General features: G+C 36.2%; 5 protein-coding genes and 4 long non-coding RNA genes across 31 annotated transcripts in view; 4 read left to right on the top strand and 5 right to left on the bottom strand.

Annotated features, from left to right (window-relative positions):
* Window positions 1-41: 41 nt before the first annotated feature.
* On the bottom strand, window positions 42-2,692 carry LOC121051467. The gene is made up of 3 exons (XR_005805794.1): window positions 1,927-2,692; window positions 1,208-1,283; window positions 42-126 (listed from the first exon to the last, which is right to left on the bottom strand). It is a non-coding gene; the product is annotated as an uncharacterized LOC121051467 (long non-coding RNA).
* A 294-nt stretch (window positions 2,693-2,986) lies between these two features.
* Window positions 2,987-4,022, top strand: LOC121051168. The gene is made up of 2 exons (XM_040513240.1): window positions 2,987-3,766; window positions 3,886-4,022. Exons 1-2 carry the CDS (start codon window positions 3,147-3,149, stop codon window positions 3,887-3,889), a joined length of 624 nt encoding a protein of 207 aa, XP_040369174.1. The 5' UTR covers window positions 2,987-3,146; the 3' UTR covers window positions 3,890-4,022.
* A 5,779-nt stretch (window positions 4,023-9,801) lies between these two features.
* On the top strand, window positions 9,802-12,527 carry LOC112190392. The gene is made up of 3 exons (XR_002932380.2): window positions 9,802-10,384; window positions 11,059-11,129; window positions 12,235-12,527. It is a non-coding gene; the product is annotated as an uncharacterized LOC112190392 (long non-coding RNA).
* Window positions 12,528-18,412: 5,885 nt separating this feature from the next.
* On the top strand, window positions 18,413-19,753 carry LOC112185210 (putative nuclease HARBI1). The gene has a single exon (XM_024323415.1). The coding sequence runs from the start codon at window positions 18,413-18,415 to the stop codon at window positions 19,751-19,753; it is 1,341 nt and encodes a 446-aa protein (XP_024179183.1).
* Window positions 19,754-35,924: 16,171 nt separating this feature from the next.
* On the bottom strand, window positions 35,925-38,399 carry LOC112190771. 18 transcript variants are annotated; one of them, XR_005806767.1, is made up of 7 exons: window positions 38,305-38,399; window positions 37,887-38,057; window positions 37,739-37,804; window positions 37,176-37,549; window positions 36,995-37,066; window positions 36,275-36,404; window positions 35,925-36,198 (listed from the first exon to the last, which is right to left on the bottom strand). XR_005806767.1 is itself a non-coding variant. In XM_040514901.1 (7 exons), the coding sequence occupies exons 2-7, from the start codon at window positions 37,919-37,921 to the stop codon at window positions 36,192-36,194; spliced, it is 282 nt and encodes a 93-aa protein (XP_040370835.1). In that variant the 5' UTR covers window positions 37,922-38,057; window positions 38,305-38,399; the 3' UTR covers window positions 35,925-36,191. The 18 variants fall into 18 exon arrangements, 5 of the variants coding, with proteins under 5 accessions (XP_040370835.1, XP_040370834.1, XP_040370833.1 ...); XR_002932570.2 differs by having other exon boundaries at window positions 36,275-36,342; XR_005806765.1 differs by having other exon boundaries at window positions 36,275-36,342; window positions 36,995-36,996.
* Window positions 38,400-40,726: 2,327 nt separating this feature from the next.
* On the bottom strand, window positions 40,727-41,110 carry LOC121051741. The gene is made up of 2 exons (XR_005806774.1): window positions 40,839-41,110; window positions 40,727-40,765 (listed from the first exon to the last, which is right to left on the bottom strand). It is a non-coding gene; the product is annotated as an uncharacterized LOC121051741 (long non-coding RNA).
* A 71-nt stretch (window positions 41,111-41,181) lies between these two features.
* LOC112185885 lies at window positions 41,182-47,354 on the bottom strand. Of its 3 annotated transcripts, XR_005806775.1 has the most exons (5): window positions 46,551-47,354; window positions 45,834-45,909; window positions 43,386-43,518; window positions 42,897-43,009; window positions 41,182-41,626 (listed from the first exon to the last, which is right to left on the bottom strand). It is a non-coding gene; the product is annotated as an uncharacterized LOC112185885 (long non-coding RNA). The 3 variants fall into 3 exon arrangements; XR_005806776.1 differs by lacking the exon at window positions 43,386-43,518 and having other exon boundaries at window positions 41,183-41,626; window positions 46,551-47,352; XR_002930509.2 differs by lacking the exons at window positions 41,182-41,626; window positions 42,897-43,009; window positions 43,386-43,518 and adding an exon at window positions 44,852-45,124 and having other exon boundaries at window positions 46,551-47,349.
* Window positions 47,355-47,501: 147 nt separating this feature from the next.
* LOC112186758 lies at window positions 47,502-62,902 on the top strand. Of its 2 annotated transcripts, XM_040514895.1 has the most exons (19): window positions 47,511-47,768; window positions 48,731-48,840; window positions 50,395-50,450; window positions 51,040-51,130; window positions 52,048-52,137; window positions 52,425-52,472; window positions 53,056-53,196; window positions 53,308-53,454; window positions 53,719-53,760; window positions 53,853-53,957; window positions 54,037-54,087; window positions 54,176-54,202; window positions 58,598-58,690; window positions 58,787-58,909; window positions 59,283-59,383; window positions 60,005-60,104; window positions 60,194-60,274; window positions 60,702-60,847; window positions 61,352-62,902. In XM_040514895.1, the coding sequence occupies exons 5-14, from the start codon at window positions 52,053-52,055 to the stop codon at window positions 58,810-58,812; spliced, it is 765 nt and encodes a 254-aa protein (XP_040370829.1). In that variant the 5' UTR covers window positions 47,511-47,768; window positions 48,731-48,840; window positions 50,395-50,450; window positions 51,040-51,130; window positions 52,048-52,052; the 3' UTR covers window positions 58,813-58,909; window positions 59,283-59,383; window positions 60,005-60,104; window positions 60,194-60,274; window positions 60,702-60,847; window positions 61,352-62,902. The 2 variants fall into 2 exon arrangements, with proteins under 2 accessions (XP_024181033.1, XP_040370829.1); XM_024325265.2 differs by lacking the exons at window positions 58,598-58,690; window positions 58,787-58,909; window positions 59,283-59,383; ... (2 more) ...; window positions 60,702-60,847; window positions 61,352-62,902 and adding an exon at window positions 56,239-57,101 and having other exon boundaries at window positions 47,502-47,768.
* Window positions 62,903-70,453: 7,551 nt separating this feature from the next.
* The window catches only part of LOC112185209 (DNA polymerase alpha catalytic subunit), a 1,558-nt gene continuing 706 nt past the window's right edge, over window positions 70,454-71,305 (bottom strand). Inside the window, exons 3-4 of one of the 3 annotated variants that reach the window (XR_005806762.1) lie at window positions 70,838-70,962; window positions 70,458-70,742 (exon numbers count right to left, since the gene is read on the bottom strand). Coding sequence is in view for 2 of the 3 variants with exons in the window: in XM_040514896.1 (XP_040370830.1) it covers window positions 70,899-70,962 (64 nt within the window). In the remaining variant the exon portion in view is untranslated. Of the gene's footprint in view, window positions 70,963-71,305 lie in introns of all 3 variants that reach the window. The other 2 variants (XM_024323414.2, XM_040514896.1) reach the window with 2 other exon arrangements.

Genomic DNA, 71,305 nt, shown 5'->3' with positions numbered 1-71,305 from the left:
TAGACCTGAGTCGTATGACTCATACTCGTACCTTACTAGTTTTCCGGCAGACAGCCAATAGGTCTGAGCTTCATATGGTGCTTAAAGCCTGTAAGCTCTTACGGGTCTTCGGTTTGCAAGGTGTACCTGAATTGGTGAACTTTCCAGAATCTGTAATTAGTCTCACCTTATTAAGGTACTTGAGTGTCAGGCAAACCAACATTGAAAGTGTTTGTCACGCCCTGAATTTTGAATAAGAAATTCAAATCCGAAACATGAATAATTAAAAAATACAAAAACCAATCTAAATTTTTCTTTCAGAATAACACGCCTCACACCACTCAATATTACAATACCCAACTCCTCAATTCGCTATTACAGCACACTATCACAAATTCCAAATTGATAAGTTCGAAATGAACATAACGAAACTCATAATAATGCTGTAACTCAATACCACTACTCTAAGCAGCCTGATCACCTTCTCGATTCTCCTGACTTGTAAGATTTCCCGCTACACAAATATATAATGTGTACCGGGATTGCAACAACACAAACCCGGTGAGCTTGACAGCCCGTATGAGTAAACGAAAGGATTGCACAATTTAATATAACAATTTCAACTCAAGCAATTGAAATTGTAGTAATAACACAATCACAACGACCACCACAAAATCCCATCACTTTCTCATTCTCACATATATATATAGACACTTATGAGTTACTCTCAATTTCACTCATAAGGTCACCACAAAACCACGTCACTTTCTCACTCTTATATATATATATATATATAGACGCTTATGAGTTACTGTCGATTTCGCTCATAAGGTCACTTAACATTTGGCAGACAGACTAGAGCTCTAACTGATCGCAACCACCAACTCAGCGCGAGAGCGTGGTATCACGATTTAATGCTATTAGTAACCACCAGCTGGGTACCAGAGCGTGGTTCACTAACAGATGCCATGGTCACCCCTGTGGCCTATTGATCTCCACAGATCAATATATCTCAACAACTCAACAATTTACTGTTTCTCAACAATAAAACTCAACACCTCGCTATATATATAGTTCCCTCACCAAAATCCAACAACACGTATATTTTATCAAAAATAAAATATGTATAAAGTCATTCGCACATGTATTAACAACTATAAATAATATAAAATTAAATATAAATGTTTTGAACTCCAATTCGTGAATGAACCATGTGCGGTTTACTCACCTCCAATCCAGCTGCGTCTTCTTAGCAGCACAACCACAATTTTACGAATCATCCGCCAAATCATCCTGTCGATCACCTAATCCAATACGATCATAACTTAGCCAATAACTCATAAACAAAAAAATAAACGATGATCCAACGGTCAGATCCTCACAGATCGCCCTTAGGATCATCCTCCTAGTTTATCACGAAGATCCAACGGTCGGATCTTCCTGAATCGTCCTTATAAACATCTCCACAAAATTTTATGAAAATCCGACGGTCGGATTCTCACGAATCGCCTTCCAAACACCATTTCACAATTATACGAAGATCCAACGGTCGGATCTTCGCCCGTGACCACACAAAGTCATCGGGACAGTCATACGATCAACATATCAAAACTACAAGTCCATCGGACGGTCCGATCTTCACAGATCACAAATCGAACGATAGAAATCGATCGAAATCGTAAAATTCATAACTAAATCATACGATATCCAAAAATTGCGTATAATATATCGAAATGATCGTATTGAAATGTAGTATCTAAAAAAGTAAAGAAATCACATTTTTGACCCCTGGAGGTGGCCGGAAAAGGGCCGCCGGAATTTGGACAGAGCCGCCGCCGACCACGGCCAATGGTGTCGGGACCGGGCTGCTCCTCTTCATCTCATCAAGCTTAACAACTTTCATAACTAGCACAAAGTCTGAAAATGAACGGAAGTAGGAGAAATTACCTAAAACAGTCGTGATGGCCGGAAAATTTCCAGAAACCGGCGAAATTTGCAGAAACCGTCCAACCAATTTTTCCACGTAAAAACTTCATCTTTTGGCCTCGATTCCTTCTGGAGAGTTGTTAAAAACATCAAAGCGAACTCAGAGGTTCAATAATCACTCAAAAAGAAGCTCTACAGCTCGAGATATCACGATCGAAAGCTTCGGTGGACGGAAAAATTCCAGAATCCGGCGAGCTTGAATTCCGACGTAAAAAATTCAACAAATCGCTTCGATCCCTTCATGAAAGTTGTTCAGAACTTAAATATGAGTTAAGCAGTGCAAGAATCACAAGAAATGATGGTCTGTATCTTGAGATATCTCGATCGAAAGGTTTTGTTTTCGGATCGAAAACCGGTCGAGCTCCGACGAACGTGAAACCGGTCACTCCAGGTGTGATCCTTCAAGTATGATGATCAGAAGGTTGAGGCGAGTTCATAGAGCTAAGGATCGGAAGTTTTGGTGACTTGTAGCTCGAGATATCGAGATTGACTCGAAATCGGCTCAAACGAAGCCGGGTCCTCCGCCGTCGGTACCGTCCATGTTGCGGCACAAGGAAGCCACCGGCGGCTGCGCAAGGTCTAGGCGAAGCTACTGGAGGTGGTCCGATGTCTTGAGGTGGCCTGAGGAGGGGGAGGTCTGTAGGTGAATGGTTGCTCTGTTCGTTGCTCGGTTCGGTCGATAGAGAGAGTGAGAGTGTGAGTGAGAGAGAGAGAGAGAGAGTGTGTGTGTTTCTGCTTTCCCTTTGTTGCTTAAAACACGGAACATGCTCCCCTTTCTTTTATCAACAGTAAACCCACTAACAAGCTGCCAAAACAGGTTATTACAGTTTCCAAGATCCATAGAGAAGCTTGGATTGTTGGAAACCTTAGAACTTAATGACACCCTGGTGACCAATTTGCCAAAAGGGATTGGTAAACTCCACCATTTGCGCCACCTTTTGGTGTATTGCAATGCTGTCAACAATAATATGATGTTTGGAGCTGCACAAGGAGTGGAGTTTTCTACTAGCAAAAAAAGTGCTTTATCTATTTCAAATTCGTTACAAAAGTTGTCTCTGATTAAGGTAAACACCAACAAAAAATTCTTGAAAGCCTTAGGAGAGTTGAAAGATCTTAGAAGGTTGGGGCTGGTAGATCTTCATAGAGAAGATGGAAGAGAATTGTGTTGCACCATTCAGAAAATGGATGATCTTTCGACATTGGATGTAAGAGCAACAAGCGAGGATGAATATCTTGACTTGGATCACATGCAATCCGGCTCCCCGCCTCTCCTTCTCCAACATCTATATTTAAAAGGGCGGCTAAAAAGGGTAACAGAGTGGATTCCCAAGCTTACCAGTCTCAAAAAGATTGGTTTAAAATGGTCAAAGATGGATGCTGACGCTGAGCCACTTACGGCCCTTCAAGATTTGCCCAACCTCATGGAGCTCGATTTGGTTGACTATTACACTGGCCAGGTGTTGGGTTTCGGAGATGAAACTTTCAAGAAACTAGTGGCATTAAGTATAGACAAATTTGATAAGCTAAATTTGATCTCAATAGGTGAGAAGGCAATGCCTATGCTCAAGAAGCTAACCATCTCGAGATGTCAGAATTTGAAGTTACTTCCATTTTCAAGTGGTGATCTTGAATTGCTGGAAGAATTGCTTCTATTTGACATGCCCAATGAATTCATTGCTGAGTCTGAAACAGACAGCGAACGACGTGAGGATTTAAAGCATGTTGGAGTCATTCATTATTCTCGGCATCCAGGAAGCTACCAATCTGATGGATTCAAAGATCTTTCTCCATCAAAATGGAGGTAATTAAGCACTCAACTCAATCATTTCGTTACTTTTTTTTTCCTTCAGTTGTAATATATTTTGCTTGAGGCCAATGAACTTCAGTGTAACCATTTTGAGGCTCTGTCTTTGGCTCTAGGTAGTGGTGGAGGGAAGATTAACCGGAGATCATGAGGAAGGCTATAAAAGTAAACAAGGAAAAGCAGGAGGACTGATCTCCATCTGATTTTTTTTTTTTTTGGCATATCATCACCATATATCTAGCGTGCATGTATTTTAATTATTAGTTTTATTTTTGTTTGCCTATATAGGTTTGTAATTACTTTCATGATATATTTGTATACACTTCTTTATTTTGGGTATTGGCAATATGTCCACCCATTTTGGTTTTTTATTTATTTATTATTATTTTTTAAATTTAGAGCAGAGATCTCTCACTAGGTTCTAGCTATCGAAAAAAAAATTATTTACCCTAGGCTCTAGCAAGCCTTTATTTTGATTTTCATTCAACAATACACTCTACATTTCCTTGGAAGTTTACTTTACACAAACGGTGGTCGTCTGGTCCTATAAGTTTTTCCAATCTCGGAGCAATTTTTGACAACCCTTTAGCACAATATATAGCATGGGAAATCTTAAATTTGTATGCCGGCAAGCTGCACTTAAAATATGACTTATCGGTATTACATTGTATGAAAATTATAATGCATGCGTGAGCGAAACCTTTTACACACGCATAGCAGGAGAGGACTATGACAGTTTCCAATGAGCAGAGTTAAAAAATAATGCAAATTGTACCTCTTTTAAAGGAGGGGCCTTCCACGTACATGCGTGTTCACGCATGTATATATAATTAAACTATATTGTCAAATAGGCTTTACAGTCATGTCTACATACTTGATGAAATCTCTGCTCAGTTGTGCTAAACTACTGTTAGATTCAGATCACAAGGTGGAGAATAATAAGGTAGTTGAAATTTACTTACTTTCTTAGCTATTATTCATTATTGAATCTAAATCTAACGATAGCTGAGTATTGATTGAGCACATAATTTATAGAGTAGCTGAACAGAACTATAAGCTCCAAATAAGAGCCTTTCCAATAAATAAGACCTAATAATAAGGATTCAATAAGGAACTTTGTTTCAATCTTTGGATTAAGGGAGCTTCTATTCATAATTCCAAAATTGACATTTGGACCTCTTTTTTTTTTTAAGTAATAATTGACTTTGTCAACTCATGATAAATTACTAATTAAGACACAAAAGAGGGGAAAAAAAAATCACTTTTTACCTCTATGAACCGTAATAGTCTTCAATTTGGAGAAACTTTCTCCTCCAACGTAAACCCTAAATATATATTAGTAAAGGGCTTTGACATCATATTTCTAGCATAATATTATACTTAAAGGATTATCTCGATCATGGAAGAAACAATCAAGGAAGGGAGTCCCATCAAGGAGTTACAAAGAGAAAACAATAATGCTGGAGAAAAAGACTTGCAAATGCACAAGGAGTTAAATTATTGAAATTTTTAACTATGAGATTGAATTATTGAAAAGGACTTGCAAACAATTCACCCTTCTTTTCTCACACGAGGCACACTTCCACTTCGATTCATTTTTTAATGTCTTTGACTCCACCATTCCTTTTGAGGATCAGCTACATTTGTTTTTCGAAAGAGCAGGACATGATAGAGACATAATAAATGTAGTGGCGTGTGAGGGACTGAAAATAGTTTAAAGGCCTGAGATATATCAGAAGTGTCAAGTCAGGAATGTGAGGGCTGGGTTCAAGCAGCTCCCATTAGACCAAGAGCTATTGAAGAAGGTGAAGACTATGTCGAAGTCACTAAGTCATCACAATAATTTTAGTATTGATGAAGATTAGCAGTGGATGCTGTAGGGAGGGAAAGGAAGAGTCCTTATATGGCTCTTTCTTTCTAGAAATGCGAGGAAGAGTTACATAATCTGTTTTTCTGTTTGGTTCTCATATTTTTCCTGTAATCATTCGTCACATAGGAAATGGTCTTGTATGCTACTGTTGTCATACTTTAATGAGTTCATTGTTACATCAAATAATGGTCTTGTATCCATATATTCGAGATTATGGTCTTGTATCACATCAAATAATTTAATTATTGATGAGGAATAATTTGAGATATAATCAAGGAAAAAAAAAAGGGATCTAATCATCTATGTTGTCGTCTTTGATATTTACTCAGTGTTTCATATTCATTTGACAAATCAAACACATTCAATTGATATATAACAGAAGGATACGGGTGGAGTAACATATGCATGCACGCATGATAGGAGCATTTTTATGCAACATTTTAATAATTTTTTCCTCATATTTTTCTTAGTTATTTCCTTTACTTAATCATTGATAATTTAGTTTCTATTTTCTAGGTACATTGGAATAAATGACAAGAAAATGAGCTGAAATGAAGAAATGGAGTTTTCCTGGTCCGACTAGGAATCCTAGTCAACGCAGGAATCCTGATGAGGCTAGGAAACCTGAAGGCATTAGGAGACCACATGGCTTGAAGATGACGTGGGAGATATTATGAGAGATTAAATCTGATTTTTGCAAGGAGAAAATCAAGGAGATTACGTTGAGAAAATGTTGGGAGAGTTTCATGGGATTGTGCAACAAGAAAAGACACAAAACAAGTCCATATTCGTTCCTTGATTCCCTCAAGATATGTTGGCTGAAATTAGAGAATAAAATCTGCAATTTTAATGTGAAAATCAGGGGAATATCAATGGGAGGACATTAAAGATAATGCCATGGAGAGATTTAAGGGAGAAAATGTCCAAAACAAGTCTAGATTCATTCCTATTTTCACTCAAGATTATTTTGGCCGAAAATTAACAGAAAAATCAGATAAAATCTTGGGAAATCAGCAATAATACATTTGGAAAGATTATGGAATTATTTTGGAGCTTTTTGATTGGTTGAGTGACATGGCAGAGCTGACGTGGCATTAATTCATTGGTTGGAGCTGTGTGGTGCAACCAGAAAATTTCTTAGAAATTAAATTCATGAAGTCTTGCCTTCCCCTATATATAGCCTCCTCTCTAGACGTTTCAGACACACCAACACCACAACACACCTCTTTGCCTCAGTAAATAAACATCAGAAAAATTCTCTCCATTCTCTAGTCTTCAGAAGCTCTGCATCTCAACCAAGGAGGAGAAGAAGTCATGCAATACATCAAGATCCTATCCACCATCCATCCTTGTGTCGTCCCTAGAAGATTGCTTGCTTTCAAGGATCTTCGAGTTCTTCGTCTCAAGGCCATGTCATCCATCTTTCACGGTGTATTTCATACTTTCTTTTGTTTTCCTTTGTTTGATTCGTAGAGTTATGAATTCTAGTTAACATGACGTTAAGGGCAAAGTTTAAAGCCGGTTTATATGTTTTGAAATAAAATTGTGATTTTTATATGTTGATTTATATGTTGCTTATGTGGGATTGCTTGATTGATTTTGTTTTACAGAAAACTTTTGCATGTTTGTGTTCTTTGGTGGCCAACTTAGGATATATGCATGTAATTGGAGCTAGATTTAAGTAGTAAAGGCTTTGGACAAAAGTCGAAATCAATTAAGAAGAATTGCAAATAGGTGAACTTATTCATAACTAGGTTGTGCAATTTGGTTGACATCCTTTCTCTATGCTTCATGCGTTGAATGTGTTCTTGATTAGCTAGCTTTCTAGACTCTGATTGCATGTTCAATAGGATTGATTTAGGTGCTTTCACTTAGATTAATTATTCAAGGAAAGTAAAAAATGGGAAATCGTTTGCTTTCTAACGTTTCACATGGTCAACTTCTTTCTCATGACATAGAAAATCAACTATAGGAATTGTGTTTGGATTTCTTGCATAAGATTGTGGTTTTGGTCTTTATTCCTTGCGTTCCACCCGTGTATATATGTTTTTACATTTTCTTTATTTTATTTATTTAATTTAATAATCCTAAAACCCCCTTGTGTTTGTTTTATTTTTGTAAATAATACTTTATACTTATTTTAATTCTTTAGTTGTTTTTGCAATTACAAGTGTACCCTTAATCCCCTGAATAAAACGATCCCTATTTGCTATATACTAACGATGACATTTTCAGGGTTAAATTATGCGCTTGCTTTAAGCGCATCAACGCACTTTTCTCAATTTTCTCAATTCTTTTTGCTCAGTTTAATTGTATCAAAGGTAAAATAGGATTGTGAAATATTTAAAAATTAAAGGTGGTCCAATTACCGATTTTGGAAACTTGGATTGAAAACGAGCAGAGCCCTAGGGTTTCTGAGCATAGCGTGGTGGCAGCGTGGTAGTCTTCACCAGCGAGCCAGCGCTGTAAGTCGTGCGTTGCAGTTCTCAGGGTCTGTTTGGTGGTGGCAAAGGTTTCGAAAAGATCAGGTTGTTCTAGGATCTTGGTGGCCGGGTCTTGGAGCTGTGAATCGAGGCAGATCGGTGGTAGGTACGTTCGGACTGATACCGCCATGACTGGGGTCTAGTGAAAGGCTAATCGCTGCGGTGTTGGACGAGTGCCCGCGGGTTAGTAGGTATGATTTTCATACCGATTGGGCGAAGTCGAGGTCAAGGCGATTGGCAATCGGCGTTGGACTGCTACCGATCTGTAGGCGCTGGTGCGGTAGTGCAATGCCGCTTTTGAGGATGGCTGCCTGGGGTGGACGACCCCCAGACAGGGCAGAGACGACGGCGACATGGTGCTCGGACCAGCGTCCTTGTCTAGGTTTTGACCTCTGGGCCTGGGTCAGGATCACATGGGCGCACCTGGGCCCATTTTAGTAGGTCTGAGAATTGGGCTTGGGTCGTTGGGCCTAGGCTTAAACTTGGACTGAGGGGCGATTGGGCTTTCAGGCCGAGACTTGAGCTCAAGTTTGGGCTAGTTGAGTCTGCTACAGTGGCATTGGACAAGAAGAGCAAGATCAACCTATTGCCGAGGTTGTTACCTCTTGAAGAGGCTAAAGATGGTGCTGGCAAATTAGACTAGATAAATAATTTTTCCTTAGAATAGCGAGGTTGTTCTTGCTCGTTTTAGGCTTGCTTTCCGGCTAAAATTGCTTTAGACTTTAATGAGTTTAATACTGGCTTAGATAGGTTTATTTGAGTTCACCGGATTCTTATGTAAGTGCATGTTAGACTATGGTATGTTTTCATGACTTTGATATCTAATAACATCAAATCCTTTTCAAAAAAAAAATTACCTATTTTGGAGATAAAAATAGAACTTAAAAAAAAAAAAAAGCTTTTATTGATTTTATTGAACGGTGGGCATTTTGGAAAAATTAGGGAGGTGTAAATACCAGATTGATTATTTGTAAAAATAAATTGGAGGTCTATTAAGTGGGGAGGTCTAAATGTCGATTTTAGAGGTATGAATAGAAGCTCCCTTGGATTAATATTTCAAAAATTTTAGCTAATTTTCACCTTTATCATGTGATCAAACAGCTGAAATAAAATCTTTATACTGAGTCTTTAGTTTTTTTTTTTTTTATGAGAATTACTCGAGTCTTGTTTAGTTGGTTAAAAACAAAGTGGCATGGAGACTCACTTAGTCCTGCCCACGTTCATTACAGTATACCAGGAATTTGAATTTTTTTGTTTTGTCTCACACAAAATATATGGAGAACAGTACTCCTGCTTTTCCTTGTGCACTTTTATAGCCTTCCTCATACATTGGTGTAATACCCCGAAAATTCAAATTATTTTCCGAGGACATTTTAGTATTGATTACGTAGTCATGGGAGAATGTACGAAGCTTAGAGAAGTGTGGAATTAGTTCGAACGTTTTTATTTCGAAAAACGTACGTTAATTAAGGGCACACGAAATCGACTTTTTATACGTATAGAATTTGGGAAAACTTCCTTCACAAAAGTTGTAGAGCTCGTCGATACGATCGCGTGCATATGCGGAACACAAAAATCGGAGTTTGTATGAATTTATTATGAATTTTAGAAGAAATTTCCAGTTTAGTATATATTTCCATTTTTGGAAATTTCCAAAAAAAATCATTTCCAGCCTTCCATTTCGGTAAGGCCGGTTTCTCCCTCTCCCTCACGAGCCGAGGATGACGGAAACTGGGTTTCCCTTCGCCGGCACTGTTCTTGCTCCACAGTCCATCAAATCACTCCAAACTTCTTCCATTAGCTTCGTATGGTCCTTGCGCACCCGTCTGTGGCAGCCTTACACGGCGGCGCAGCCTGAATCAGCGGCGACGAGCTCGTTCCAATTTGAGTTCGATTTTAGTCAACGCCTGTTTTCTCCTAGCTCCGGCCACCAAAACTTCCGATCTTTAGCTCCATGAACTCACCTCAACCTGCTGATCATCATACTAAAATGATTTCACCTGGAGTGACCGGTTTCATGTTCGTCGGAGCTCGGTCGGTTTTCGATCCGAAACCAAAATCTTTCGATCGGTATATCTCGAGCTGTAGTGCATCGTTTTGATTGATTCTTGATCCAATGGGTTCGCCTTGATGTTCTTAACAACTCTCTAGAAGGAATCGAAGCCTAAAATTGAAGTTTTTACGTCGAAATCATGGCTCACTGGTTTCTGCATTTTCTCGCCGGTTTCTGGAAATTTTCCGGCCACCGTCATACTGTTCAAGGTAATTTTCGACCCCTTCCGGTCATTTTCAGACTCCGTGCTAGTTATGAAAATTGTTGAGCTTGATGAGATGAAGAGGAGCATCCAGGCTCCGACACCATTGGCGGTGGTCGGCGGCGGCTCTGTCCTTTTTCCGGCGACCCTTTTCCGGCCACCTACGGGGGTCAAAAATGTGATTTCTTTACAGTTTTAGATTCTACATTTCGATACGATCGTTTGCATATATAATTCATAATTTTTGGATATCGTATGATTTAGTTATGAATTTTTACGGTTTCGATCGATTTCGATAATCCAATTAATGTTTTTCGAAGATCGGACCGTCTGATGGACTTGTAGTTTTGATATGTTGATCGTATGACTATCCCAGTGACTTTGTGAGGTCACGGGCGAAGATCCGACCGTTGGATCTTCGTATAATTGTGAATTAGTGATTTGGAAGGCGATTCGTGAGAATCCGACCGTCGGATTTTCATGAAATTTTGTGGAGAGGTTTATAAGGACGATTCAGGAAGATCCGACCGTTGGATCTTCGTGATAATTTTGGGGGATGATCCTAAGGTCGATCCGTGAGGATCCGACCGTTGGATCATCATATAATTTCGATCCGACCATTGGATCGTCTTTATTTTTATTTATGAGTTGTTGGCTAAGTTATGATCATATTGGATTTAGGTGATTGACGGTCTTCCTTGGTGAGCGGTTTTGATGTGTTTTGTGAAATTGAAGACGCAGCGGGATTAGAGGTGAGTAAATCTCACGTGGTTCATATTACGAACCGTGCACTTTTAATTAATTTATTTGTCGTAATTGTGTGAAAAATATTTATGGAATAAATATTTGTTTTAAATCATATGGACTTGATCAACTACGGTCCATAGGTAAGTAAAATGTTTTTAATTATGCAAAATGAATTTCCTGATTTTCTTGTGTAATTTATAGTTGGTATTAGTGATTATCCCTGTGCGGATGATTACGTATATATATATTTACGTGAATATATATATGGACGTATATATATATTTACGTGAATATATATATGGAATGGTGTGACATTGAAGAGTGTGGAATTGTGGTGATTTATTTATTATGATTTGAGATGTGACTTATCACATTTATATGTGACTTATCATGTTTATATGTGACATTATCATATTTATATGTGACTTATCACATTTATATGTGACTTATCATATTTATCTGTGGCTTTATACGTGACTTACCATATTTATACGTGAATTTCCATATTTATATGTGATGATTATGATCACTGAGTCATGTGGATTTTATGATGGACATTGGGGGATGTATAGAGTGTTGGGATGTAGTGCTCTGAGGACAGGGAGTCCGAAGAACGCCGGTTAAATAATAACCGAGATGTAGTGCTCTGAGGACGGGGAGTCCGAAGAACGCCGGTTAAATAATAACCGAGATGTAGTGCTCTGAGGACTGGGAGTCCGAAGAACGCCGGTTAAATAATAACCGAGATGTAGTGCTCTGAGGACAGGTTGTCCGAAGACCGCCGGTTAAATAATAACCGAGATGACAGACAGCGATGTAGTTAGAACTCTAACGTAGGATCAAGTTGGACCAAAGTGGTGCTATGTGGGTTGGATTTTGTAGGACCAGTGTAGTGTATTGTGATTTGAGGATTGTGAAAATGTATTCCTTGTGGTTTTCCATGAGTGGTTTGATGTCTCTTTGCAGACATATTACTGTTGAAATTTTACTTGATTTGTAAGAATTGAAATTTAAATAAATCAACAGTTCTTTCTTGTTTACTCACGAGCTGTCAAAAGCTTACCGGGTTTGGTGTTGTTGCAATCCCGGTACACTATTCAAATTGTGTAGCGGGTAGTCCTGCAGGTCAGGAGGATCATGACGGAGATCGTGCGGATTAGAGTATGGGTTTTAGTTTTACAGTTTTGTAAATTGCGAGGTGAGTGATGCTCAATTGGAGCTTTACAATTTTACTTTGTACAAGTGAGTTGTATTATTTAAATTAAGTTTTTTTTTTTAGATTTGTAATTTGAGTGGTTGCGTTGTAGTTGTATATTCATGTTTCGGATTTGAATTTATTATTCAAAATTCGGGGCGTGACAATTGGTCTCTCTCCGGTCACACTTGTATCACACTTACCAGGTCTGCATCAACCTTAGAAATAATTATATGTCTGAGCTTGTTACTGAGCATTCGATATGTCAACCCCTACACTCTCAAATGATTCTCGTTTCATAGTTTAAGTTTCTTCCCCAAAAATCGTTAATTATTATAGGGAGAATTTCACAATGGTTACTTAACTATGACTCATTCGACACTTTGGTCATTAAAGTTTCAAATATATCACTTTGATCACTCAACTATTATACTGTCAATCACTTAAGTCACTTAAAGAGTATTTTTTATAGTTGTTTTTAATGAAAAAAAATGAACAAAGTGACTTAAGTGATTGACAATGTAATAGTTGAGTGACCAAAGTGATATTTTTGAAACTTCAGTGACCATAGTGTCGAATGAGTCATAATTGAGTGACCATTTGTAAAAATTTTCCATTATTATAACATTAGTTCTTCAACTACCCTAAAGGAGCACAATACATGCTTCCCCCTTCAACGGCGCGGGCACCTTTTCTTCCGAGTGCCCTTACTTTGTTCCCCCTATTGGCTGAACATTAATTAACCACAAAATTGTCCCAGCCTTTTTAGCAACACATGCCTTACTTAGTCTCGGAATTGTATTAATAATTTAATATTATGCTCTTTCATCTTCAATCCTCACTACCATGCCCAAGTATGGCTTAAAGACACCTCTTTCATCTTCAATCCTCACTACCAAAAATATGGTTGAAAGACACCATTGAGAATTATGGCTGCATTTGTTTGCCTAGATTAATAATTTGATAGGACTAAAAAAAAATCAAAGCTAGTGTTTGGTGGTTCAGTTTACACTAGGATTGGAAATTAAATCTTGTCAAGGTAGGATTTAACTCTCCTGTTGGAGAGGTGGGATCTGCTCAATCATACAAGATTATAACGATGGGCATCCTTGGATCTTGACCAAATTACCACAATCCTTCTTCAATTAAAATATGAACACCAGCCTTGTATCCTCCTTAGTGTGATCTGATCGAACCCAAACATCCCATGCTCAATCTTTCCGTCTCCGGCGGCTGCGGCAGGAGCTGTAGATCCCTCCCCAGTCTCTCTCTTCCACTGTGCCGGCCCACTAGCTGCGCTGAATTCGACTTCTATTTGCCTACACTCAACGGAGCTATCCAAAACGAACGAAGACCGGGGAGCTGCGACGTCATGGCTCTGACCTCGAAGAGAAGGCTCCGCCGGTTTGTTGGGCTTGAAGAGTGAAGCTTTGGCCGTGGCTTGGAGGAGAGTGAGATAGAGAAGGGGTTGGCTATGGAGGCCTTGGACTCGGGTATGAGTCAGGGTCAGGTTGGGGTAGAGAAGAGGAGCTTAGTTTGCACCTCAGTATTGGTGGTGGTAGAGAAGAGGAGTTTACAACGGATCTGGTTCTTATACTTTATCCATTCCAGCTCTAATCCTCTTATACCAAACACATGAAAATATTAAAACAAATCTAATCCAATCCAATTATTATCCTAATCCATTGCTATCCTGGATGCCAAACGTGGCCTATGTGTAAAGACACCAATGATTGGTGTTCATTGCATACTAATTCATGTGTTCGTAGTTTTTGCTGGCGTGACATAGCCAAAACAATCACCAAGCAAATAACGGTGTCTTCAAACTTGTGGGTCCTACCACTCCCAAGGTAACCCCCTTCAGTTTTTTACTTTCCACTTCATATTATACATACATCTAAAGCCGTGACACTGTTCATCGTCACTGTTCATTTTAGCCCGAAATGAAGTGGCGGTTTTGCCCTTGGTACTTTCCTCAATTACACGCTGTCATTCTTCGAGGACCTTCTCATTCGATCACTGATCAACAACGAGAGCCGAGTATTTTTCCCTCTCTCCTCCCTCTCCAGTACACCAATATTGGGTCTGGTGGTGAGAGGATTTGGTTTCACAAACTAGTGTAAAATTTTGGCTTTTGGGCTCCTACCCATTGAACCAAGCCCACTAACAACTTGCTAAAGAGAAAGACAGTAAAAGACTAAAACATGACCCCCACTACATCCTGGAGTAAGGGCCAAGAACCATGAAGTAAGGATCAAGGAATCAATGACTATAGCTGGAAAAGCTTATGGAGAAAAGGAGGGGAAACAACGGTAACAAGTATCAATCCAACTTCCATTTATTCTTCTTGAATTGATATTTTCTTGGGCATTGGAGTGTTTTTCTGTTTTGCAGATCCCTTCTTCCTATAATCGATTGCAAGATGGATGCGTTTGGGGCTTCTCGAAGATTGAAGGAGGGAGATTTTTGTTGGGTAATCTTCCTCCCGAATTTCTGTGCACCAACAGTTAGCGTCGTCTGTGGGAAATTGAACAAAAAGCCCTGAGATAGATCAAGAAGCCATGGACGCAACCATTAAAACTAGGGCAGAAGTAAATAGGGGCAGGAGCAAATTCTTCGTGAACGGTAAGAAAATTTTTGTACTTTATATTGCGTTGAATTTTTCATTTGTAATTCGGTGCATGAGATATATTTCTATCGTTCCTATTTGTTGATTAATTCCATATTCTACTATCTCACATACAGAAGAGAAGAACAGACGCCGCAAGTAAAAACGACGACCTCCTAGTCCCATAGGTAGGTCACAACATGAACAAGCCATTATTGCCAGTCATGAATTGGACAATGAGAACATGAAACCCACTAGACCAACTATGGCTGAACAAATCGTTAAGCCCTCAAATAAATAATTTACTGTGGTGAGCAGTGAGCGAACAACGGAAAGCCTGCAAAATCCCAAAAACATCGAACCCAGAATGTGCCGAGTAGGAAGAAAAATTCTGAGCTATTTGCCGCTGAGAGAGAACCCATTACGACTCAAGGATAAGAATTTTGTTCTCTATATCTTTCTCTTCCATATTTTGTGATTGATTAGATACATCTTGCTTAGATTTATGAATTTATCATGACGGGTAAAGCTATGGTATGTTAACATTTCTCATACATCAACTATTTTTACCACTTTAAGGACTCATGTTACCACTTTGAGGACTAATATTACTATTTTGAGGGACTTATATGGTAAACTAAGAAAATTTACCACTTTAAGGACTTATGTTACCACTTTGAGGGCTAATATTACTATTTTGAGGACTCATGTGGTAACTAATAAAATTTACCACTTGAAGGACTCATGTTACCACTTTGAGGACTAATATTACTATTTTGAGGACTCATTTTACCACTTTTAAGGCAATTGTATGCATGTCATACGTTAACACATTATAGAATTTTCCTATCATGACCACACGCTTTGATATCAACTAATGAAGCCAATGACTTCTCAGTTTCAATCCTGACAAAGGGCCATAGCAGAGGCTGATGATCGATCACAAAAACAAAAATAAATTAAATTCGTGGCCGGTTCGACCTGAGCATGGAGCTCGCATATGAGAATTGGTAATCTCTTAGCTGAATTCATTGACCATGGTATGAGTTTGCTTAACAAGCCAAGGTAGGGGTTTGCTGCGTTCAATGAAGAATTTTCTTTTCATAAAACTTATGTTTTTACCCACTTATCATGTCAATCCAAAACCTGCATGGAGTTTGCGTCATTGTGTTGAGTACAGCGGGTTGGCCTTTCTCAGTTTGGTTAGATATGAATATATATATATATATATATATATATATATATTATTTATCCAGAGCGAGACCTCACTCTAAAATTAAAGTGCGAGATTAGAGTTTATGGTCATTTTTCGGTCTCATATCTACATCTTGACCGTTCAGTTTTTAGGTACTAATGTATAGATCATCTCTACAAATTTTCAGCCAAATTGATGATCTTTAAAGTATCTAACTCGCTTAAACCAATAGACGAACTGAATCTGTCCAACCTGAACCGTACTACCTTTAAGGCAGTTATTAATGTCTTAACGACCATCAATTTATCTGAAATTTTACAGAAATGATCTATATATTAGTGTGTGTGTGCGCGCGCGCGCGAGCGTGTGTGTATATATATATATATCTTTTAAGTTTTTCCTCGTTCTAGCTCTCTCTCAAAGAATTTCTTTCTTGCAATATATATATAAATATTGGGTGTATGAATTGAATCAATCTAGCTTAATGCTTATTGCATGGTGGGTATCACGCACATGATGTCTTATATGATTCTTGTAGGTTATTTGATTTAATGTATGATGTTAAAATCAATGCTTATGTTTCTAGCTAGTTGCTTAGAGAAATCTGTGTACTATTTGATTTACATGGTTATAATTGCTCCTGTTTTTGTAATTGCATGCAAAGCATATAGGGTGTTTGTATGTTTTAAATGATTATGTTGTATAAATGTATATCTGTATATTGTTGATTCAAGTACTGATTTTCCATGTACAGCTCCATGGAACGGAAGATTGAATATTTGAATAAGCTATGATCAATGGAAGCAGTAGGAAATGAGTCTTATTTAATCTTCTAGCTTTTCACTAATTTTTCTAGCCCATGTGTATACGTTGAATTATAAGATAATGTTTTGGATTGATATTTGTTTGCGAAGCCTGACGTTAATGTGTGATTGTGATATTGCAGCGCGCTGTGGAGGAATTTCATGTTATTATATAGCTTGGTTTCAATTTCAGCTATTCATTACTCAATGTTGGACATTAAGGCGCTACAACAGCTTAGACGGGGGGCAGCTTTAGTGGAATTGCAACCAAGCTCAAAACAAGTCACTTAACATTTCATGGCAACACAACTTCCAAATAGATTAGTGATATGCTTTTTTGTTTCACTGTGTCTTTTCTTGTTATTTGGCGAATAACACCCGGCGGGGGTAAAACCTAGCATATAACACCCAGCATCGGGTAAAACCCGGCATATAACACCCGGCGGTGGGTCATACTTGGCATATAACACCCAACGGGGGTAAAACCTAGCATATAACACCCGAAGGAGGGTCATACGTAACATATAACACCCGACAGGGGTAAAACCTGGCATATAACACCTGGCCGTGGGTCATACCTGGCATATAACACCCAACGGGGGGTAAAACCTAGCATATAACACCCGGCGGGGGTCATACCTGAGATATAATACCCAACGGGGGTCATACCTGGCATATAACACCCGACGGAGGGTCATACCTAACATATAACACCCGGCAGGGGTAAAACCTGGCATATAAGAGCAAGTTCACCCGTAGTCAAGAAAAGGCAAAGTCGAGAAGTCAAGAATTCGACCGGTCAAGCTACTATTCACTGCCACTGGACCTGGGTTTGCACCCGTTTTTTTCTTGCCCGGTCAATACTGTTCACCTTTTTTACTGTTCATGTACTGCTCACCCAAAAATCACTGTTCACAGGCAGATTTCACTGTTTAAATTTACTGTTCATACGTTTTTTCAAATTTTTTTTTTTTAATAATGATTATTTATGGATCATTAATGTCATAATTATGCAATTTACATTTTTCAAAAATATTTTTAGGTGGACAAATTATGAGCCACCGACACCGACATTTTATCTTGAAATAAGTGAAAGACCAACCGACAAATTATGAGCCACCGACAATTTATCTTGAAATGAGTGAAGGCGCACAACGGACAAATTTCCTTGAAATGAGCGAAGGCACAACGGACAAATTTCCTTGAAATGAGTGAAGGCACAACCGACACTTTTTGAACGGACCAGATCATTTGCATACTATTTAATCTAACGGTTATTGTTGATGTAATCTTATCTAAAATTTCAGATGAGATTACGTCGAACCAGGAGTGGACACGTGTCCTTGAAGTCTGATCACTTTTTATGTGAAAATTGTAAATAAATTGAGCAAGAGCAGCACACCATTCCTCACAAGCTGATATTCACAAATCTCATTCGTTTTCATATTCTCCAGATCCAACACATTTCCTCTCCTTCCCTCCTTTCAATGAAGAGATTGTGGGCTAAGTATCGACAATCTCGAGATGAAGATCTTGAAGAGCTGTGTACAACTAATGCTCTTGTGGTAGCAGCAGTCGCTGAAGCTGAAGCTTCCTCCGGATCACGACCACGGGGTTCTCAACCGGGGCGTGCACCGAATGAGGAGCGGTTTAGGGAATCAAGAGGGAAAGACATGATACAAGATTACTTTGTGGAGCGTCCAGTTTTCAGTGAAGAGATATTCCGGACAAGGTACAGGATGAGTCACAATTTGTTCAACCGCATCTCCAGTGATCTTTGTGGTACCGACCCGTACTGGGTCCAGAAATCAGATGCTGCAGGCAAAGTCGGACTACTTCCCCAGCAGAAGCTGACATGTTCCTTAAGAATGCTTGCTTATGGTGCAGGGGCAGATCAATGTGGTGAGTATTGTCGGATGGCGAAATCTACCTCCATTCAGGCTCTGAAACGATTTACAAGAGGAATCGTTAATCTGTACGCGGCAGAATACCTCCGGGCACCTAATCCGGCCGACCTCAGAAGACTTCTCACCAAAGCTGAGAAAAGGGGCTTTCCGGGGATGATTGGAAGCATCGACTGCATGCACTGGCAATGGAAGAATTGCCCAACAGGTTGGGCTGGAGAATACAGCGGTCGAAAACATGTGCCCACTATCATCCTCGAAGCAGTCGCTTCTTATGACACATGGATATGGCATGCCTTCTTTGGAATGCCTGGATCATGCAACGACCTCAACGTCCTTGCTAAGTCCCCGCTGTTTGACGACGTCACTACTGGTCGAGCCCCTCGAGTCCAATTTCAAGCAAATAACAGGAATCACAAATTAGGGTACTATCTCGCTGATGGTATCTATCCGCAATGGGCGACTTTCATAAAATCAATTCCAAGGCCAACACGACCGAAGGATCTGAAGTTTTCCCAGGCTCAAGAGGGGTACAGGAAGGATGTCGAAAGATGTTTCGGCATTTTACAGTCGCGCTTCAGTATTATTCGAGGAGCTGCTCGTGGCTGGGAAAGAGATGACCTTCATTTCATCATGCTGACGTGTATTATATTACACAATATGATAATCGAGGATGAAAGACCAGATGACAGCGATGAGGATTTGGAGTCCGATGAAGAAGAGGATAACAATATGAAGCCCAGGTTGGCCCAGGTTTGGGAAGGACCGACTGGTCATGACTTCGATCCTGTTGGTAGAGATGGTTATTACTTCAACGGATTCATGGATCGATATGATGCCATTAGAAGTGCAAACAGTCACTCAAACCTTCAAGGGGATCTGATAGAGCATTTCTGGAACGTTCAAGGCAACATGGAGATCTAGATCATAAATGAGCATTTTTTGGAATAATTGGCTAATATCTATGTTTTGTTATGTTTGTGTGCTTTGAATTTGGCTTGTATTATGTTTTGTAAAGTTGGTGTGCTTTTAAATTGGCCAATGTCTATGTTTTTTATGTCAATGTGATTTGAATTATGTTTATTATGTGCTATGATTTTTAATATAAGGTGTGTGCTTTAATAAGGGGAATTTCCAAATACAACTTTTATTTCCTTAAATTGTCGCTTACATAAATGAAAAATTAGGAATAAGTACAATACAATTACAAACATGCAGATTGTGGGCTAATTATTTAAATCATAATCCTCATCCTCTCTAGAAATCCAATTTGTGTTTGAAGGCTCATCATTAAGGTTAGGGTTGGTGGAATCACCCGTAGGGAAATTAGAAAATTGTGGTTGTGTAGGATATCCCCCGGGGTAAGGTGGTTGCGGATAGTATCCACCGGGGTAAGGGGATTGTGGGAAACCACCGGTGAAGGGAGGTGGCGGAAATCCACCGGTTAAGGGAGGTTGTGGGAATGCATCGGGGTAAGGTGGTTGCGGGTATGCACCGGGGTAAGGAGGTTGTGGGTATGCACTACCAAAATTTGGTTGTGGGAATGCACCACCAAAATTTGGTTGCTGATTGTATCCACCCATAGAAGGTGGCGGCTGCTCTTCAAGATCTTCTTTCTCCGCTATCTTCTTTTGTTTTCTTGACCAATAACGCTTTTTATTTGGCGTCATTTTACTTGTATCAATCTCCATAATACGCTCTTCCCTCTCTTGATTTCGCTCTTCCCTCTCTTTAATTCGATCTTGCCTTTCTTGAAGTAGGAGTTGCTCTTTTCGTAATTCGATTTGCAAGAGGATACATGCTCTTTTCTCTTCCTCTTGGAGACTTCGAGCGAATTCGTCATCGAGTTTTTTCTTGCCCTTGGTTGCCTCTATTTGGTTGTTCGCTATACTCTCGAGACTGTTTGACAAAGGACTTTGATCTTTCGCTGCCTTCTTTCCTTTCCGTATTGCTTCTTTCGCAGCCTTCCTTCCTTGAGCCCTCACATTAGGATCTGCAGTTTCACCTGCAATTACCTCATCTACATCCATGTCCAAGTTGATGGGGGAATTTTCAGCAATTTGTTGTGTGCGCATATGTTGATTTCCTTCATTTGATGTTCCTCCAGATGTATGGCTAGGGATGTCTTTAAATTGTGCAAAGCCCTCCACAGCAACGTAACTACCAAAGCTCTGAAAATTGTGTTTTTTGTCCTTCCCAGTTTTTCTCTTCATCCCGGTATGCCACAATTTATGTGCTTCATCTTGCTACGTAATTAAAAAAAAAATGCAATTAGTACAGATAGAACGATATTATGAAGGGTCATCTATTATAAAAGTCATAATTTTAATAAGAAATTATCTCACCGTTTTGCGTTAAAAATCAATAATTACAAATATAAACATCCTTGTAATTACATTATAATTTATCAATTAATTATTTTAATTGTAACGAAAAGCAAGTTACTACAATTAAAATGATATTATAATTAATAATTATTTATCAAGCCATATTTTACTATAATGTATCAATAAGATTTATCAACAAATATAAAGGTCATAATTTTAATAAACCACTATCTCACCGTTTTACAATAAAAATCAATAAGTACAAATATAAACATCCTTGTAATTACATTATAATTTATCAATTAATTATTTTAATTGTAACAAAAGGCAAGTTACTACAATTAAAATGATATTATAATTAATAATTATTTATCAAGCCATATTTTACTATAATGTATCAATAAGATTTATCAACAAATATAAAGGTCATAATTTTAATAAACCACTATCTCACCGTTTTACAATAAAAATCAATAAGTACAAATATAAACATCCTTGTAATTACATTATAATTTATCAATTAATTATTTTAATTGTAACAAAAGGCAAGTTACTACAATTAAAATGATATTATAATTAATAATTATTTATCAAGCCATATTTTACTATAATGTATCAATAAGATTTATCAACAAATATAAAGGTCATAATTTTAATAAACCACTATCTCACCGTTTTACAATAAAAATTAATAAGTACAAATATAAACATCCTTGTAATTACATTATTATCTATCAATTAATTATCTTAATTGTAACGAAAAGCAATTACTACAATTAAAACGATATTATAATTACTATATTATTTATCATGTAATATTTTACTATAATGTATCAACAAATTAAAAGATTTATCAACAAATACATACCTCATCAACCGCATTCGAACCGCTCTTGTACCAATGTTTCGCTTGCCTTAATGCACAATGCCACTCAAAGAGTTCTATCTTCAAAATTTTCCACCTTCCCTGCAAAGATTGGGCTGATCGGCTCTTGGGCCAATTTGCGTCAAAGTGTCGCTTCACGCGCAACCATAAGTCGTTTTTTTTCTGATTTGTGCCCACAGCAGGACATTGGCCTACAACTTTCCAAGACTTGCACAATTGAACATCTTCCTCATCCATCCATCTCCTTTTGTCTTGGGTAACCTCATCTTCATTTTGATCTCCCATTTGTTCGGCCATAGTGGATAATGAAAAATATGGATAATGAGAGCTATATGAAGAGTAGGAAGGTGTAACTATGAACTCTAGTATTTTGGGTGTGAGATGTTAGAAAAAATTGTAGGTATTTATAGAGAAATTTTTTGTATGATTTTTAGAATTTTTTACATATTTTTTTCTGCCCGTTTTCTTACCGTTACCTATATTACATTCAGATTAATTACTAGCCATCAGATCCATTTTTACTGTTCGGTTGGAAGGCCCAGATTTGTTGACCGTTGGGTTTAAATTCCCAAAGCAACCAACGGATACTTGCCACGTCAGAGCCCACCCTGCCTTAATTGTCGCTAGGCGACAAAAAATGGCTTCCTCTCCTGTGATTGGTCCGTGCTCTGCACGATCCCTCACTGTCGCGTCTCTCTATCTGTTGTAAACTGTGACGTCAGCCACGTTGTAGAGCAGGCCGAGGTGGAAGCATGAATTTGGGCACGGGCTTGACATTTTGACTGGGCAAAGAAAAGGGCACCAGCTTGACATATATCTTGCCCTTGGTCAAACAAAGGCAAATCATGCCCAGGCAAAACAGGCCCGGTGGAGGTGAGAAATTCTGCATGCCCGGTCAAACTGATGGAATGATGAGGTGGTGCCCGGGCAAAAGAGCACCGGTGCACTTGCTCTAACACCCAGTGGGGGATCATACCGGTCATATAACACCCAGTGGGGGATCATACCTGTCATATAACACCCAGTGGGGGGTAAAACTTAGCATATAACAGCCGGCAGGGGTGTCATACCTGGCAAATGAAGCATAATCAAACAAAATGCTGAAAAAATGAGCATATACAACAAACAATTGCACAAAACCCCACGACAAAAGATACCACCACACAATGTCATTGAGAAATTATTTTAGTTAGAAAATTCAAGACTTTTGATTGCTTCTAATAATATATGTGATTTATAGGGAATTGAATCGTAATCTTCTCAAGGACTCATGGCGAAGGGTTATATAGTAGCTATTTAACCGATGACGTCATTGATAAGCGAATGCAGTTTGAATTCTCATTATTCACTACACCAATTTTTCAATCAGACGACAGTTTTTCACTGTCGTCTGATTATAGAGTTTGCTGTTGTCTATCTCAATGCCGTCTGATACATAATCAGACAATACCAAAAAACTGTCGTCTGATAAAGTTTACTACAACAGCGACTACTATATTGTCTGTTGTCTGAATACCACGAAGAACAACAGCAATAATACTAAAAACTGTCGTCTGATAAAGTTTACTACAACAGCGACTACTATATTATCTGTTGTCTGAACACCACAAAGAACAACAGCAATTTGTACCAGAACTCTTGTGCAAAGTAATTTCAGTTGGCAGACCCTGGAAGAATGTTGACGTGTAATGAATATTTAGAGAACATTGATTTGTACAAAAACTGTTGTCTGAATGAAGCTTGTAGATCAGCAATGTAATTGAATACTATTGTCTGACTTTGAACAAGACAACAGGAAAACTATTAAAGCTATTGTGTGTCATTGCTTCAGACAACAGTTTTTTCTTTCTTTTTTCTTTATGTTCGTTTGTTAGACAATGGTTTGCGATTGGTATTGAATTGTCTGAGATAGAAGAGAAGATATACACAATTGAACAACATATCCTTGATTCCAAAAACCATTTCATTCCAGTATTCGTCCCAACATTTACACAGGAATTAACCTTGCCCAAGTGCCTATATCTTTTTCATTAGCTTAACAAGCTTTCAAGTTTCATGAACATTACATGATAATAAAAAAGAATACAATTTGCTCGATCTCTCAAGATATAGTTGTAAGCAAAATCACTGCAAGCTTGAAGCCTATTCCTTTGGTGTTGTACCACTAAGATAGTTGTAAGCAAAATCACTGCAAGGAAAGAAAAGTAGATGCAATTAATAAATTGTCAAGGTATTGAGAGCATCATGATCAAATACTAAAGCTCTTATAAAAAGTAGATTGCAATCTCTAGTCACCAACTTCACGCTCTACCTTAGCAAGAACGTGCAAGTTTCATTGCAGCACAGGCATCATCTAGACAATTGTGTGGAGAACCTTTCTTTCTAACTTCATAGCCTAACACAGTCTGACGCAAGAAAAAGAGATATATGCGACAATAAACCATGCATGTGACAGGTTCTAGTCAAATCATTGTAATGGACTAATTAATGGATTCCATGGTGCAAATAGGAAATGTAAAAGTGAATTAACAGGTTTATCGAAACTTTCCTTGCACAGATTATTCAAGGAAGGTTTCTAGAAATAGGCCCATCCAAATATCTAAATACATATGCGGTATCAATCACCATTAATATATGGTCTATCTTCAATGCTGAAAACAAGAAAAACGTCATAATGAAAAAAACAAACAAATGAAACAGATCTGAAAAAAGAACACATAAATGTATAAGTAGACTGAAAATCCAGAAGGCAAAAAAAAAATTATGGATTGATTGCAACTCAAAACCAACTTACAGAAACAACAATCAACTTACCCTGCAGGTCATTATTCAAACTGTGTCCAACTAAAATAGTTCCATCTGACAACAACTTCTTGAAGGATTTCTACAATACACACCAAGAATTGAGGTGAAAAAATGTTAATGGATTTAACCCTTGAAACCAATAAACAACCATTATACCTGTATATCAGCTAAAGTACATGTAACACCAGCCAAATCTGCAGCATACATTCCTGTAATAACAGTTCTGTAATCAGCAACTTCTTTCTTGGGGTTTACTCGTTCATCTAGTTTGACCTGAAAAGACAAAGTATCATATACAAGGGACTTGAAAAGGTCTAGGTATTAACACAATATCTTCTGAGGTGGACAGCAGTAATATCTCTAAGCACCCTAGTGCACATCTTCCAACGCAGGAATCCCTTCTTTATCTCTCACTGCCTTCAAGATTCACAAAAGGAAATGTAGTTAGAAATGGTGAAGATGGTGAGGATTGTCTTGCTACAAACAACCTTATGGCAGCTGCTACTAAGTAGAGTAAGTGAAAAACAGAACACTAGCGAATACTAAAGTTATAACTTCAGAAGATTGAAAAGAAAGTGAAAATAAATGAGAAGATAAAACCATATATAAAAAAAAAAAACCAAATCAATCCATTTGAGAATCATAAAACCATAAGTACACATTCTATGTATATCTACATTTAGAGAGAGATAGAGAGAGAGAGAGACTGAGTAATTGACATTACTTTCTGTAATTTTCTATTTACAAGAAAAAAAAAATAATAAAAAAGGGAATTATATGTGTTCCTGGAGCTGCTACCTTTGAACTGGTGAACATGGGCACCAATTTTTCTGAAGTCTACACTTGGTTGCACTTTGTGCAATGAAAACAAAAAAGGCAAAACCTCATGAACAACAAAATCGAAGTATCCAAAAGCAAAGCATCAGCACAAAACAAAGCAACCCAATCCAAAAGATATAAAGACAGATTGAAAAAGAAAAATCTTGGGGCCTCACACAGCTCTGGTGATATAATTGAGAAGCTTCTCAGAATCATCAAAGAACAAAGACACCACTTCCACAACAAAATCTGGGTTGCTCTCATCTTAAAGCTGTTAAAGCTGCAAAACTTGGCCATCCAAAAGCCCCTTCTCTCCCAAAAACCCACCAGGAAACAAAAATGACCAAATAAAATCAAGAACACAACAACAATCAAAACAAACCCATCTGAAAATTATTCATAAATCTCAACATTAATTTTCTGTTCCTTACCTCCAGAATTGACAGAAGCTTGCAGCTTCAACATACTCTTGTATCTGCAAAGATCCAAGCACAACTTGATAAGCGAAATAACTAGGACTCAGCATCCAAACCAATTGGAACTGACATAATGAAATCGAACCAACAGCAAGGCAGCAAGAGCAATTAGAACATTCATTCATTTAATCAAGAGGAAAGCAGCAACTTACCCAAGCTTGAAAATTTCTGAATCGAACCAAGTCTCCAAGAGCAAGATCAGTTGACCACGAGCCCGATACTTCAACTGAAAACCCATAAATTAATGAAAGAGTGAGACACAGATCGATTGTAAACCCAGAAAAGATCGATTGAAAAAATTAAACCCAGAAATTCAATTCAACCCAAAAATTCATGAGAGACAGAGAGAGTAAGTCAAGGAGAGAGGTCGTGCGGCTGTGCCGGAGTCCGCAGAGAGAGAGAGAGAGAGCCGGCCTTCATGTTTTGGTTTAACCCAGAACCCATCTTCGATTTGGTTTAACACACAAAACCAAAAGAACTCATCTTCGATTTGGGTAGATTGGGTTTTAAGTTTCAAGAGACAAGAGTTAAAAAAAAAATTAAAAAAAAGACTGAGACGCCGACCCGCCCAGCACCGCCTAGGCCGCCTAGGTGGCCGACTTTCTGCTCGGAAGAGAAGGAAGCGATGGTGACCGTGGAAAGAGAGCGGGAGAGGAAGGAGGAAAGGTATAGGGTTTCGGGGAAGAGCTATTGTTGAAGATAAAGTGAACGAGATAAAAGTGGGAAATCTGACTTAAGTGCCCGCGTATGTGAAAATTTTCAACTTAGAGTTTTCCGCGTTTTTTAAGAAGGGCGCTAGCATATATATATATTGAATCCTAAAACTCAGACAACATCAATTTAAGTACATTGTCTGATGGAGAATAGCACAACAGACAACTAAAAACTGTTGTGTGAATTAATAATCAGACGACATCTATTTCAGCCATTGTCTGAATTAACAATTAGACGACATCTATTTCAGCCATTGTGTTAATAGTAATTGCACAACAGAGAAGTAATAACTGTTGTGTGATTAAAACAATCATACAACATCTTTTCTCAACCATTGTGTTAATCAATCTTGGACAATACCAATGTAATAACTGTTGTTTGAATCAATCTGTTGTCTGAATTGATTGATTCAGACAACATCAAAAAAATAACCATTGTCTGAATTACAATTGCACAACAGCAATGTAACAACTGTTGTCTGATTCCAAAATTCAGACGACAGAAATATTCTTGCTGTCGTTTGATTATTTCAGACGACAGTTAAAATGTTTGCTGTCGTCTGATATGTGTTGTCTGATTGAAAAATTGGTGTAGTGATTATCTTAACTTTATCATAATATTCTAATTGATGTTTGATAAATTTTGTTTAAATCTTTATTTATTTGAGGTATAGAATCGCTGTTGCTATTTTTTATTCTTATGGACTAACAATTACTATGCCAAAAAAGCTATCAGACAACAGAGTTCAGACGACACATAAATTAAATGTGTTGCCTGAATACAATGAGAAACCATGCTTGTTTCATTTGGAAGATATGATTAGATTCAGACGACACATAAATGTCGTCTGAAAATATGGAAATTTTCTTAGTTGAAAGTTTAGATTTCCCTCCAACAAGATTGAGTCTTTTCCCTCCCAAATGGGCAAACCCTATCGGTGACTAGTCAATGGGGTGATATTCAGACAACAGAGCCAAGAAATTTTGTTGTTTGAATAAGGTGAGTTTGACTTTTTTTATATTTTAAGTCTCTTTTGACATAACACAAAAGCTTCATGTTTTTCATTCCCACAAACATTACCTCTGTCTAAAACTCTCGAATCTTACAGCATCTTGAGGAAAACTCAGCCATCTATATCTCTAAAAAATCGGCCCTCTCTCAAATCTAAGAATCCTTACCCAAAATTAATCTCTCCTTCAACCCCGAGATCCTTGCTGTTTGCATGCATTCGAGTCCCGCTCAATGGAGTTCTCCACCAGCGACTCATGAGATTAGAGGAAGCTGGACTATTCTATTTTTGATAGGATTATTGGTAAGCATTTTGCTTCATTTAGTTTAGGGGTTTTGATTGAGTTCAGTGTTCCATTTTAGGGTTTTTCTGGAAATTGATTTGGGGTTTTTCATTGCAAATTCGATGTAGTTGTTAGGTCTTTCTTTGATTGAGTTTCAATTTTGCTTCATTTAGTTTACGGTCAACATTCAAAACGACGAATAAAGAGATTTCGTCTCTCATTCTTTAAACCGGAAAGTCTGAAACCCAATCCTCTCTCAATCCCCTTGATTCAAAACTAAAAATCCGACCTCTCAAAATCCTCTCTGAAACCCAGTCCTCTCTCACCCAGATTTCTCTCCTAATCTCCTCGACGAATCGATGATTGACGGCGGTTGCATGACGGGCAGCGACACATCACTTCTCTTGGTCTCTCCTCGAAAGACAGTCTTGATCTCTTGCTCCACATCACTCGATATCTCAGTCTTTAATTCAAAAATTTGATCAGTTTACTAGGTGGGTTTTGATTACTAGGATTGCTTTTGATTGATTCAGACGACACCTTTCAGACGACAGTATGCAATTTTCTGTCGTGTGATTGAATTTTTTTTTTCAGACGTCGTTTCTGTAAGAGCTGTTGTGTGATAGGGACTTAGAAATTAGTTCAGAAGACGTTTAAGATAAAAACTGTTGTGTGACGCTCAAAAAAATTGAGCGGCAAGTTTCCCACCGTGTTAGTGGTGCCAAACCCCATATGAAACCCAAATTTTTCTCCAACATGTATTGATCAGACGATGAGAAATAATATAACTGTGGTCTGATCAAATAGTTTCACAAAAAGGAAGGAGTTTTCCCACCACCAGTTTTCTCCAACTCGCCAAATGGGGATGTCAAGTTAACACGAGACAAATCCCAAATTTAAAATTTATGCATTCAGACCACATTGTTTTTAATTTCTGTTGTGTGATCGAGTCCTTGTCTAAATTGATAGGGCATTTCCAAAGTGGCTTGAAACCCTAACACTCAAACAAAAAAAATAACAAAACAACAAAGTCAAAAAAGATGCGAGTATAAGGGAAAAAAAGAAGAAAGAAAAATGATAAAACAGATCCAGATCTGGTTTCCTCTCTCGTTCTCTTCCTCTCGTCACAGGGCAGACACACAGAGAACCTCATTCCATTGTCATCTTCCTCCGTCTTCCTCTTAGGTAACTCATCTATCTTCATCTTCTTATTCCTCACTCATGTAACCAAACCCGAGACCTAAACACTCGCCGCACAGCCTCTCTCCGTCTCTCCTCTGGGTCCTCTCTCTCTCCGGCATGGCCTTTTCTCTCTTCGAAGGTGACGGACTGACGGTGGTAACTGGTAAGTCTGGGTTTATGGGTTTGTGTTTTTCACTCTTTATGAACTTCAATCGATCGGTCTCTTACAACGACTGCTTTACTGGGTTTTCAGTTTGCAGTGTCCTTAAGAGTCAAGGCTCAAGCAGAGTTCTGGGTTCTTGAAGGCTTACTGGAAGGCTTGAAGGCTAGGTTCAATCGATACTTCGATTTCAGATTCTTGAAGGCTTGAAGGCTGGGTTCGATTTCAGATTTCTGGGTAAGTTGCTTGGTTACTCACTTTACTTACAGACTTGAGGGTTCGATTTCGGATTTGGATTTCTGGGTAAGGCTGGGTTCAGTGACTTCATTCGATACTTCCAGTCTTCCATTTCTGGGTTCGATTTCAGTTTTTCCAGTTTTGTTCATACTTCATAGTTGTTATTTGTTAATTTGTTATTACTATCTCATCTCTCTCTGTGTGTAGTTACTGATATGATCACCAATTATTGAATCAGTCTCATCGTCATAGCCATGGTGGAGAATTTCTTGACTGGAGGAGAATTTCTTGGGGAATTCATGAATCTGGAGGAGAATTTTTTCCAGTATTTCCAGGAAGACGAAGAGCACACTACCTTCCCCAAGCTCCCTGTCCCTACTACTTCAACTCCATTTGACGATTTCACCCTTCATCTGGTATCTCTCTCTCTCTCTCTGATTTCTATATAGTCTGTATTTGATGGAGTTGGTGATAAGGTTGTGGGTGTGTTGGTTGAATATAGCTTTGGTTGGTGAATTGGCAGGTGGAGCAGCACAGAGAGACATTGGAGGAGACCACCCAAAATGGGTTCAGGCCTTGGAAGTGGAAAAGTCCATTGAGTCCAATTCCCAAGAGAGTGAGTGAGAACCCTTTTCTGTACTAATTAACAATGCTTGTTCTAATCCTCACTGTAATTCTTGGAGCTTAGAGAATTAATCTGCTCTGCTCTGCTCTTTGCTCTTGGTTTTTCTAGTTTGTTTTTCCTGCTCGTTAGTTGGTTTTTTACATGTTTGATAAAATGACCCAATTAACTTGTTGTTTGCCACTGCTGCGTTTCATGATTCAATGATCCATATGCTAATAGTTTGAGTGGTGTTTTGCAATTAACGAAACAAATAGTTGACTGGGTAAATTTGATGTTTTTCGAACAGAAAAATGCTGGGGATCCACTGAGGAATGGAGGGTAGGTAAATTTTCTAAAATGTTCTGTAAGTTAGCTTCAGTGCGTTAATGGGTGAAGTGTCTAATGTTGATCTCTTGTTGATTGATTGACTAGCTATAAGCGTAAGATCATGAAGTCCAACTATCATGAAAAATCTTATGTCAGAAACCAACTGCAACATATCCTGGGAAATCTAGGACCTGAATGTCCGTTCTTTTTGAAGTCTATGATACATTGTAATGTTGTCCATGGCTTTAGTTTGGTAAGTGTAAGTCCCAAAGAAATTTCTTGTGGAAGGTCGTTGCTATTACTAAAGTTGTGGCTGTTGGACAATGAAATTTTGTATGTTGATTCTTTGTTTTCTTCATTTGGCCTAATTGAGAAGGCACAACTTCTCACAGGTACATCCACTGATCCACCGGAGTAGAAAGACCATGTCAAGCAGTAAAAAAGTCAAGATATGTTTCTGTAATCTGTTGCTAGTTTTTGTAATATGCAAATGTTTCTTAATGAAAAATATGTGGTATTTCCATTGATACGGATTCCGTTGATACATTTTTTTACTTGGCTTAGCATGAGTATTTGTTGCTACATTTTAAAAGTTTGTTGGCTTAGCATGAAAAATATGTGGTATTTCCATTGATACGGATTCCGTTGATTCCGTTGATACATTTTTTTACTTGGCTTAGCATGACTTTGGGACTGACTATTCAGGCCTTTTCAAAGCACTTTCTCATATCCATTATACTGTCCGTTTTGCTACTGCAGAGGTTTTATAGAAAATGCAAGTTTTATGGGAGTTGCTTCAGGATTGGCAAGAGGAGGTGCTCCATCATCTTGGTTAGCTATTTACAAAGTTTGTTGGGCTACTGGTGGCTGCATCATCTTGGTTATGTGTTGAAGAACATCCTCAAGATGTAATGTATGCAATTGCTCATGCCCTAGAAGCTGTGAAGTGAAATAGGCTAGAAATGTATTTTTGTGCTCCAAAGTGACAATTTCAAGTGCATTTCTTCACTTATTTTGCTAGTGGAGTTGTATAGATGTGCTCCATATTTTGGTGTTGGCATGGAGTAGTACAGTGCTCCTTTTTGGCAATATTGTGTAATACATTTCAGTATAATTATGTGGATTATAACAATATTAGATATATATTGGTATTTACTATTCATATGGTAATTTTGATTTCATTTTCTGCTGTGCGTACAATGTTCACAACAGGCATACAATAAAAACTGTTGTGTGAGACTACTAATATTGATCACAAATGCAATCAATGTTTTAGTTGTGTGAATAACAGTCACACAACAGTTATAACGAAAAAAATGACTTCTGAATCACAATCACACAACAGTTATAACGAAAAAAATGACTTCTGAATCACAATCACACAACGGGTTCTTAAGTTGCCCGTCGTCTGAGTGATGTTCACACGACAGTTAATGATGTCGACAAGCTATCGACAGCCTGTCGACATGCTATCGACATAGATGCCGAGTTCTTCAGACGACAGTTCTCTAAATCGTGTTTCATCAGACGTCAGCGAGATATACGACAGTTACCTCCGCATCAGACGACAGTTTTTAGCCGTCGTCTGATTCAATTTTTGTACTAGTGATTGCTCTAAATCTGGAACTGAATAAACCCAGTTCTTGGCTTATTCTATTGTTATGTTTATAAATATATATGATTATCTATACTATTATTACGAGAAGAGGCTTTGTTAGTCAAAATCAAAAATTTTGACAGATTTAACCCTGAAAGATTAAAAAACTTTGAAAACAAATTAAATCACAAGGGTAAATATGACAATTTCAAAATGGATTTTTATTATAAAAAAAATAAAAAATAAATTTTCACATCTCCACTTTTCTCTCCCACTATTTTCTCTCTGCAATAACTGTTTTATTTTATTTATTTTTTTAATTTTTCTTTAAAAAAAAAAATCTATTACACATGTAGAGCATGTATGAAGAACGCTAGTATGAATTATCACAAGTGATGTTATTTTGTTAATCTGTTATTCTCAAAGGGAAGTGATGTTATTACAGAAGCCAGGCAGGGAGTGTTATTCTGTTTTGAACTTTTGATGGCATTTGAATTGAATCAATTGATTACTCTTGTTGGTTTTGCAGTCCATATATCCACTTAGTAATTAATTCTTCTTCCTTGCTTCTACCTTGTGAGTCCTGACATAGCACACGCCCATGTAGAGGCTTCAGATCCACTGACCCACCCATAATTTTGTCCACATGGAATGGAATGGAATGGAAGGGAAGTGGAGACAATGAACAAACCACATTTTCCACCCACCCATTCACGTCATCTCCTTCACTTGACATCTTAAATTAGCCTTAATTCTTCTCTTCCTAGTGTTTTGTATCAGTAAATGTAATGTCTCGTGTTGGGTTATGTTTTCTTGCAACTTGGTTTATTTGGTTGTTTTCTTTGATTATTTATTTTTCCTTTTGGTTAGTTCGTTAGAGGCATCTAGGTAGCACTTGTTAGTTATTTATGTATAAACATAAATATAATTATATATTTATTTAAGTCCTTAACTTTATTAGGGGAAAAAGAAATAGAGTAAGTTATTCTTGACTGAAATAGTTTTGACGTTGTAATTGCAGGAACAAAGTAAATACAGTTTTGGAGAAGGAAAACATACGTAGAAGTGAGGGATTTAGCCGCAAGAGAGGTAAGGGTGATGTGCTTCATTATGTTTCCACTACTTGTACTTTAGAACTCCTTAATTTAGCAATGGAATTGAGGAAAACTTTGTCTATGAGTTAGGTAAATAATTGACGTGTGTGCAGTTTGGGGGAGGAGAAGATTTTGACAAACAATAAGGTATCTCCCTCTTAGGGTTAATTAGTTTCTGTTGTTTGACTGTTCCTTGTTGCCTTTTGTATCCCTTGCATTATATTTTGAAAAGAGAATTAAGTTTGGTTTGGGAGAATCTGGGTTTTCTGTTTATATTGTGCTGTACGACCTTTGCCAATGTGTTCCTGTATAAAAACTTCGTATTTTGGCTAGAATTTTTTATATGTTAAAATAGACGTCATAGTCGTTCTTTTTGTTAAAATTACATAAAAGTCCAATTCGTTTTGAAGTCTACATGATTTTCTCAATTTGGGATAGAGGTACAGGATTTTCTGCCGACAGAATTAAAGAATGCCTTGCAGTCGTCAGTTGAAAGGCCAAATGATTGATTTCAGTCATCAAATTTTTGTGTGATGTTTATCTTTGTGTTTAGTTTGTTTTTACAAATTTTCAAGAATTTATATCTTATAGTTATTTTTATAAAATTCGAAGATCATCTGAACCATGCCTGTTTAAGTGGAGAGATTTGTTTATGTTGTGGTTTGAAGAGAAACTTTTGGGGTTCATGGAATGATGGTTTTTCTCTCAAATTTTTAACGTGTTCTAACTGTTGATTTTTAAATGGTTTTGTTAAATTTCAATAATTTTAAGATGGTATTGAAACCTATGGAGTTTTTGGAATTCCCATTGATAGTGATAGTTTTATTTCTGGGCAGCAATAGTGGTCGTTTTTGGAAAATTATTTGGACTAGTTTTGGCTCTTCTTTTGACTTGATATTTTTAGAGTAGATACTTGAGGTTGTTTAGTTTTATTTTGTAAATTTTTCAAGGAGTGTAGCAAGTGAGATTTTACATTTGGACATAGGTCCTGCTAAGGTGGTTTTAATGCAGATTGTAAGGTTCTAGTTCGTGTCTCATTTTGAGTGTTTGTTTACTTTAGGCTGAGAAATCTCAACTTAGGATGCCCTGCCGGTTGCTAGTATAACTTTTTCAATTGAGGAAAGTAATTCTAGACTCTTCCTGGGATCACAATAAACATATATGTGCTATTGTCTTGTTGTGGTTTATATGTACGATGTTTATGCATGTATACCATTGTGTAAACTCCTAGTTGGTAGTGAAACTAAGTAGATGTATATACGTACATAGTGTATACATATATAGATATTTTTGAGGCAAATCCCGTCTTTCTTCAACTCTATACTGTTTTTTTTTTAAGTTTAAATTTTGAAAAAGTGTGTCATCTCTCTTAATTTAGTCTTGAAACTCTCTCTCTTAGGTCACACATTATAAAAAATGCCATTACCAATTCTCTGATTTTCCATAAACTGATATTCAGAAGCACTGGCATTATATATAAATGCAGCACAGACCCTCTTATGTGCCATCTAGGCAGTAGCTTGAGAGAGCCAAAAGACAAAGCATTCTTATTCTTTTGTGCATTCTTACCTCAATTCTATGGATTCAAATTGGACGCTGTCATGTGTTGTTGTTAGTTGTTACTGACCTGTACTTGGAATTATTGATTCAGTGTTCTTGACCTGTACTTGGAATTATTTACTCTTTAGGTTGGAGATTGTGGAATATCAAGAATCAATCACAATACTTTGGTATCTGGTTCTGTGTGAGGAAAGCTTCCATGGATAACACTAGAATTGTTGAACGGTAGCAGTAGCCGGGTTTATGAAGAAGGTTAGTAGGACTTTATATATTTTTATATCCTATATTGCTGCAAAAGGAAAAAGGCATCATTTGCTAATGAAATTAGCATTCTGGAATCATTATGCCAAAAAACGTATCAGACGACAGGCAGAAACTGTTGTCTGATTTGGAGTACCACCGTTGTAGACCGAGCCGTTGTTTGTTGAAAATTCAGACAACGGTGGAACACAGTTGTCTGAGAAACATACAGACAACGTTTATGTGTTAAACGTGTTGTGTGATACTCGACAGATGGCTCGGCAGATGTCAGGCGCACCTGCGCGGCAGTTGTGGCGCTGCCTTCAGACAACAGTGCTAGTTTTGAAGCTGTTGTATGTTGAGCTTCTCAGACAACAGACTTTTATTTTGTGTGTTGTCTGACTAATATTCAAACTTCAGTTCTTGGACTATATCTGTTGTCTGATTAACTTTGGGACAACATAATTCAATTTCTTCTGTTGTCTGATTAACTTTGCGACAACAGAGTTTAATTGCTTCTGTTGTGTGAGTGTAGATTAGAAGACAGTGATTTGTTAAAAACCGATGTATGATATGAATGATTGCAGTGTGATATGTCCCCATTTTTGGTCATTCAGACAACAGGCAGTTATCATTATATTTGTTCTGTTGTCTGATTATTTGAACATATCCCATTCCTTAATTAAACTAGAAAGCGTGCCCGCGCTTTGCTGCGGGAATTATTGTCGTATGATCATAATAGGACACATTGCTCATAAACACTAAATCTCCACATTATAAAATCAATCATATATTCAGGTGATCAGATCTGAAAAATTTTAATATTTGAAAGGGATGCTGCTACAGAAGCATCATACAAAAGGAAAGAATGGTATTGAGGCTGTTGAAAAGTAATTATAACCTCTTAGATGAGTTTATAATTATGTTCTTTTTGTCAGCATCCACCTTGGCTGCTGCAGCTTCTTTATCTTTAGCTACGGTTTCTCTCTTCATTTCTATAGACTCTGCTCCATGGCTTTCATCAATGCATCAACTTTTTTCATCAGCATCTAGAAGTGTCATAATATGCATTAGTACATTTGGGGAGCCACAGAAAAATAGTGTATTAAGAGAGTAGCAACACACCTTTGTTTCTGCATGACTGAAAGATGCTTCAACACCAAATCACAGCATCGCTCAATCCAGCTTAGGAACTGATAGTATTAAGCCAGCTATAATTAATATTAACACAATCTATTGCCTTGCAAGAGATATTCTGTACTTCCAATTTCCAAGTACTAATTAAAATGCATGCACACCAGAAAACCTTTTAATTTGTAAATTGGTATTTTTGGCAAAGTTCTATATGCATGTATCAAATGCGCCATTTCACTACTGAGGTTTTTCTAAATTTTAAATAGGGATTGACATCATAAGTGCATTTATGATGTCAAAATTTTAAATACGACTTATGATGTCAAAATTTTAAATAGGGTCTAATAGATCCTTAGGCAATCCTTATCAGCAATGACTATAGCACTGTATGCTTGGAGCTTAAATTCTAATTGAACATTGCTCACCATTTGTAAGATGCCAAATTGATTCAAAATCAGTAAAACCCCCAAAATCAGCATAATTTCTTATACACATCAGTTGGTGACTTCAGGGATAAGCTATTTTGTAAAATACATAATCAAAGGAAATACAAAGATCTGTCGACGTCAGCTCAAAATAATCACAGCTTAGTTCCCAATCAATTGCACAAACAAATCGATAGAGGTAATTTGAACTCACATATTTCCTCTGAAATGCTAGAAAACTCGAAATTAAAGTAAACAATTTGAGCCTTGGTAGAAGAGAACTCACATCTTTCACAAAGTCATTATCAAACAAATCAGTAACTTTCAGCTCCACTTCATAGTTATCATCTTCTTCCTCCTTCCACAATATCCATTCATGAACGTAAATTACAAACAGTGTACAGTAGTACAAATTACAGTAAACAAAACTTCGAAAAAAGAAAGAGAAGAGAGAAAAAAAATATTACCTCTTTAAGAGCCTCCTGATTCCAGAACATCTTGTCCTCTTCAATTTCTTCATCTAGAAACTTTGTCGTCCTGAAATTATCGAAAAAGTTAGCTCTTCGCTACATTCAAGCTTGTCCTCCGCTAGCCAATTCTCCAAAAGATGCTTCTTGTTTTGATTTACAACCAAACATGGCAATTCCAATGATTCAAAAGTGTTGAGTTTTCCTATAGTAACAAAGTTCCAAAGTATTGCAACAATGGTGGTGTTTGCCCAGCTTGCACAGGAACACCGTGCAAGAAAATTGGATGAGCAAATTAGTTCTTGCTACAAAGATTGCACATCATATAAATGAAGAACAATGTTTCAAAACAATTCTTGGAACTGCTAGACAACCTGAGCAAGACAGCCACACAATGTAGTATTAAGTTATCACCAAGTGCACTCGTGAGATGGGAACCCTAGTCTATTAAATCTAGTGTTTGTTGTGATTAATGGTATTACGATCTCTTACAGTGTTTGTTGTGACCATAATTAATTAACATTAAAGTGCTAATATATAGTCAAATTAACTGCAATTGTTACCAAGTCTTCAGCACCAGGAAGATTTCCTCTTCTGGCAAGACTAACTGCGAGTCCGAAATTGTTTAACTGTAAATCACCAAACAACAATTTAATCAGAATCATTTCTTTTTTCCAGTAGCAAAAAGTACAAATTGATTCAAAAGCATACCTGAGCACTAACAAAAGGTACAATTGTTTGTTCATTTACAGTGGCAAGTAACACCTGACCACGCCTATTGACTGCATAAAAACATCCAGATGAAGCTTCAGCTGTCAAAAATATAGGATCCAGACTGATTCGATTTTTATGAACTGCAGTTGCTGTCGCTTAATAATGGACCTGGAAATATCAAGAAATCATAGATATACATAAATCTATTGCTAGTAGCAGCAATATAAATCTTTTATTCAAACCTAACAGTAATTTATCCACTCATCAATGTAATCATAAGCTTCATACTAACCTCTGAGCCTCTAATTGCTTTCTACCATTTGTGTACAGATAGCATTCATGACTTGTACGCAATACCAAAACATCGTACAACTTTTGATAGTTCATACATAGTTGGAGAAGGAAAAAAAGTTACCTTACATAAGCATACAACGCCCAAGAGTTGAGCAATCTCTACAATCCAGCAGTTCTAGGAGCTTTGTATCACAACTTCCTATTATGAACTTCTTGCAAAGCACACAATTGACAATATCAAGCATTCAAAATGGAACACACTGCCGTAACCAAACCCGACTCAATGTCAATCGTTATCAAGGTAACAACACAAACGATAAAACTTTATTCCCAAGACAGTAAAGAAATTGAAATTAAAAAAGACCAGTGGCTGTGATCTTTGATTTCTTAACAGGGTACCTTGAAATAAAAGAAAAACTGCAAAAAGGGTTTTTATTGCAGAATTACTGGGATAGAAAGAAAAAGGGTTGAAAAACTTTGAAATGGGGCCAGGAATTGAGTCATTTTGGTACACAGTGTAGCAATATCATAATACTCTTATTATAGCTGGCAAGAGCTGGCTTTCTTCAGGCCCAGCCTCCCGATTCTTTCCTTTCAAACCCCTCTGTTTCTCTCTGTCCATTTCTCTCTCATTCTCTTTCTATTGGTGTCAAACATGCTTGGGTTATGGGGATTAAAAAACCCTTCAATCTGAAAATGGGTCTTTGTAGTTGAAGAAGGAAGAGGCAAAATTGGAAGGAGGAGATGAGTGCGTCCAGGTTCATAAAGTGGGTGACAATTGGGGATGGAGCGGTGGGCAAGACTTGTATGCTCATCAGTTACACCAGCAACAGTTTGTCAACGGTAAAGGCCTCTTCTTTCTTCTTCTTCTTTCCATTGCAGCCACTATCAACGCAAAGGTATTTAACTTATTCTAATTTGAATCAATCACTATCAAGGTAAACACACAAAACTCAATCAAAACGACGATTATTTGGATTTCAGAAATCAATCACTATTAAAGTAAAGACATAACCATATTAATCATGAAAATAAAATAATTCGATATTTCTATGCTATGATTTAACGCAGAACAAACTAAACAACAATTTCAATGTTTACAGAAGTGAGATACACATTAATAAAATAATACCAGAAAAGAATGAAAATAAAAATAATTGAAAGAATGATATTACATGGCAAGGCTGTGAGTGGCACTACCATCAATAATACCGGCCATGATACAATAGTAAGTATAACCCAACACCCCGAGTGAATTCACTATGTTACTATGCCCCAGTTATAAACAATAGTCAAGCTGTGACAGAAGGGACCTCAAAAAAAGAAGAAAAGTGAGCTCAGCGGCCAAAAGAATGAATGCATCTCAATTGTTGGCAGTCTTCCAAGCTAACCATGGAGTTTAGAATCAGGAAACCGCACCAAAAGTCTCTGAAGATCTTTCGATTCAAGTATTCATCGAGAAGCTTACTAATCCCCTAATCTCTGTAAAAATTCAATCTTCACTCTACACTTTTCTATCGGAAAAAAAAAAAACCAGTGCATCTTCTTTCACATGTAAATTAATGGAAAACCCCCAAATATAAAAAAATAAAAAATAATTAAAAAGAGGAAAGCATAGCCAGAGGAAAAGCATCCACTTTTGAACCCACAAACACTTCAACTCAACAGACCTAATAACACTTCATAGTCTGACTTTTTGATAAGAACCCAGAACAACATAGCATCCAATTCACCTGCCTCTTATATATATATATATATATATATATATATATATATGAAGATATACATACCTGAGAAGCTAAGTTACTTCAAAGCCTAGAATGAAAGAACAGTAGCACAAAACATAAAACTGAAGAGAAGAGTAATGTTATATAATTTTTCGTTGTTATCCTAATTTGGTTATATTTCAGCTAAGGCATCAAAACAAAACAACTAAATCCATGCTCCCACATTATACCCCAAATGGAGGCATTCCTGACACTCTTGACCTGCGTCCCATTTGCTGATCCTTAATAGTGAATACAGTAATATACAAATTCTCCACTCCACACCAAAAAAAAAAAAACTTTTTGACAAACATGGGAAAATAATAAAGAGGGAGGTTGAAATTTCATATCTAAAGCATACATTATCAGTAAAATGTGAAAACCATTAAAACCAAAAGATGAAAACCAGATCAATTTTCAGCTTTTATGAAATCAAGAGGTAGGGATTATTATTTATGGACTGCAAATTCTAAAATATGAGTAATATAAAGTAACATCACAACAAAAAGTGCATGATAACATGCAACTCAATCATGACAAAAGTTCAATAAATCAAAAAGTAATATCCCCAATACTTTCTGATTTTGTACCACCAAATGGTGCAACCAGTCAACAATAAAATTCTGAGATCAATCGCAAAGTCAAACACTTAATCACAATATTTAAATCATACTGAATCACACATATGTAAATCAAATACAATACCTATTTGAAAGAGTTATCAACTATATCTCAGAAGAATAAACTGAACAATAGCAAGCCTTCTTTTGTTTTCCGCAAAGCCCAATCCGATTTGAACCGCTCCTTGACGAATGACTACAAAACCAACTATCGAGTTTTCAACCAAATTAAAACCATGAGCCGAAAACGGTGAGGAATGAAAACTTACCAAGTGAGTTCCAATTTTCCTAATGCTTAAGCTATAGCTTGAAGCAGTGGTGAGAACTCTTGCTGTGTGGTAAGGAGAGGGTGAGTTTGGAGGTGGGATTTTGTTGTTGGTGACTGAAATAGACCGGCCTGTGGAGACAAAACCCGACCCGGAATTGAAATCTCCGATGAAGAAGTGGTTGAAGAAGGTGGCGTTGGAGGAAGAGCCGCAGTTGAGGAGGCAGTCGTTTGAGGGAGTGAAAGGAGCGAGAGGAAGAAAAGACAGAGCTAAAAAGTCGGTATAGGAGGCTTCTGGAAGAAGAGAGAGGAAAAAAACATAGGTCAGTGGCAGAGGCGTAAAAAAAATCCAAATGAGGCCATAATCGTCTTTTTCCCCACGAATGAACAGTAACGCTCAATGAACAGTGGACTCATCTTTTATATATAGTATAATTGTGCATTTGATCCATTTACATACCAAATATAAACATTGCAAACCATCAAATATAAACATTGCAAACCACTAATCATTGAGCCCAACATTTTAAACAAGAAAAGCATTCTAGTGCATGCCCATCTACTTGGGACATCAAAAAGCTAATACATATATAACCATTGTTCCAAAACATGCAACACATGGTGAATGACAATGAGCACAAAAAAAGATGCTTTCCTTAGCAAAAATGGACCAGCAACAAACGCGCTACTTCATGGCTCATGCACATATGTATTGACAACAAACTTCCCCCACTCATTTCGCACTTGATCAATATCCGCTTGGGTGCATTGGTTGCTGCCTCTCCTCTCCCACTGAAATCAGTTTATTATATCAAAAGGATTAGTTAATCATTTTGCGAATAACAAGGGGCATGATCAGGGAGTAAAATTTGATCTCAAGTAAATAATCCATATAAAATTTAATGAAAAGCCAAATCAGTAAACATATATATAAACCTTGTACATTGAAGTAATGGTTGGTTTTCATAGGCATAGCTAGACTTTCAACAACATACAAATTCGAGTTCACAAACCATGAGTAAAAGGGTAATCAGATAAAAGAATTAGACTTAAAACAAATGAAAAGTTTACCCATACTTTGATTTGAAAGTATGAGAGATCAACTTTTTCATTAGCAAAAACTGAAATTGGCATCAACTTAACATGTAAAGTCTCTTTACTGTAAGCAACCTCTTGTAGGAAAAAAAGGGAAAATGACCAACTGTGCATAGCTAAAAGATTTTGTTCAGATCAGAAAGTCATTGCCAAGGCTTTTGGTAAGTGGACAAGGCTAAAACGTCATAAGTACTTCAAAGCCAAGAGCATCTATTAGTTATTAATCCAGGCAAACCTTCATTGAGTGATCTATTTTTGAGTTCGTAAACTCGTAACTTCAATGTAGTTGTAGTCAAAGAATGAAGTTTTGCTTCAAGTGAATTCCACAATTGAGAAGCTTTGTTTCAAAACGTAGTGCAGGGTAAATCAAAAATCAGTTTTTTTTTTTTTTTTTTTTGCAAGGTAGGAAAGAAGTCAGCAAGTATGTTGAACATGTATATCAGCAGTCGTAAAATTCAAAAGGGTGTAGAAAAGAGAAAGAAAAGAACTTTGTTTTAATATAGGCCCAATAATTAAAGTTTTGGTTCCAAGTTTGACTCAACGAAAGTGACACAAAAGTGTATTTCAAATCAGACTTTTCAAACCAAAACACAAATTGAGAACTTGATACAAGAAAGCATTTAAGGAAAAGAGTAAAATTGAGGATATAATTTGGTGTGCACAAAGTAGAGAATTTTTGTAAGTATAGCTCAAATGCTAGTTTCAAATCAGCTTTTCACTTGAGCATCAACTTTTAATAGGCAAAGACATGATGCAGCTTTATTTGCCGTAAAGCTTTGTAAGAAGAAGACACAGAATATTATAGTTTATGTTCATACTTCGAAGAATTCCAGCAAATTATGAAACAGAACTTTAACATAACAAATTTTTTCTGAGGAATAAGTACTTGAGACTCTTGTGATCACAAGAGTCTCAAGACTTATTCACCCAAAAAGATTAGAATTTAACCATAAAAAAAAAGTCTTACTCTGATTACAGTTTTTAACCACCACCTTAGTCATGACTCAAGGTTGGGTTGTGACACGCCTTTTCAGTTATGAGATCCGATACGCAAGAGCACAATTTTTTTAATGGGAAGACCTGAAAAGAAAGTCCATTAAGAAAACCAGGATGTTGTGATTGACTAATATGGGTAATCAAAACAAGCTCTATGTGCCTAACCACACCATTCTTCATATTCAGATATATCATTTGTATTCTACTTATAAATTAAAAGACGGTTTTTTTTTTTTTACTTTATAACTCACTAGACTACCTAAAAAGTAGTCTTGTTGTTCATTTTTCACATTACTTAAAAGAAAAACTCGCTCGAATAAGAATCTTAGTCTTTAACCAGAGCCATGCAAAAGGTACCAATGACAATGAATATGTACCCTAAATGGTTGATTCAATGACAAAGTAAGAAGATAATGAAAACAAATTTGAACTGAACCAAAAGCAAGAAAAAAGACCTAACCTTCTGGGATCCCTTGCCCAATCAATCTGGCTTTTCGACCCGTCTGCTTGAGAGTTTCAGTCATGGTCTTTAGAGGTTGCACCTAGAATCCTAACGACTTGGGTGTTGAGGTCCACCTCTACACTTTTAACCCCTAAAGGAAAACCCCATTAAGCATAAGATACACTACTAGAATAATGCTAATAGACATCACGTCATTTAAATCGGTTAAGATTTCACCTGATGTAAAAAGTTTTTCTAACATCAGTTTCTAAAAAACCGATTTCTATTTATATATTTAACATCAGTTGTTACTGTTCGCTGATGTCTATACTTTGAATCATAAATTTTTAAATGGCAGAGAGACTAAGTTAAAAAAATTCGCGTAGGCGGGGAACAAAATTGAACAATCAGTTTCCCACTCTACCTCAGCCATTTTTTCTGCTCTTCCCACTCTCTCTCTTCCCCCCTCTCCCTGTCTCCTCTCTTCCCCCTATCTCTCTCTCTCTCTTCCCCCTCCCCCTGTCTCCTCTCTTCCCCCGAAACTCTATCTTTCTCTGTCTCTTCCCCCTCCCCCTGTCTCCTCTCCTCCCCCGAAACTCTATCTCTCTCTCTCTTCCCGCCTCCCCCTGTCTCCTCTCTTCCCCGAAACTCTCTCTCTCTCTCTCTCTCTCTAAACCTCACCCGCTGACCCATTTTCTTTGTGGCTAATCTCGAAGGTGGACTGAACGGAACTATGTGACCTTGCTTCTAGTCGTCGCCGGAGGACGTGCAGTCTGTCGTTGACTCGTCGGAGGAAGGCGAAGAAGGTGGTGACTGCGGTGAGTCCACCTTGGTGGTCGAAGATCGATGACGGAGGAAAGAGTCTTCCAGATCCACTTTCTCTCTCCTCCATCTCTCTCTCTCGTTTGTTCTTGTTTCTCTGCTCGAAGCCGCCTTGCTCTCCGCTCGCTCTTTAATCCCTTCCACAGTGAGAGCGTTTCCTTCCAACATCAAGTCAACTCACTCCAACACCCTCATTTCCAAGAGGACGCTTTTGGGTTTCTCCTAACCCGATATCGAGGATTTGGGCGGGTTCAACAATACCTAGAAAAAGAGTCGGTTGGCTGAGTCATTTTTGCATCTCTTCAGGAGGAGGAAGGGCCTGTGTGACACCGATTTTACTTCCCCAGTATGTAAATTCTTGCCTTTGGGACTGTTTGTTTCATCTTTTGGGAAATTGGGTTTGGGTTTGCGTTCGTGAATTTTGAAACTTTGTGTTTGATTGTGAATCTTGGTGCCTGTTTCTGTTAGTTCCGGTGGGTCCAACTAGCCCAGTTCACCTCAGTTTGATGATTTCGATTGGGTTTCTGTGGACGGGAGTGAAGATGTTGAGAACGCCCATGGGTTTCTTGATGACGTTGTTCTTGGACCTGTTCCTTCTGGAGATGAAGTTCACAACGCTGTTTCTGCTCTTCAACAGTATAACCACTCTTTCTCTGTCACGCCCAGAATTTTGAATAATAAATTCAAATCCGAAACATGAAATAATTAAAAAAACAAATACCAATCTAAATTTTTTCTTTCAGAGTAACACGCCTCACACCACTCAATATTACATTACCCAACTCCTCAATTTCTTATTACAGCACACTCACAAATTCCAAATTGGTAAGTTCGAAATGAACATAACGAAACTCACAATAATGCTGTAACTCAAATACCACTACTCTAAGCAACCTGATCACCTTCTCGATTCTCCTGACCTGTAGGATTTCCCGCTACACAATATAAATAGTGTACCGGGATTGCAACAACACAAACCCGGTGAGCTTGACAGCCCGTATGAGTAAACGAAAGGATTGCACAAATTTAATATAACAATTTCAACTCAAGCAAAAGAAATTGTAATAATATCACAATAACAAAACCATGTCACTTTCTCACTATCATATATATATATATATAGACACTTATGAGTTACTCTCAATTTCTCTCATAAGATCACCCCAAAACCACGTCACTTTCTCACTCTCATATATATATATATATATATAGACACTTATGAGTTACTCTCAATTTCTCTCATAAGGTCACTCAACATTTGGCAGACAGACTAGAGCTCTAACTGATCGTTTCCACCTATCCGGCGCGAGAGCGTGGTTCACGATTTAATACTATCAGTTCCACCCACCCGGCGCGAGAGCGTGGTTCCCTGATAGTATGCCATGACTCAACAATTTATTGTTCCTCAACAATAAAACTCAACACTTCTCTCAATATATTGTTTCTCAACAATAAACTCAACACCTCTCACAATATGTTATTTTTCAACAATAACTCAACACAACCCAACAACACGTATATTTTATCAAAAATAAAATATGTATAAAGTCATTCGCACATGTATTAACAGCTATAAATATTATAGCATTAAATATAAATATTTAGAACTTCGGTTCGTGAATGAACCATGTGCGGTTTACTCACCTCCAATCCAGCTACGTCTTCTTAGCAGCACAACCACGATTTTACGAATCGTCCGCCAAATCATCCCGTCGATCACCTAATCCAATACGGCCTTAACTTAGCCAATAACTCAAAATATAAATAAACGACGAGCTAACAGTCGGATCGAATTTATACGTCTATCCCACGGTCAGATCTTCGCCTGTCACCTCACAATGTCATCGGAATTGTCATACGTTCAACATACTAAAATTTGAAGTAAAAACGATGGCCTGATGTTCCAAAAAATCAATGATTAAACAAAAGTCCACTCACTAACAATTTCCTCTCCACACCGTTTTCAACCCTTCTTCACTTGCCAATTTCATCAAAATCCAACATCCGATAAACACCATCGAATATAAAATTGAAACCATTCTAATTACAACTAAAAACTCCATAAATTTATTAATTTGACCAAACAATAATAGCAATTATATGGTCACTTTGCCCTTACCAATCAATCATTCCCTGCACTAATAGGTGACTAATCCAACAGTATGTTTGTATAATCTGTCATTCACCATCAATTTAACCCAAAATCAACTTCAATCGAAACCAACTCCACGACCTCCAACTTCTCCAAAACTTCACAATTTTATAATTCTATACACTTCAGTTCCCAAACTAATAAAACAAGTATAGGCTTTCCAATTCACAACAACCAATTTTTTAAACCAAAAAGGGTACGAAGATTACCCAAATAAGTGGCCTGAAAAAATATGGTGGCCGAGCTCAATCTCCAACCACTCGGGGCTCTCCCTCTGGTATCGGTCGTCATTGATCACCACTTCACGCACTGTGTCCCCTTCGGCATCACCCCTCTCTTTTGAGTAAGCCATCTCTCTTTCGTAGTTTTCCATCGATGTGAAGAAGCAGAGTCTGCTTAGTACGTTCTCCTCCCTCCAGACCTACAGAGACCTCCCCAGGTAGGTGTTTAAATCCAAAAGCATTTCGAGCAAACTTGACCACAAGGTAAGCTTTGTACAGAGTCGATGGGGACAACATGCGTGTTTCAAGTTTCCCACTGATTTCAAGCCAGCCAACAAGAAGAAGCTCAGCCACCTCCGTCGTCGATGAGGACAGGTCTGTTGCAGAGAGCGAGGTAAAGCTCCTTCTTGGATCAGGCGGCCAATAATCCAGATTCGCCGGACTGGGACTGGATCGTGGGTGTCTCAGGCGGAAGGAACTTGTCCCAAACGGCGTCGAATTCCGCCGCTAACTTGAAGTTCTTAGAGAGCAACGACAGGCGGCAGGCCTCTTCAGGAGTCGTCAACGATACGATGTTGGCTATGCAACCCTCCGGCATCTGCTGCAGATCCATCACTGTTCCGCAAGCCTCTTTCTCCTTCTTCTGCTCCATGGTCAGTGACAGGGAGAGGAAGAAGACGATACAAAGAGAAAAATGATGAGGAGAGAGTGCGGCCGAAAGGGAGAAAAGAGAGAAAAGAAAGAAAAAGAAAAATAAAGAACGAGGTTTGTGTTTCCCACTTGGAAACTTTAGCAAAAGCGAAAAGTCTCCTTTGCTCATTTACTATATACTAAACCTCCTACACTGTTCATTTAACAGTGATTTTGCTCCAAGTGGTTGGACCATTTTGCCCTCGCTTCAGATTCTTTTTTCCGGCTCTACCTCGGTTCTGGATATATCTTCTTCGCACTGTTTTGCTCTTTCTTCTACAATCTTCTGACCATCTTTACCAATTGTTGAGAGAGAGAGAGAGAGAGAGAGAGAGAGAGAGATCGGTTGTCTGTGATTGCTTCGCACGAGGAGGTAGTGAGGTAGATCGGAGGGAAAGTTTGAATCCTCAATCCTGGTTGAGAGAGAGAGAGAGTTAGAGAGATCGGTTGTGTTTGTTTGCTTCGGACGAGGAGGTAGAGAGATAGATCGGAGGAAAAGTCTGAATCTTCAATCCGGTAATTGTCTCGCCTAATTCTCAGGGCTGGTTGCACGTGGATGTGAATATTGTGGGTTTTGTTTAAAGTTGTGGTCTTTCGATGGAAACTTGGGGCCTCCGATTTGTGAATTTTTCATTGTTTTGTTTTTTGGTGAAATTGGGTTTTCGGTTTGTTTGTTTGATTTGGTTTTTTTGCTCTATTGTTCCTGGTTTCTGTGATAATAGTGTTTGTTTGTTTATTATCGTTTGTTTCATTGATATGATACCCAAACCAAAAAAAAAAGGGAAAGAAGAAGAAATTAAGAACCGAAATCTAATAGTTTGATTGATGATTCATTGATCAACTAACTTCAATAAATTTGTATGTTTGTGTATATATTTGCCTCCAAATCATGCAGCAAGAAATTTTGTGTGGGAGCACAAAACAAAGTTTGAGGGAGGGAAAGGTCGTTGGGATTGAGAGAACAGAAGGAGAGGTTTGTGTGGGTTTCGTTTCGATATAAGTAGTGGGTTGTTGTTTGTCTGGATTTTGAAAGGTTTAACATCGACGGAAGCTATTGTATAAGGTATTTTGTAATGGATTGTTGGATTTTTTTGTTTTCGTTCGAGTTTATGTTGTGGTTGGCTTAGAATTGATATGGGCTTTGATGTTTTAGGGGTATTGTTTGTTCTTGAGTTTGGGATTTCGGTTATTGATTAGAAGAGGAAGAGGTTCACGGTGAGGTTTTGTTTTTGGGTGATTTCAAAGTTTTGGATTTCAGTTAATACATGGGTTTCGATCTCTTGATTCTTTTTTTTGTTGTGGAATATTGATAGTTATTTTGTTTTGATTATGTCATGGTAAAAAATAATCACTATATGTATCACTAAAGTTTGCTTTTGTTATTTGATTTCTATTAATTTTATTCAATTAGTCATATTCGATTGTGTGTGATTGATTTCTTATTATAGTTTGCATAGTTGTGGCTTTTGGGTTTTCAGAGGGGAGAAAGGAAGAAACAGAAGAAGAAGAAGAAGGGGGGGACGGGAAGGACAGAAGAGGCAGAGAAATCCAAAAGAGGAGAAGAACTGCTCTACTTCACTGATTCAAGGTACATATTAATACACCAAAATAATTTTTATGCTTATTGGTTATGTATCATAAAGATTAATTTCGGGTCGATTCCAAGTTTTCACTTCATTGTGTAAATTTGAACTTGAATTTCGTCAATCACTGGGCATCTCATGAATCATTGTCCACCCACTATACACATATGAACTGAGGAAAGTCCTGCATGGTTACAGTTTGATATAAGGAATTCTGCAATAATTGAGACTCAATATTTGAGTTAATACTGTTTCGTATTAGTCTCAAATTCTACCTCTTATTTAATTGTATCTTCTATTTTATTTGTCTCTTACTCTTATTTGATTGTCTATATATATATATATATATATATACACACACACACACACACTATTTCCAGTGTTTAAGTTTAGGACTGGGTAAGAGGTGGACTTCGTAAAATTTCATATACCTAAAGTGATTTTGTTTGATTTTAGCCATATTACTGTCCTTCTGAAAACGATTGATGTCATTATTACTCAGTTTGTTTCTTATTTCTAACAGCTAACACTACATTTTAACAAAAATTCGATAAGTTCTAACAAAAGATCTTTACATGTGTGTTATTATTTTACATTCCATCTCTCTTGCATTTTCAGTTAGTAACTGAGAGAAGCGATTCTCATTCTAAGAAATTTATGTTTGAGAAGCGAAACGTATGTAAAGTCAAGGGCATAATCACCTTAGAACCCGTGCCAAACAAATGGCCAGATGGCGCAACAGAGACAAGAATCTTAAATGGAATAGCAAGGACCTTCACCTTATCGCCTAACGAAAACAAACCTTGCTGTTTGCATCAGGAGCAAATTTGTCTGCAATTATGACCTTCACCTTAAATGGAATAGCAAGGACCTTCACCTTAAACGATGAGAGGATTCTTATATATTAGCTTCACCTTCACTCTAACGTGCAGCAAAGTTATACAAATTTAACTTACTATTAAAATATGAACTGACATGCATATTTTATTAAAGTTATTAAATTATGAACTGACATGCATATTTTATTAAAGTTATACAAATTTGTTAAAATAAACTTCCTTATGCCAACAAATTCATATGATTCTTAAACTGTACTCCTGATGCTGTACAAATTTATTAAAGTTAGTTGATCAATGAATCATCAAACTATTAGATTTTGGTTCTGCTATTTACATCTTTGTTTGGTTCTTTCTTTATTCTTCTTTCCTTTATTTTTTTATTTTTTATTTTTGGGTTTCTTTTCTGTTTTGCCTCTAAACATTTCATTACTTTGCATTCATAGATAACAGTCTATTGTTGAATACCCAATAGTTTGTTAGTTGTGCTATTTACATTTTTCTTTCATAATAGTCATCGTTTGATAGGTAATCTCTGCACATAGATGTTTCTTTTCATAAAATGAATGTAACATAATAACTGCTTACTTTTTTTTGTTCATATCACTGCACTGTTTTCACTCATCGCTGTTTGTTCTTCAATTTAGTTTACATTGGTCACTTTTATATGGATTTATTGATCTGTCATAATTGAGGCATTAACTCAATGTTTTCCTATTGTAGGAACTTTATTTCTTCCGTGACTTGGCATATGAGTAATTGACTGCAATACTTTGAAGGTAACAATCTGATATTTTCCAGTCAGTTCTCTGTTTATCTTATGAATCCACCATTTCAATCTGATACTTTCAAGCACAACAAACACTCAGCCACATTTTTTTTATCTTTTTTCCTTTATCATTGTTGTGTTTTTTTTTTTTTTAAATTTTAAATACATACAATTTGATCTCATTTAATAAGCCAACTTTTAAGTTTTCAATGGTTCAAGTATCCAAAATGATTTGCTACAACTTTCTTTCTATTTTGTTTGTTTCCTTCTGTTTCCAGCTTCAATTTTAGATCTGTTGTTACTACCCCGGCCTTTCATTTCTACTTTTAAAGTACTATTTAAGTAAATTATCTTGAACTACTGGAAGATCATTTCGCCATTCTCTTTGTTATAGGATCTTTTCTTTCATTGCTTTGTTTCATTGCTTTGTCTTATTTATGTTTTATGATTTCTTGATATCTAAGCTACAAAGTTATTAAAACCAAAGTTCACAAATCAATAGAGATGGGTCCTGTTATACTTCTTTATGTATGTAGAATGCAGCTTTCTTCTGAAGCTTAAATTCTTTTTCTAATATTTGCATTTGCTTTATTGTGCAGACCACAATAAAGTTCGTTGGTTTGCTGACTTCTCCTTTGGTTTGATCAAAGGCTGTGGTTTTGGTGGATTTCGACAGATTGAGGATTGCAGGTTTGGAAGTTTTTTTTAGCTTTATTATTATTATTATTATTATTATTTTTTAAGTAGTCGGGTTTTTGCGTAGTTGTTTGTTTAGAATTCATGCATATATGGGTTTTTTGGTTTAGGAGTTGTGATTGTGTTTCGGATTGGGATTTCGGAATTGATTGAAAAGGTTTGAAGTTATGTTTGTGATGTTTATGTGTATTGAACTGATGTACGGTTTGACGTTATGTTTGTAAAGATTATTGTTGTTTGGGTAATTAAAACATATGCCTTTATAATTTACTGAATTTCCTGCTTTAACTACTTGATCAAGCTATGATTCAATTCACTCAGAGATTACAGGTCCAAAAAAGATACTTTGTCTTGACAACAGTATTTCTTCTGCTTTTCGATGACAAGTACTAATACATTTTGCCAAGGGGTGTTTCTTTCTTTGGTGGATGCATTGTCTTATCTGATTCAATTCTTAATGTTCTGGGTTTTGGGTTTCTTGCCTTTGTTTTTGTTCTGATGCCTTGGCTTTTATATATATATATATATATATCTTATATATATATATAGACATTTTAGCACTGTTCTCAATGTAAAGTGTATATCTGGAGTAAACTAATTCAAAGAATGAATGATTGTTATACATTTGAGTTTAGCTTGGATAGCAGGTATTGCAGATATAAGCAATTTTCAATGAAATGGTTTTATTACTAATGTATTATGAAATGATTTTTATACATAATTTTCAATAAAATTATGTGAAATCTTTAATTACTAATGTATTTTTTCTTTCGTCATAGCAGAGATGCTGTGTGCACATTATCAATATAAATTTAATCACATAGCTTCAATGTGTATACAGTATATAGATCTGGTCTTTTTTTTTTTTTTTTTGGTCCACCGGTCATAGTTGTTTTGTTTTGCTTCTATAGGTTATATGCAAAGGAGTATCTACATTGTTCTGTTGCCACTGTTCCTAATTCTGTTGTTTGGTGTTAGTTCAGTGCCCAGTTTTCATTCAGGTATGTTATTTTTATTGCCAGATTATTAACTGTTTGAATTTTTTGTAATTATTTGTTTTCTATTGAGAAGACGTAATTGGATTAATGATTAAAATGGAATGTTTGTTTTGGTAAGGATTCTGTGATTGTTTTTGATTTGTTTTTCCTGTTTTTGCTAATTGAATAAGTACAATTTTTTAGTTGATGATTCTTTTTCAGTGAGGCTGCATATTTAGCTGTGGTACTGTGGTTTTTTTTTTTTATATTGTTTGAATAATCGAATGTGCTATTTGATTTTGGTTATGCAGATATCAGGAATAGTGTGTTATCTAAAACTACAAGTATTTCAAATTCAGGTACAGATGTTTACTTCATGTTGTTAAATGTACTATAACTTTGTTATAAAAGACGCCAAAACTTTAAAGGCAGACTTTCTGCTAAAATTTCATTAAAATCCTTATTAGATCATCTTTTAGGTTTTATTTTTTTATTAAATCCTTATTAGATCATCTTTTAGGTTCGATATTTAAAAGTTGTGTTCAGTGTTTGTTACCTCAAATGCATGAATAAATTGAGAAAATTGTTTAATTGTATTTAAAATGGCGAAAGCTTTCTATCTTTTTTTTCTGCTGAAAATGGCACGCAGTTGTCGGCATAAATTTCTTTTGAATGATTAACACATGGAGGGTTTTCTTTTTGACTAGGGAATATTGTCCTAGGTGGATCAAGAGGTTTTCTATGAAGAAACTGATTTTGACATAAAAATGATTATGTGTTGAACCTTTGGAAGATATGAACTCAGTTTTTGGAAGAAGATTTAGTTTTTTCTGTTTCAATTATTTCATTCTATAGTTGATTTATACATATGCTGACATAGTTGCGCTATTACATTGTGTTGTTCTGGATATTGTGCAAATTATTGTGTATGTTTGAGTACAGTAATGGGACCAAAACCAATGTTTAGAAGAACAAAGAGGGATACAAGTGAACACGCAATTCGGCAAAGAAGAACTAAATCTAATTGTGTTTTGTTCGGTGGACATCAATACGATGAGGCTAGATCAAAGAAATCGAAAACAAGTAGGTGTATTCTATGCATTCTGAAAGGTTAATGTATATAAACAGTGTTAGCAAAATTTGTTGTTTTTTTACAAATATGAACTAATTGATATTGTTTATCTTTTGTCATAGTGTCTGATGTCCAAATTGCTGAAAGATCAAATCAATCTGGGAATATTGATGGATTTGAGTACTATGATGAATGGTTTAGGAATCAGAACCAAAATAATTTCTGTATGGATGACAACGGACGCTCTCCTTCAACTGTGGTTGCACAAGGTGAGTTTTAGTTTATAAATGTTTAGAAAGTAACATTTGTTTTCATTCTTTATGGTCACAGAGCACTATTGAACTGGAAATTGAAGAATAATGTTTCACTTTTTCTTTAGTTGGATCTTTGTTTGAAAGTTTCATAATTCAATTTAATACTGTTTTAACTTTTTGGAATGCTGATGACTATTAGAGTAAAACATGTTTTTTATGTGGCTAAAGAACAATTATCTGCTACAAGAATGACTACATTTAATCATGTGTGTTTTGCAGGGAATCAATATAGTGCAATTAACTCGAGGAGGTGGAAAACATGTAGGTCTAATTTATATAAATGACTTTCGCAAGAATTGTTTTTTATTTATTTCCAGACATGCACTAATTGATATTATTTGAATTATTTATAGTATCTCAACCAATAATGACAAGAGAGAATCAGCTTGGGGAAATGAGCAATCCGAATGTTGACATAATGGAAAATCGTGATCAACAAGAGGTTGTTCAGGTCACAGGTATATCTATATCCATAGTGATTATGTAACTACTGTTTTAACAAATATTATAACTATTTTTTTTTCACATTATATACAGATGAATATCAATATTCATACGGTCAAGCATCATATCAAAGAAGTAAACAAGGTTAGTACTTTTAAATTCTATGAACCTTTGTTAAAAAAAATTAATAATTGTGTATATTATTTGACAAAAAGTAAAACTGTGTTCGCAGGATCCGCTATTGCATATGAAGATTCAGGTGACAATGTTTATACATGTGATTATTGCGGTGCATGCTTTTGGTTTGATGAAGCTATTAAACAAACATCTACAAGAATATCACCTATCTACACAAATTGTTGCAAAAAAGGACAGATCAAACTTCCAGAGCCAAAACCAACTCCTGATTTTCTTAGAACACTATTGGATCCGAATAATGGTTCAGAAAGTAAAATTTTTAGAGAAAACATCAGAGTTTACAATTCAATGTTTTCTTTTACATCTATGGGAGCAACGATTGATCATCGAATAAATACTGGATCAGGTCCTTATGTTTTCAAAATCAGTGGTCAAGTCCATCATTTAATGGGTTCTATATTACCTTCTGACGGTGAATCTCCTAAATATGCTCAATTATATATATATGATACAAAAAATGAGATTTCAAATCGTATTAGTGCTATTGATCGTACTCACGTTAATCAAAACATCAAACCATATATTGTTGAAGGACTTATTAAAATGTTTGACGAAATTAATGAATTAACAAAACAAATTCGAACAATAAGAGATAAATTCGAAAATCATTCTTTGCCTTTGTTTAATATGAGCATACTTGATTGCTTACCAACTGACAGCAAGCAATATGAAAGACCGACATCTGATGAAATCAGCGGTCTAATTGTTGGCGATATTGGACAATATAATTCAAATAGAGATATAATTGTTGAATCAAATGATAGACATTTACAACGAATTTCCAAAATACATCCAAAGTATATGTCACTGCAATATCCAATTCTTTTTCCATATGGTGAAGATGGATATAAATCTAATTTACTAATGCAAAAAACTTCTGCAAATTCTCAACAAAAAAGAGAGAGAATATCAATGCGGAGTTATATTACATATCAAATTCAAGATAGACGAAACATAGAAAATACTTTATTACAAGGTGGCCGATTATTTCAACAATTTTTAGTTGATGCTTACGCAACTGTTGAGGAAGATCGTTTAGATTGGATAAGGAAAAATCAAAAAAATCTCCGAAGTGAAATTTATGAACAAATTTTCACTGCATCTTCATCTGGAATTAATAAAGGTCATGACTTAGGACAAAAGATTATTTTACCAAGTTCTCATACTGGAAGCCCTAGAAATATGATTAATAATTATCAAGACGCTATGGCAATTTGCAGACAATATGGTAATCCTGACTTATTTATAACCTTTACTTGCAACGTTAAGTGGCCAGAAATAGATAGATACATCAAAAATAATTCCAAGTGTAAAATTGAAGACAGGCCTGACATAATTTCAAGAATATTTAACATCAAATTACAAAGTATGATTGCTTATATTAAATCTGGTGAACCTTTTGGACAAATTGATGCAGATGTTTGCACAATAGAATTTCAAAAAAGAGGACTTCCTCATGCTCACATGTTGTTTTGGTTGAAAAAAAATTACAAATGTTACACAGCCACAGATATTGATTCTATTATTTCAGCTGAATTACCAGATAAAAATATTAATCCAGAGCTTTTTAAAATTGTCAGCGAATTTATGATTCATGGACCTTGCGGACAGATCAATCCAAAATCTCCTTGCATGAAAAATGGAAAATGCTCTAAATTTTTTCCAAAACCATATAATGCAAAAACAATATTCGATGCTAATTCACCGCCAACATATAAACGCACTAATGATCATACAAAATTTGTCAAAAAAATGGTGTCCATATTGGTAACAATTTTGTCGTGCCCTATAATTCAAATTTATTATTAAGATACAACGCTCATATTAATGTTGAATCATGCTCTCAATCTATGTTGATTAAATATTTATTTAAATATATTAATAAAGGGCCAGACCGAGCTCGAATTTTGTTACAAGAAAATTTAAATGATGAAATTCAAACTTATCTTAATTGTCGTTATTTAACTCCTCATGAATCTATTTGGAGATTGTTTGAATATCTAATTCATTCTAGATATCCTGCTGTACAACGTTTAAAAATACATCTACCTTTGCAACAAAATATTATTTTTGATGAGTCTGAATCTCTTGAATCGGTGATAAGACGTAAAAGTACAGAAGACACTATGTTGACTGCATGGTTTCAGGCAAATAAAACTTATCCAGAAGCACGTGGATTAACTTATACAGAGTTTCCAACTAAGTTTGTTTGGCATGATGACAAAAAATATTGGGCACCAAGAAAACGATACGAAATGATTGGACGAATAACAAACGTGCCTCCTACAGCAGGCGAATTATATTTTATGAGAATGTTATTAAATATACAAAAAGGTTGCCATGATTTCAATTCAATAAAAACTATCAATGGAATTATATACCCTTCCTATCAAGAAGCATGTCAAGCTTTAGGTTTATTAGGAGATGATAAAGAATGGATCGAAGCATTAACAAATTCTTCATACGTTGCAATAGCTTCTGAAATTCGTCAACTTTTTGTTACAATTATTTTATTTTGTGACGTTGCAAATCCTCAAATATTATTTGACTCATTCTGGTCAAACATGTGTGACGATATTTTGTATAAAGCTAGAGCTGAAATTCAAAATCCAAATCTAACTTTATCTGAATCAGAATTAAAAAATACATTATTGTTTGAACTAGAACAACTATTTAATATGTCATCAAGTTCATTAAAGGATCATCAATTGCCAATGCCTGATACAAATAAAATGTTGGAATTAAACAATAGATTATTAAGAGAAGAATTAGATTATAATTGTTCTGAATTAAAGCATCAACATGCAAATTTAGTTGCTCAACTAAATACATGTCAAAAAATAGTTTACCATGAAGTCATTCAAGGAATTGAAGAAAAAACATGTAATACTTTTTTGTTCATGGTCATGGTGGAACTGGTAAAACTTTTTTATGGCATACAATAATAAGTAAATTCCGATCCGAAGGAAAAATTGTTTTAGCTGTTGCTTCATCTGGAATTGCTTCAATATTACTTCCAAATGGTAGAACTGCTCATTCCAGATTTAAAATACCTCTTACGATAAATAATTTATCAATATGTCCGATTAAAAAGGGTACTCATCTTGCAAAATTAATTGATAAGACAGAATTAATTATTTGGGATGAGGCTCCAATGTGTCATAAATATTGTTTTGAATCATTGGATAAATCTTTACGTGATATTTTATCATATCCAAATAATATACAAAAAGATAAACCATTTGGTGGTAAACCAATTTTATTAGGTGGAGATTTTAGACAAATTTTACCAGTTATTGCAGGAGGAACTAAAGAACAAATAATTGAAGCATCATTAAATTACTCATATCTCTGGCAATCATTTAAAATATTTCATTTAAGAGAAAATATGAGATTATTAAAAAAAAATCTGAGTGATGAAGATAGAAAAAATATTTCAACTTTTGCAGATTGGCTATTATCAATCGGAGAAGGTAAAATACATTCAATTGACTATGAAAATGACACAGATACATCTTGGGTTGAAATTCCAAGTGATATACTTATTAGCACTTATATGGATCCGATAGAAGCCATTTTTCTCGCAACTTATTCAAATTTTCATGTTGATTACAATAAATTTGATTATTTAAGAGAACGTGCAATAATTACGCCACGAAATGCTACCGTAAGAGATATAAATGATTATGCTATAAATTTATTACCAGGTAATGTAACAACTTATCTAAGTTCAGACACTATTGTTCAAGACAACAATAGCAATGAAAACATTGATATTTTATATCCTACCGAGTTTCTAAATAAACTTGAGTTTACTGGATTACCATCACATAAATTAACTTTAAAAGTTGGTATGCCTATTATGTTGTTACGAAATTTAAACCAGCGATCTGGATTGTGTAATGGTACAAGATTAATCATAACAGCATTATTTGATCGATTAATAGAAGCAAAAATATTGACAGGAATGAATATAGATCAAAAATTTTATATACCTAGAATTGTTCTTACAGCAACCGAAAACAAATGGCCATTCATTTTTAAAAGACGCCAATTTCCAATTAGACCATGTTACGCTATGACAATTAATAAAAGTCAAGGTCAATCGCTCAATCAAGTTGGTATATATTTACCTGAACCTGTTTTTACTCATGGACAATTGTACGTTGCACTTTCAAGAGTTACATCAAAAAATGGTTTGAAAATTCTGATAAATAATAGCGATAATATACCAAATAAATACACTAAAAATATAGTTTACAAAGATGTTTTACTAAATCTATGAATGAGAATATATTTTACACTATATGCAAATATAACCACACTGCAATTGATATTTAACAAAACAGTTTGGAGGTATGCTCTTTACAATTACAATCTTGCACTCATGTTATCAGAATTTATAGTTTGCCATTTTTCTCATATATAAACAAAATAGCTAATCTATTGTGTTCAGGAATCAGCAACAGTGAAACCTCGGTGAGAGCTCAATTTTTTAAATCAATATCAACACAAGAGTTACAGCATTTGCTAAAGAAAAGTTCTCCAGGTATCTTATTCAAGTTGTAAACGTTTAGTTCACAGAGTTTATGTGCGATATTTCAAATACAATTTGGCATTTTGAATTGTGGGTTTGATATTTCAGATTTTGATCGTAAATCACTGGAGTAGCAAGATTTTGGTCTACTTTTAAAGCAGAGTTTGGGGTTTGTTTTGGAAAAGGTTGCTGCTAGAATGTTGATCGAGTTTGAGAGCAAGCTTTCAATAGGTATGTGTTTGATTTAGGTTCTTTTTCAACTCTCGAAAATTGTGGTCTTAAGTGAGTTTTTTGTAGTTGAATTTTGTATATTTTTATATCAATTAAAATGTGAATGAAAGTGATTTCGGTTTAAGCTTTGGTTTGAATGAAAATGAAAATCATGATGGTTTTATTATCAAAGTTGATTGAACAGGAAAATAGTCACTACCAATGGTAGACATTATTGAATTGTTATTGTCAATGATTGATTTAGTTTTGTTTATATTTGGAGTTTAGTTTTGATGGCTTTGTACGGCTCTTCGATTGCTGGTTTGTGATATGAAATCACTACTCACTGGATCATTAAATGATACTTCTCTTTCTTTTGATTTTGGTGATTTAGGTGTCAAGCTCTGGGTATGGTCACAATCTGAACTGTTCAAAGGTGCAATCATTCATCTTTGGGAATTCTATCTCAACCTGGTCGTCTTCTTTACAGTTGAGGTAATCGGCTCTCATTTTTTTAATCTTATTTAGTTTGTTTGTGGATTGAATTCCAGGCTATGTTCTCCTTCCTTAATTTTGTTATCTTGCATACCAACTCCCAACTCCTTTGAACATCTAAAACATTGCTCATGATTGAAATAAGTTTCCTATTTTCTGTCCTAAGCTTCGTTTTTGTGTCTGTGTCTATATAATTTACAATGTTGATCAACATGAACTTTACTGCTAACATCATTGTTCATTAGTAGATTGTTCTGTTTCAAATTTAATGTGGCTGTGAATATGAGAAGGTCAAAGTATAAATAGATATGAAATTAGATTAACAGCTAAATCAGAAACCCATAACGTTACCAAGAAAACACTAAATTTTAAGTTCTAGCGTCTATTTATGCATGTCGACAAATTTATAAGAAAGTGGAATATTGCAAAGTTATACAAATATGATTATTATCTCTGTTGGTTGTATCTAGCTGTATTTTCCAATGACCTGAACCAAAATTGTGCATTGGGGTGACTAATAGTTTTTTTTATGGGTTTAATTTTTGAATTCGACTTCTAATTTCAGTTCTGTGTTTATTTTCTGAATAGCTGATGGTAAAACTCTTTCATCCTCTTTTACAGGTTTAGTTTTACCCTCTTTTACAGGTTTATCTGTAAAAATTTACTGATCAAGTAAAACCCACATCATTCACTTCTGTGTTGAATTTCTGAATAGCTGACGGTAAAACTCTTTCATCCTCTTTTATAGCTTTATCTGTAAAAATTTGCTGATCGAGCAAAACCCACATCATCTCTTTGTTCATTTCTCAGTTCTTGAATACAGCCATATATATCATAAAGAACCAAGAGAGAGAGGTGGAAAGTTGTTACTCAAACCGAAACAAATAGAAGGTATTTGTGTTTTCGTACAAATTTGATTTGAAATTTTTTACGGATCCTGTATTTGATCGGTCAAGAACTGAATGCTTCAGAAGTCAATACTTGATGATAAAGAATTACGTTTTCAATGATTTTGCGTTTTCACAGTTATATGTTCATTATGCTGTTTCTGTTGTTTGTGTATATATACTCACTTTACTTTCAACCGTATGAAAACACTTTTGTGAAAAGACTATCCTATTCTTGATCAATGAAACTAAAACACTATTGTGATTCAGTTGAGTAATTCTCCTTTTTCCTTACGATATGCATGCTTTGTGCTTTGGTTAGTTTTGTGTGGCAGGTGTATTTTTCAGAAGTTTTTCTCATTACTTTGTTTTATAGGGTACAACAGTGAGTCTTTTGTTTATGATACTTTGTTTGATAGGCTGCTGATTAGATATCAAGTGCTCAACAAACCAAGAGAGGCCAACACCTTATGAAATGAATATCTAAAAGCATCAAAAGACCATTCTACCTACAACCACTCTTTAGCTTGAGACCGAAACGCAAGACAGACCTAAAGAATAGTTTATCCCTTCCTCGGTAAGTTTTCTCTAAAAACTATTTTTTCACTATGACTGATAAAAATATATTCTCTACTACTACCCTTTTTCATATTAAAAAAATATGATCATCACTATCTTTATATTCATTCTTCATCCTCTCATATTTTTACCATGAAATTGATGATTTACTCTTAAGCTACTTTTGATTAAAAGTAAATTCTATCAATTTTCATATAATGTATACTAGAATTCATTTCAATTCGATCTTCATATAATGTTTACTTTTAAACTTATTTTCTCTCCCAACAGTTGCTCTCTGTATTAATGACTTGCTATTTCTTTTTTCTTTATCTCACTTTAGCCACTGAAAATCTGATCCAACTGTAAATATTAGCACTCTTGCAGCAGTTGGATGTTCACTGATACACAGATTTAGAAACTTGACATATTGGGCTCCAATGTTACCATAATCACTAACTACACAAATGAAATCAGCAATAGCCCTTCATTCTTAATGAAATTTATCAAATGTACATTGCAGGGGCCGAATTATAATATACATCAATGTTCATTCAGATTGGTGGAACTTAGGAATAAGGTCATCGCTTGAGAAGGGATCACATTGGAAGTTTTAGGCTTCGTTTCTGTTTCTTAGTATTGAATGCAATTTTACCATGTTTCATTCATGCTCGGGCTATTTAGTTGATGGGCTGGATGTTTCAACTTAAAAGCACATCAACCATATACCATCTTTGGTTTAGTCTGTAGCAAAGCAGAACATAGATATTTTGATATCTGTTCGCTTGCATTGTGATGTGAGTATCTGTCTTAATTTGGACTGAATTTTTTTTGTCATAATTCTAGCTCTGAAATCTTAGAATAAAAGCACCAAAAGCCATCTCTGGAATCGTATAATTGTCAATACTGAGAGACTACATTTTGTATCCAGTAGTATTCAAATGTAATATACGTAATTATTCAAAATTAGATCACTTTGAAACAAACTGCAAACAACAATTGCTCCGCAGCAAAGCGCGGGCACGTTTTCTAGTTTTACATATACTAAAGCTCCTACACTGTTCAACTAACAGTGATTTGGCTCCAAGTGATTTGACTCTTTTGCCCTCGCTTCAGATTTTTTTTTTTCCGGCTCTACCTCGGTTCTGGATATATCCTATCTTTGCGTCGTTTTGCTCTTTCTTCTACACTCTTCTGACCATCTTTACTAATTGTTGAGAGCGAGAGAGAGATCGGTTGTGTTTGAGGTAGAGAGATAGATTGGAGGGAAAGTTTGAATCCTCAATCCGGGTTGAGAGATAGAGAGAGTTAGAGAGATCGGTTGTGTTTGTTTAGATAGAGAGAGTTAGAGAGATCGGTTGTGTTTGTTTGCTTCGGACGAGGAGGTAGAGAGATAGATCGGAGGAAAAGTTTGAATCTTCAATCCGGTAATTGTCTCGCCTAATTCTCAGGGCTGGTTGCACTTGGATGTGAATATTGTGGGTTTTGTTTAAAGTTGTGGTCTTTCGATGGAAACTTGGGGCCTCCGATTTGTGAATTTTTCATTGCTTTGATTTTTGGTGAAATTGGGTTTTTGGTTTGTTTGTTTGATTTGGTTTTTTTGCTTCATTGTTCCTGGTTTCTGTGATAATAGTGTTTGATTGTTTATTCTAAATAGGAGTCTGGGTTTTGGGTTTCTTGCCTTTGTTTTTGTTCTGATCGAGTTTCCAACCTTGGAATTGATTGTAGGCTATGTAGAAATCTGATGGTAAGAACCCTCTTCTTATTGTTTCTTCTTTTCATGATTAGAGTAATCAGCAAAAGAAGAAGTGGTTTCATTTTCAGCAAAAGCAAAATAAGAATTGGGGTTCACTTGATTTGATGGCTTCAATTGCATGATGCCTGTTTTCATTTTTCTTTTTATTATGAACAGACATAATGTTTAACCTTCTACTTAAATGCATTATTCGGGGGTGAAGCTATTTGGTTGGCATTGATTGCTATTGATCTTTCTTCTGTTAACTGAAGCTTATCTGATTCAATTCTTAATGTATGCGATTTGGTTTCTTTGTGTTCCACTGGTGATAATGTGTTTTTTTTTTGTTTTGGTTGTGCAGGTTCTATGCAAACGATTATTTGTATTGTTCAGTTGCTGCTTTTCTTGGTCTGTATTGAGATTGGTCATTGTGTGGGTATGTTGGTGATTAATTTGGTGGGTTTCCGGTTTCTGGTTTTTTTTTTTTGGCTTTTGTTCTTCAGTCAGTTCTATTGTCTTCATTGATTGAATATAGGTATATGTAGAAATAAAGTGGAAAAGAGGCCTCACTTATGTTACTTAATGCAATAAATATGTTCTTTTTTTCACACAACACTAGCATGGGCGTGCAGACTTACTGGAAGGATATGCACTGAGCATCAAGGGAAAGCATTAGAAAGGGGTACGGTTGAAGGAGCTTTTGGTCTCTTCTGCATCTGGTAACAACTCTCTCTTTATAATCTTATGTTTTGGGACTGTTCTTCTTAAACCGTAGGTTGTGGTGATTAGACATGGGTTGTTTGGCTTTTTTCTTTCTGTCTGATTTCCCTTTAGTATAACATCTATCTTGATTTTTTTGTTTTCTTGCAGCAGAGATACTGTGTGCACTTTATCAAAATAAACTTAGCTCATCAAAACGCAGTTTTCAAAAGGCTTCCTAAAACTGATGCATCTACCTTTTGAAGGTAAGTAAAACTCTGAAGACGACTACATTACATTCGTAGAAGTTGGCTGCACTCTCTTTAGATCAATTACTGTATTTGTTCCCGTATCATTTACTATTGGCTTCAGTGTTAACATTATTGTTCATTAGTGGATTGCACTGTTTCAAATTTAGTGTGGCTGTGAATATGAGAAGGTCAAAGTATAAATAAATATGAAATTGGATTAACTGCTAAATCAGAATCCTATTGCACCAAGTTAGTTTCCAATATGAGAATCCTATTAGCAGCTAAATGAAAACCCTATTATCCTCGATTAATCCAAAAAAAAACAAAAAAACAAAAAAAAAAAACAAAATTCATTTAAAACTTCAGATGTAACCTTAACCTGAGACCTGTTTTTGCTGTATCTTTTGTTGTTTTCAAATTTTTCTGGTTAGGTGTCTCTTTATCAGTTATTTTGCTCTATGGAGGTTTATATTTCAATCTATTTCACTTTATATCATGTTTTTGTTTCTGTCAATATCAATCAGCTTACAAATGAAAAAAATGTGAATAACAATTTATGTCAATTTGGAAAAAAAAAACTGGCATTAAAATTTGCTACAAGTGCTATATGATCTGAATTATATGATTGTCTTTCTAACAAAGCCTTTCTTTATCTACAGCTATACTGCATAATATCTCGCTGACTTGATACAGCTTAAAATATATTTCTTCTGTTAATTGAACACTATACTTCAAACTCTTAAATATTTGTTTGTATTTTGGACCACTGTATCCACTTCTCTTTATACTTTATAGCTTTTAAACTGTTTTGTTTTCTTTTTCTCTTTTGGAAAACTACACCTCCTATATTTTGATTGTTAATCCGCCAATAGTTTGTTCAAGTTGAATTTGATCTAATGTTCAAGATTCTGTATCACTTTGGTTCAAATGCTCATGTTATTATTTATAGCTTTCAACTTCAGTTGTGCAAGTGATCTTTAACCATGTTCATCAATTTTTTTGAATCTGTGAATTTTGGATTTTGTTTTCTCTAAAAACAAAACATAATAAAACTACATATTGGTCTTTAAACCAACACAATTAGAAAACTACATGTAGCATCAATTAAAAAGTTTCTATAGCTCAATGAATCATCAAATTATTAAACTTTGGTTCTGCTATTTACATTTTTGTTCAATATCAGTTTATTTTTTATTTTTTTATTTTTTTTTTCTCTGTCTCTCTATGGACACTTTTGTTCAGTATCAGTATTCAACATCAATATTTTGCATTTACATTAAAATAGTAGAGATTAGTTCCACTGTTTTTGAATGCATTACTAAGTTTATTCCCGAATAATATATTCTTCACTTCAGTGTTTATATCACTATTAATTAGTGGATTGCTGAATTTCCACTTTTATGTGGTTATGGATATCAGAAGTCTAACATATATGTACATATAAGATTACATTAGGACTTCATCTCACAATCACTTATACTTGCTTTATTTTTCTTAAAAAGAAAAAAAAAAGGGATCTTTAGATCCAACCTTGATCTGAGATATGTTTTTCATGTACATATTGTTAATATTAAGTTTTTGTTTTGAATACTTGCTAATTAGTTTTTCTCGCTTCATAAACTTTTTGAATCCATTTGACTTCATTTTTTCTTCATGTCTCTGTAAATGTGAATCAGCTTACAAATAAACAAAGAGCAAACAGCAAACAGCAATTAATATAAATTTCAAACAACAGTGCAATAAATTTTTCTACAAATAGTGTATGTTGCATTTGTTCTCTGAATGAAAAATTAAACTTCAAATGAGTGAAGTAATGACAAAAAGAGAGCAAATAAAGAAGGTTATGATGTTTGATTTGTATAATTGGTTTTTCCCGTGCAGGGAGCTCCAAGGGGAAGGACACTACAATCAGAGACCAAGTTTCAGTGCTATGCAACCATGAAAAACTTTGGATATTACCCTGCATTGACACCTGATGAGGTTAGTTTGTTGTGTGTACATTTGGACTTGGGGTTGGGGATTGGTGTACTAAACGTGTAGTAAGCTATTATAGTCTTTGCTAACTTCTAAATGAATGGGTGCATTTGATGATGTTAAGGTGATGAAATTGATTTAGTTCTCATTTTGTGCTTGATTTGATATATACTCTTAGAGTTTAGATGGTAGCTAGAAGAGATGGAACTCATTATATTATCCCAACTATTGGGACATTCATGGTGTAAATCTTTATTTCAGGTCAAGGAGCGGGTAGCACTAGCAAGGAAGGCACAAAAAACATAGGCAAAGACGCATGTTTCTTCGGATTACTCTCAAGTATATAATAGAACACCCATACCTTATATGTGAGTTCAGTTAGAAAGAAAACAATTGATGCATTTGTACTACCCGCTGCAAAGCGCGGGCTCTGTAACTAGTTCCAATGAATTCCGAAAATAAAATGAAAGTTTCTGCAGATCGCAGTTTATTTATGTGGACTCTAATTTGAGCGTGCCGCATGTTCACGAAATCAATTCTAAAATGTCCTCGGAAAATAATTTGAAATTTTCGGGGTATTACAATCTACCATCCTTAAAGAAATTTCGTCCCGAAATTTAATCGAGAGTCCAGTTCTCCCGATTAAAGTTTTCTGTAGTTCATACCTAAAACAATCAACCATCAAATCTCCATCTTTACTAACTGTAGTAATCGACAAAGCTATGGCACTATGTATGAAAATACATCCCAATAGCCACTAAATCAATTCAACACTACGACATTCTTTTGCAATCCACATTTCTCAAAATTTCAACACAACAATTGCCTTAAGCAATCCACACTCAAATCACCACGTGGTATTGCACAAAAAGCCATTTTCACACTAATCGTCACCCTGTACTGGCTTACAAGTACAGTGACCATTCTCACAAGGCAATGTGTAGAAAAACAACGCTTCACTAAATCAAGAATTTAAAGAAAAATAATAATTAGGCACCTCCACGACGTCTTCTTATTCAATATGGGCCACTTGGGCCAAAGAAACCGAACCAACTACAATTCAAACAGGCCCAAACCAAATTGGGCCAAAAACTCGGCCCACAAACCTTCTACTCGGCTCGGCTCGGCTCAGCAGTACTGTTTGGCTGCATTCGGCTCGGCTACAGTATGAGGCTCTACATACTGTACGTATACAATACAGATCAAATATACATCCGTATATCGAGCGTATACGAGATCCAAAAAAAATTTGTAAGGAGTAAGGTTCGAACTCCAGACCTCCTACACCAAGGTTTTGCTCCCAACCACCGAAGCAGGAGTTGCTCTCATTAATATATCCTTATGTTTTATATTTATTATGTCAGATACGAACATAATAAAAATAAACGAGAGGTGAGGTTCGAACCTAGGACCTCTAGTACAAGGGCTTCTCTCTCAACCACTAGAGCACCAGCTGTTCTCATTGCTATCCATGCAATTCCTTTTATTTAAACTCAACCGTTTCAGCAATCCGACCCAAATACCCAAAACTGTTGCAGAAATCCGGCCCATTAATTTCGCCAAAACTATTTCAGAAACTCGGCCCATCGGGCCTCCACCAACAGCTACAGTGAGGGCCTTGATCCGGGACAAGCCCAAGTACGGCCCACCTGCCACGGCTTATCCTTTCCGTGATTTACGAAAGTCAAATTTACTTTCGGCTAAAGCTGTCTGCCACAGCGCATCGAGATTCTCTCGGTCCCCTTACACGCTCTCCACACGCCAACAGCTTTTCCGTGTTTTCGGGCGACTTTAATCCAACGCATAGAATGAATCTCAGAGATCATCCATCCAACGGTGGAGATCTGCTCACCTTGCCCTTGCTCTATAAATAGGTGCATTTTGGGGAAGCGACTGTTCACTCCAAAGGAAAAGAAATTTCTTCCGAGCTTTAGCCATTCTCTCTCAAACTCTTCAGCCTTTCTCTTCTCAAATCTCCAGTCTTTCCTTCACCAATCTTCAATCCTTCTCTCTCAGATCTTTTCTTCCATCTGAAAGATTCAATCCCTTCCTTCATCTGAGAATTTCAGATCTCCAATACACTTCATCAACTTCAATCCTTTTAACAACAATTTCCCTTAAACACTCGACAACTTCGTTTCTTCAATTTTCACTTTCTCTCAACTCATCACCATGGAACCACGAACTCTGCAACTAATGGAACTTCAAACCCAGCAACAAATGGAACTACAAGCCCAGCAACCCACCGAGGAGGGAGGAAGCAACCAAGCAGCCGGTAGTAGTACCAACACGCCTATCAGGCCGACCAATAACCGGTGGACTCCCACACCAGCTCAACTAAGAATCCTCCAGGAGCTTTACTATGACAAGGTGCTTAAAAACCCAACTCCAGAGCAGATTCAAAAGATCTGCCTTCATCTGCAACAATATGGGCAGATCGTGGACAAGAACGTCTTCTTTTGGTTCCAGAACCTCAAGGCTCGTGAGAGGCAGAAGTTGAGGGAATTTCGGAACGTTCGGGTTGGTGGATCTCTCGATCTCAATTTTGGATCCACTGGTTCTACTGATGATGGTAGGTCCATTGATCTAAACTTTAGTTCCACTGGTTCTACAAGTACTGACAGATCTATTGATCTAGATTTTGGGTCACGTGTCGGCTATGGTGTTGACCCATATTCCTCCTCACCCTTCAACACTAATACCAGTACTACCTCTTTTGGCACAACAGGAGGACAATCTTTCATGGAACAACGAGGAGGAGATCACTAGGAGGTCGAAACTCTTCCCCTGTTCCCTGTGCACGGTGAGGACGTCCTTGGTAACCCGAAGACTACATCCGAGGAAGGTAGCGCATTTGGTTACTATTCTGGTGGCTCAGGCGGTTACAACAGTGGCTCTCCTGTTTCTCTTGAGCTCAGCCTCAACCCATCCGGAGCTGCTGACTTAGCTTAGAATAGTGTAGTTTCCCTCTTTTTTTTTTTTTTTTTTGTAAACTAAGTCAATAAGATTGAATTCATGTGGTAGTCTTTCCTTTAAACAACCAACAACGACACCAAGGGTCGAACCTTGGTCACCCATTGCTCTTTCAAGGCCTTAGCCGACTCTACTGCACACATCGTTCATAATAATGTAATACAAACAATCATTCAACCTAACAATCAGTTAAGTCACACAGAGGTCTAGCTAGCATCATTTGAGTTAAACCAAACACAAACAATATCGTCGCTAGAATCAGGGATTAATAAAGCTATACACTTCCTGAGTTAGCTGGGAAAAACCCACATCTTTAGAGTTACTCTTACTAATCTTATAAGATCTCAACCATTTCCTCTATTAATTCCTCCATCAAACTTACCACCATTCAAACCCTATGATTCCACGATTCAGAATCCGAATCAAACTCCATATCGCATAGTAATTCACTCGAACCACTATGGATACCCAACCATGTCACTAGAATCAATACCCAAAATTGCATTTAACCATTTCTCCTAAAATCCATAACCACAGAAACACACTCTCGTCTAATATCATTTACAGAGAGTTGATTCTAAATCTCTCCATTAATTACCGACCAAGATCAACTCCATTGCAAAACTTTAAGTGTCCCGCCCACTTAAACTTAAAACACAAAACAACCCCGAATTCACTTCAGTCCATCTCCATACTACGATCCAACACTTAAGAAAACTAATTCACAAAATCAATTTCCTTTACTTAAATAAAACTATGCCCAGAAGTCATAGTCAGGTCAACAAATCAAGGTGTCCAAACGGAAAATTTCCAATTAAGTTGCCTTTGTGAATCACAAAATATCATTAAAAAATAATGCTCGTAACATCAACCACGTATATAAAACACGTTCCTCGAACTTAATTTAAATTTAGAATCACTAAAACTACCACTAGTCCCACTTCAAATAACCCTTATGATTTTAGGTACTCGGAGACAACACAAATATATAATCGTTCGTCTCATTCACTCAAACACGAGATCAAACTCCGTTCTCGCACCTTAAACCCTGCTCAACAACTTACAAGCACATGGAAGAATTAACCACAATAATTTCTTTCCTAACCGCAACACTACTCACAACTCCACATGAGTCAAGAATCCCATTCAATGGTTAACACCCTAACCAAAATAAGTTCTAACAAATGGTTACACTACTAGAATTATAGCCCCAGACATCGGTCAAAAACCGATGAGAAACAAAAACCCAACCGATGTCTTTGTGGGTGATGAGAAAGATCCGGAAAATGCAGACATCGGTTTTTAGCCGATGTCTAATATTCGGGTAGACATCGGTTCCTTATAATAAACCGATGTAAAGAGGTTTAAATGATAACAAACTTGCATGCTTTACTATTGTTAAACCCACATTTTATTGTATTTAAAGCTTAAAGAAATATATATTATATAACACAAGTTTGAGTTTTAACATCGTTATTGATTTAAGAACCGATGAGTAATACTGTTACAGACATCGGTTTTCATTTTGGAACTGATGTCTGGCACTCGGTAGTATATCGTTTCTGACAATGAACCGATGTCTGGATAGTTTAGTAACATCGGTTTTCCTTTCGGAACTGATGTTTGGGACTCAGTAGTATATCGTTTCTGACAATGAACCGATGTCTGGATGTTTTAGTAACATCGCTTTTCATTTCGGAACTGATGTCTGGCACTCGGTAGTATATCGTTTCTGATAATGAACCGATGTCTGGATATTTTAGTAACATCGGTTTTCATTTCAGAACTGATGTCTGGCACTCGGTAGTATATCGTTTTTAACAATGAACCGATGTCTGGATATATTAGTAACATCGATTTTCATTTTGGAACTGATGTATCTGTATTGCTGGACATCAGTTTTTATGGCTAAAACTGATTTCAACTTTATATCTAAACATCACATTCTATAAAGAGGATTATGTCCACAAAATAGAACTGTGATTATAAATTGCAAATTGGGGTATTATATCCGACATTCATCATCCTTAACAGTTTACAAAATGGGCAAAATAAAACCCCAATTCATGCACCTATATACTACAAGGCTAGCCTAGCAATTAGTATTTTTGTTTGTTCATAATTGCTACAAAAAAGTTAATTACAAGCTGGTCCAACTCAAAATCAAGAAACTGGTCAGAACCTACAGCAAAGTCTATAAGTAGTCGGCTACTTCAATGCGGACCTCGTCAAGTTGTTGTTGGGTATACCCTTTCCGATCCTTTACCGCCCACTACAAATACCTATAATTCAATAAATAAATCACTTATCTGAAATAGAAAAGAAAACAATTGGGAAGCTAATTGCCATAACTCTTGTTACTTGGTAAAGTACTTACAGTTTCATCGCTTCTACCAGTCAATTTGAGATATTGTAAGGCATAAGGAATTAGTAACAGTTCAGAAGAGTGTCAAGCATGCTAGCTTTAGCATGCAAGTACCGAAGTACGCATCAAGAAAAAGCCTGACACAAGAAGCAACCCTTTTTAAAATCAAATATGTGCTGGTATATTAATTAGGACTTGACATACCTGACCAAGCAATTGACAAATTACTTCTAAATCACACCAATTACCAATACCAAAGGGTAATGGCACACCCTTAATTTGGCATAAAAATTGAAGCCTGTCTCTAGTGAACCAACACACAGGAACAGAGGACCTTGTTTTTTGTTTAATTAACTCGAAATGAGCCCAAATTGAGCATAAGATTCTATTCTCCACTTTTGAAATACAAGTTTACAAGAGAAACCCTTTATCACAGAAATTAAATTTCAGAAATTAAATTTCATTAAGAACAAGATAAGC

Source organism: Rosa chinensis, chromosome 2, assembly GCF_002994745.2.
Source record: "Rosa chinensis cultivar Old Blush chromosome 2, RchiOBHm-V2, whole genome shotgun sequence".
Classification (NCBI taxonomy): Eukaryota; Viridiplantae; Streptophyta; class Magnoliopsida; order Rosales; family Rosaceae; genus Rosa; species Rosa chinensis.
The sequence above is the reverse complement of the archived record's forward strand: the minus strand, read 5'-3'. Positions and strand labels throughout refer to the sequence as shown.

Coding starts and splice junctions, on each gene's coding strand:
- LOC112190771 (XM_040514897.1), bottom strand. CDS start 37,921: ATGAACAAACAATTGTACCTTTTGTTAG. Junction 37,246..37,738: donor TTCCTGGTGCTGAAGACTTG/GTAACAATTGCA, acceptor CGATAATTTCAG/GACGACAAAGTTTCTAGATG. Junction 37,067..37,175: donor ATCAGGAGGCTCTTAAAGAG/GTAATATTTTTT, acceptor ATATTGTGGAAG/GAGGAAGAAGATGATAACTA.
- LOC112185210 (XM_024323415.1), top strand. CDS start 18,413: ATGAAGAGATTGTGGGCTAAGTATCGACAATCTCGAGATGAAGATCTT.
- LOC121051168 (XM_040513240.1), top strand. CDS start 3,147: ATGGATGATCTTTCGACATTGGATGTAAGAGCAACAAGCGAGGATGAA.
- LOC112186758 (XM_024325265.2), top strand. CDS start 52,053: ATGCAAAGGAGTATCTACATTGTTCTGTTGCCACTGTTCCTAATTCTG. Junction 53,455..53,718: donor TTCAACTGTGGTTGCACAAG/GTGAGTTTTAGT, acceptor TGTGTTTTGCAG/GGAATCAATATAGTGCAATT. Junction 54,203..56,238: donor TATTGCATATGAAGATTCAG/GTGACAATGTTT, acceptor CTCTTGAATCGG/TGATAAGACGTAAAAGTACA.